This window comes from Lepisosteus platostomus, chromosome 15 (genome assembly GCF_059453375.1).
Source record: "Lepisosteus platostomus isolate fLepPlt1 chromosome 15, fLepPlt1.hap1, whole genome shotgun sequence".
Taxonomy (NCBI): Eukaryota; Metazoa; Chordata; class Actinopteri; order Semionotiformes; family Lepisosteidae; genus Lepisosteus; species Lepisosteus platostomus.
Window position 1 is genome coordinate 7,207,931 of NC_142625.1, and position 70,368 is coordinate 7,278,298.

The window sequence follows — 70,368 nt, forward strand, 5'->3', positions numbered from 1 at the left end:
AGTAAGGGGGCTGAAGCCTCAAACACCTGTCTGCCACCCGGGGCCAGTTCCTCTGGATCCCTGCCCGCTTTTTTTGCAAAAAGCTCATCGGATTCGGCAGCCTTCCTCTTGACTGACTTTTTGGAGGAAGAAACCCCATCTTCCTCCTCCTCCTCCACTCTATCCTCCCAGTCCCTTGGTGGGGCTATGCCCTCCATCTCACTCACCGCGTCCTTTAAGAAAGGTAGCCCGGGTGTATCATAGCTGATGGCATCTCCGGAGTGGCCCGTTTCCATCTCCTCATTTGCCATCTGCTCCTCACTGTCTCCTGGGACACCTTCCCCAGCTGCCTCCTGTTCCGCTGGTGGATCTTCTGCCGAGCTTCCCAGCACGCCCGTGTCAGCTGCCTCGCTCCCGGAGTCCCTCTGGCCTGCAGACACAGCTTCCTCATCCTTCCGTGGCCTGCTCATGGCTGCGGAATAGCTCCTAGCCTTTATAGGGCACTCCCTATAGGCATGCCCCGGCTTTCCACATAAATTGCACTTGATGTCTTCTGTGCAAGCGGACCCAACATGCCCGATACCACCGCACCTTCTGCATATCTGCACTCTACAGTTCAGGGCTATATGGCCCTCTTGTCCACAGCGCCTGCACGTGAGGGGCTGGCCCGGATAGAACAAGTACCCATTGCTCGAACCGATAGTAAAGGAAGCTGGCGGGTGTAGTAAACCGTCGCTTGCCTGCGTACTAAACCGGAATCGGACTCGGTACCGTCTTTTCCCACTCCAGTATTTCTTTCTGTCCAGCAATTTGACTCCCTCATCCTGCACATCCACAAAGCGCTTGAGGTAGCTCACAATGTCCTCCTCCGCCATGTAAGGGTTGAATACATGCACTGTTAAAGGCCTCAGTTCTCGTGCAAATAAAGGTTCAATATAAAACCGTTTGAGTGGCTCTTCATTCCTGTGCTCACTAGCAAGTGACCAAACCTCATTGCATTTAGTGTCAGTGATTAAAGTGAGGTCAAATACCTTCCTCCCGGGAAAGTCTTGTAGGCAGTAAGTGTCCTCCGGGTGCACTCCCAAGGTCTTCTCCAGCACCACTTCCTCAAAAGTATCTCTGTAGATCAACTCCTGGGCTTCTTCCTCCTCCTTCAAAACGAACCGGATCGTGTTCCTCAGCCTCGCCTCTCTGGTGCTCGATCTTCTCTCCATCCTTCCGAAATGGCCGGATCCTCCTCCGCCACGTAGAAAAAAGAAAAATGCTCCCGCCTAGCCTGTAGACAGGTCCGGGGAAAAAAGCCCCCTCACCTTCTCTCCTTCTGACTGCTCCTACAGCCGCGGTCAAGCCACGTACTGTGATCGCAGCCAAAAGGCCGAGAAGCGATGCCCGACGCCGGCCTTGGGCGGGCGCGCGGGCGTCCGGCTGGCGCGCAGCGGCGCAGGCCGACGCCTCGGGAGCCCGGTCCGCACGCGGCTGCCGGCCGCCCGGACTCCGCTCTCCCCCTCTCTTGCCTGCCTGCTTGCTCGCCTGCCTGCCCGCCAGTCCCGGGCGGGGGCCCTGCTCTTGGATCTCCTGTCAACGGCCCGACAACGACCGCAGCCGCAGGGGGGCGCCAGCCGGCCGGCCTCCTTAGCTTAGGCCCCTCCCACCAGCAGCAGCTGTGCCGAGCGAGCTGCAAGCGAAAGCGGACCGTCGGCACCTGCGGGCAGAGGCAAGGGGCAGCGCTCTCTCGGGAGGGACGGGGACACACACACACACACACACACACAGACGCGCGCCTGCCTGCCGGAAAAAAAGGAAGAAAAGGTGTATATACTAAGTTTTTTGGAGGGAAACCGCCCGGCTGTCGAAAGGGGCCCGCCTGCCAGGACGGGGACGGACACACACACACACACACACACACACAAAAGCCACGCCTGCCTCCCTGGGAAAAGGCTGAAAAAACTAAGTTTTTTGGAGGGAAAACGCACGGGAGCCGAAAAGGGGGCCGGCCTGCTTGCCCAGAGAGTCGAGACGCGGGAAAGTGCACAGAGGGAGCACGGGAACCGAGACGGGGAGGGGGAGGGGGAGAGAGAGACACACAGATGGACGAGAGACGAGACCCGAGAAGAAGGAGCTCCAGTCCACCTCGCTTGCTTGCTTGCTTGCTTGCTTGCTTGCTTGCTACGTCTGTCTTTTCACCGCTGAGAGAAGGTGGTGCACCGCTCCCGGAGGCGCTGCAATACCGGGCCGATGCGTGGAGAGGACGGAGCAAGCTCCTGATCCAGCTCCCTGTTCCAAAAATCCGTTTAATATGTGGTCCCCCGATGGGGGACGTATCAGATATTAAACTGATAAGAACAGATTTTTTTTTTTTTTTTTTTTTTTTTTATTATCAAAGATAACAAAGGAATACTACATCACAATTATACCATCAATTCCGATGAACACATCCAAAAAGCAAAAATAACAAAGCAGACAAAAATCTTAACAAAAACAAATCACTACTGGGTATCAATCAACCAATCCTTTTAAATATCTGCTAAAGACTTCCATTTTTCTTTTACAGCGTGATAACTTAACTTTTCTTTATCTACAGCCACCATGCATTTAATGTCCCCCACAATTTTGCTATAAACCCCACCCACACTCCATAACACCCCTTTTTTGACCAAAGTGTTCCTAGCGGCCCACAAATACAATTTAACACAACTCACAACAAACCATAATATGAAAGCCACACCTCTCGTTCTTCCACGTCCTCTTACCCCAAACATTACAGTGGCCAAATTTACCTTAAACCCGGCTTCTATCGATTCCAATAAAGGTGTGCATTTACCCCACACTTGCTGAGCAAAAACACAGAACCAAAAAACATGTTCAATTGTCTCTCTAGCTCGGCAGTCTGCCCGAGGACATTCAGCTTGTCTAGACAACTTGTGCCTGTGCAAGACGTCTCGCACGGGAAGTCTCTTCCAAACCAGCTGCCAATTCAGGTCCATCATGTCTGGCCGCAAACCTTTGGGCTGAACCCTCCTCCAGGTCTCAGCAGCCACGTTCCCGACAATTCTGTCCTCTTCTTGCCCCATTACAGCGCTGTACAGTGCCCTGTGGTTCCTCAGAGTCAGCACATCCTCTGCCACCCGATGTTTCCGGACCCAGGACACCGCATGCCTATAATGCCATGGTAAGTCCTCTCCGTGCGGGACATCATTCCTCCAACAGGTGAGATGTCGGAAACTGTTGGCAAGCCAAAACTTTACAAAAAACTGGTAATTATGCACTACAGATTGGCTTAAAGCAACACATAACCCCGACACATATATACAATTTAACTTGATTGGTATATTCGGTACTCCTCTACCTCCCATATCAATTGACCTATACATGTCCTGTCGCTTGATATACTCGTATCTTCCGTTCCAAAGAAACCTAAAAGTTTCTCTAGTTAGATACCTATTATATCTCGCTGGCATTGGGTAAATATTCGCCAAGTATATCAAAGCTGGTAAAATGTCCGTCTTTAAAACTGTTACCTTTTCTACGAATGTTAAGCGTTTGTCACCCCATCTTAACAATCGGACCCTTATTGCCTCCAAAGCCTGAAGCCAGTTATAATGCACCGTTCCCTGCTTTTGGAAAGAAATACCCAAAACCTTTAAAGGGCCCCTACAAAAATCCAGGCCATGTATGCCTTCCTCTCTGTCTCTCCATAATCCGAAAAACTTAACTTTACTTTTATTTCTGTTTAATCTGGCCCCTGATACCCTGGCAAATTCCTCAAAGATGGCCAAGGACCTCTGCAAACTGTGATCGGCGGTCAGCACCAAGGTAACATCATCTGCGTACAGTGTCATCTTAACTTGCTCTCCACCACTCCCAGGCAGTATTAATCCCTCTATGCCTGGGTCCCCGTTTATCATTCTTGCAAATGGTTCCATGTAAAGGACAAATAACAAAGGGGACAGTGGGCAACCTTGTCTTACCCCAGAAAGCTGCTTCACCAGTTTGCCAACAAAACCATTAACCACTACTCTACTACCTACCTGTGTATACAAGGTCTTCAACCATCCAATAAAAATTGGCCCAAAACCCATCTTTTCCAGCACACACCACAAAAAGTTGTGCGACACTTTGTCGAAAGCTTTCTCTAAATCTAAACTAGCTAATACCAACGGAATATTCCGATGTTCAGACCACGCTATTGCGTCTCTGACTAATTGGAGAGACCAGTCAATTCTCCTTCCCCGTACGCCACAAGTCTGATCGTTCCCTACTACTGTCCCCATCACTTCCTTCATACGATTAACCAATACTTTAGCAATTAACTTGTAATCTGTACATAACATCGTGAGTGGCCTCCAATTGCCTAGATCAGTTGCCTGCCCTTTTTTAAACAACAAGGTCAGCACCCCTTCTCGCATCGAGTCTCCTAACATTTTCCTGTTGAAAACCTCGTGCGCTGTTTCTAACATTATGGGCCCTATTAAATCCCAAAAGGTTTTATAGAATTCTGCAGGAAGACCATCTAATCCAGGCGCCTTCCCATTCTTCATCCCTGCCAAGGCTCCCCTAAGTTCATCTATAGTAATAGGCTTCTCTAAGAGACGCCTGCTACTCTCGGGCACCCGTGAGGAGATGCATCCAAGAGCAGCGGATTCCAAACCTCCTTCTAAGGCTCGTGCTGAAAAGAGGTTCTTGTAAAAGGAGTAGACCGCTTCTAACATCTCATCAGGGTGCTCTACAATCTTGCCTTGATCTACTCGAACACCATCCATTCGTCTTTTCCTTTGCTGTCGTCTCACTTGCCTGAATAGAAAAGAAGCACACATCTGTTGCTGTAACAAAAGATCTATTCGGGCCTTGAACAAAAAACTCTTAGCTCTCTGTTTGTAATAAGCCTGGAGTCTAGCTCTAGATGCCGCCACCTCATCCGGATTCACTACCTTCCCCTCATTAAGTTGCATGTAGAGATTATTCAATTCTTCTTGCAACAATCTCCCTTCCCTAGCCTCCCTTCTCCTTCGATTAAGACTATATTCTCTAGTCTCCCTTCTAATTTTCTTTTTCATTATCTCCCACCAATCCATAGCAGAGATGTGCTCCTTCTTCGCACACCACCACTCATTTAATTTTAACCTCATGTGTTCAACATACTTTTCCTCCTTCAAGATCTCAACATTCATTCTCCAAATACCTCGACCATACATCCTCTGCGGCAGGCTCAGCTTAACCTCCACTAACGTGTGGTCAGAGTACCACATCGGACGCGCCGCCGTTGTCTCCACTCTCACCTCTCTTGAGGCAAAAATGTAATCGAGACGCCTCGCGACTCCCGCTGCATTCCTCCAGGTGGGCGCCACAGCACCTGCCGTAACTCGTAAAACACAATCCACTAGGTTGAAACGGGTTAGTAGCACACGTAACTGCTTAGCTCCCACATCTTCCTGTTTACTAAGATCAACGTTAAAATCACCACCAATGACAAGCATCCTATTAGTAGCACATATCGGGTAGAGCTCTTTATAAAAATCTGCTCTCAGTGAACTTATTGCGGGCGCATACACACATACAAACCTAAAGTTATTATTCCCATAACACACATCCACACTCAGGGCTCTTCCCGGCACTATTATATTACAATTCTCCACAATCATTCCACAGTTACCAAACAGAATGCCCACCCCCGACGAGTGAACCCCACCCACACTCCATTTGGATCCTCCCTTATCCCATTCCCGTGAAAAAAACACTGCATCCTTCTCATTCTTCAAGTGCACCTCCTGTAGAAAGCACACCTCAAAATTCAGATCTTTTAGGGACTGAAAGACAGCAGTTCTCTTAACTCTATCTCTAAGCCCTCTTGTGTTAAGTGTCACAACCTTCATTTAAAGATTAACAGTTTCTCTCTTCCCATCTTCTAATGACATTCATTGCTGCAATATATGCATCTCTCACCTCACTCTCCTTAGGCCCTTGCACGTATAACCTAATGACTCTCTTCGATCTTCCTTCACTTTCTAAACTAACACCTGGAAAAGCTCTCAAAATGCTTTTAAGACCGCCTGCTCGCACTGGGAATCGCACATTTCCATTCGTCCATTCACATTGCCTGAGAAAACTAGCAGATGCATCCAAATCTTTCATTATTCTACCCTCTGTTCTAACTACCCCAGCTGCGAAAGCCTCCTTAGCCATACCCCCATTGTTTCTCCACCGTTTCACAATGTCTGAAAAGAGGATTTTCTTGGAACCTATTTCAGCATGTGTTTTCCCAAACACCCGAAACCGCTGAATATCCCCCCCTACAGGTACACACTCATAATTAATCTCCTTTTTTTGAATCTCCTGCTCCTCAAAACCAGCAGGCCACTTGACCCTATTATTCTTCTCGTCCCATTTACAGACTTTCACAAAGTCCCGAGGCAACTCCGAATCCAGCCAGAGGCCTTCCTCTTCTCCTTGCTGTGGATCTACTCCGGACTCCAAACCTTGGGTGAGTATTAAACCACCGCTTTCCTGTGTGCCTGCCGTTTCAGGAACACATGGTGTCTCAACAAACTCTGAGGAAGCACTACTGCGGAGCTCCACTGCCTCTTCTTCTCGAATCTCCCCTTCTTCTTCCCCCTCGGCTAAAGGTAAGTTGTCTCCTCGGGTCACAGACTCAGGCCTGTCACTTTGTGTTGAATCCTCCCGTTCTCTTCCCGCTTTCTTTGCGGAGAGCTCTTCTGACTCCACAGATTTCCTTTTCACAGTTCTTCGAGCCATGGCTGCGCCCTCTTCCTCCTCCTCCTCCTCCTCCATCCGTTCTCCCCAACTCTTCCTTCTAGCCTGTGGGCCCACGTGCGCCACCTCCTCGGCCGCTTGTATTAAAAAAGCTAGCCCAGGCGTTCCGGTACTGATCTCACCACTTAATTGACCTATCTCCATTTCTTCATTCTGCACCTGCACATCATTGACTCCGGAAATCCCTTCTTCTGCTTCTTCTTGTTCTGTTGGCGCGTTCACTACCGAAACCGCCACCCCGCCTCCATCTTCTGCCCCACCTCTTTCACCTTCACGATCCGCAGGCTTGGTCTTCTCAACCCTCAAGGACTTACTAATGGCGGCTGAGTAGCTGCCAGCCTTCCTGGGGCACTCCTTAAAAACATGGCCCCGCTTTCCACAGAGGTTACACTTGATTTCCTCCGTGCACATAGACGAAATATGGCCAATCCCATCACACCGCCTACATATTTGAGTCTCACAGTTGAGGGCCACATGTCCTTCCTGCCCACATCGCCTACAAGTGAGGGGCTGTCCCGGGTAAAACAGGTACCCCCGGTCTGAACCGATTGCAAAGTTCGCCGGCGGATGCGCCAAACCGTCCACTGCTTGTTCGCTGAACCTAAACCTCACTCGGTATCTCCAGTTCCCGGTCCAGTATTTTTTCTTATCTATTTGCTTAACCCCTTCACCTTGCACATCTACAAAGCGTTTAAGAAAGTTCAAAATGTCTCCTTCCGCAACATAGGGGTTAAACATATGAACAGTCAGCCACCGCACTTCCCTTGCAAACAATGGCTCTACATAAAAGTCTTTTAACGGCTCCTCATTCCGATGCGCATTTATAATTGCCCATACTTCCTTGCATCGTACATCAGAGATTAGTGAAAGGTCAAATACCTTCTTCCCGGGGAAATTCTGCAGGCAGAAGGTGTCCTCCCATCGCACTCCCAAAGCCGTTTCAAGGACCAATTCTTCAAAAACATCTCGGTAGATGAACTCCTGGTTTCCGCAATCCTCCTTCAAAACAAATCGAATGGTATTCCGCAGCTTCGCCTCCCTGCCGCTCGGTCCTCTCTCCATCCCTCCGATTATGGCCGGATCCGTCTCCGCCACAAGAAAAAAAGCTCCTGCCTAGCCTATAGGCAGGCTCAGAAAAAAAACCTTCACCTTCCTTCCTCTTGACTGTTCCTCCAGCCGCGGTCAAGCCACGTACTGAGATCGCAGCCAAAAGGCCGAGAAGCGATGCCCGACGCCGGCCTTGGGCGGGCGCGCGGGCGTCCGGCTGGCGCGCAGCGGCGCAGGCCGACGCCTCGGGAGCCCGGTCCGCACGCGGCTGCCGGCCGCCCGGACTCCGCTCTCCCCCTCTCTTGCCTGCCTGCTTGCTCGCCTGCCTGCCCGCCAGTCCCGGGCGGGGGCCCTGCTCTTGGATCTCCTGTCAACGGCCCGACAACGACCGCAGCCGCAGGGGGGCGCCAGCCGGCCGGCCTCCTTAGCTTAGGCCCCTCCCACCAGCAGCAGCTGTGCCGAGCGAGCTGCAAGCGAAAGCGGACCGTCGGCACCTGCGGGCAGAGGCAAGGGGCAGCGCTCTCTCGGGAGGGACGGGGACACACACACACACACACACAGACGCGCGCCTGCCTGCCGGAAAAAAAGGAAGAAAAGGTGTATATACTAAGTTTTTTGGAGGGAAACCGCCCGGCTGTCGAAAGGGGCCCGCCTGCCAGGACGGGGACGGACACACACACACACACACACACACACAAAAGCCACGCCTGCCTCCCTGGGAAAAGGCTGAAAAAACTAAGTTTTTTGGAGGGAAAACGCACGGGAGCCGAAAAGGGGGCCGGCCTGCTTGCCCAGAGAGTCGAGACGCGGGAAAGTGCACAGAGGGAGCACGGGAACCGAGACGGGGAGGGGGAGGGGGAGAGAGAGACACACAGATGGACGAGAGACGAGACCCGAGAAGAAGGAGCTCCAGTCCACCTCGCTTGCTTGCTTGCTTGCTTGCTTGCTTGCTTGCTACGTCTGTCTTTTCACCGCTGAGAGAAGGTGGTGCACCGCTCCCGGAGGCGCTGCAATACCGGGCCGATGCGTGGAGAGGACGGAGCAAGCTCCTGATCCAGCTCCCTGTTCCAAAAATCCGTTTAATATGTGGTCCCCCGATGGGGGACGTATCAGATATTAAACTGATAAGAACAGATTTTTTTTTTTTTTTTTTTTTTTTTTTTTATTGAAAAACAGTTCATTACAGTTCGTAATTCTACCAAACATCAAACACAACAACCACATTTCTAATAAAACATAACAACCCAACCCAACATAACAAACCCGCACAACAACCCAGGATAACATAAAACACATTCATAATTTAACATAAATCCCTCATCTTAAACCTCCCACTTCAAACTGAAACATTACACAACAAACATAAATCCTTTAACCATCCGTATTTCCTTACATCAATTCCCAAATCATGTTATTCTCTAACACCAAAAAACCACCTTTCCATAGTCCCACCCCTTATTCAAATTAACCTCCTTTCCCACTTGTACTCTCTTATCTCTTCCCTCCCCATCATCTTAAACCTCCCAACTTCAACTTAAATCTTTTCTCAGTAGAATCCAAAAAACCTTAACACATCCATATTGTTCCCAACTTCAACCCAAACCATTACACAACAAACATATACTTTTAACACATTATATTAACTTTCATTAATTCCCAAGACCATATCACCCTCTAAACTAAACAGAAAACCTCATCTCCATACTCCCGCCCCTTATGCTAATTACCTCATCCCCTTCTTAATCTCCCTCACTTCTTCCCTTTCTTTTTCCCTTTTTTTCTGACCGTCTGACCCACCCTTACTTCCTTCTTCTCATTCCCGTCACCCTCCCCATCCATACTCAAAACTGCCACAATATCACTGACATCCTCACCCAAACCAGGTCTGTTACATTCTTCCTCAAGATCCATCAAACCTATCTCCTCATCACTGCAAAACAACTCCTCCACATACACTCCCTTCATATACATCTCCTCCTCTATCATAAGACTCACCCCACTCTTCTGATCACTCTCTTCCATCCTTCCCCTCTCATCACACTGACCACTCTCACCCACATTATTCCTCTGCTCTCCATTCTTCACTCTTATCATACTGGTCTCATTCATTTCCTTACTTACACCCTTCCATGTACTCTCCACACACCGTCCATTCTCCTCACCAACCTTTTCCTCAGGCTTCCGTCTCGGACAAACCCCACACTCCCATGACACATGTCCCAACCCGTCACACTTAAAACACCTTTTCTCTTCTGCACAATCTTTCACCACATGTCCCATCACCCCACACCGTTTGCAGCGCGCTGACGTGCACTGCGCAGCAAAATGTCCCCTTCCTCCGCATGCTCTGCATTCGAGGGGTTGCCCGGAATAAACCAGGTAACCCCTGTGCAACCCGATCATGAAGAAAGCTGGGGGGTGAATCACCCCCTCCTCCGCTGTCTTCCCCAGTCTCAGTCTCATCAAATATGTCCGTTTCCCAGACCACACGCCATCCTTGTCCAGCTCTCTCTTCCCGGCTCCTTGCAGATCCACAAACCTCCGCAAGAAGAAAACTAAGTCCTCCTCAGGGATAAATGGATCTGAAAAGAAAACTGTCATAATCTTCAAGTCTCCAACAAACATCGGCTCCACTCGAAACAACTTTACTGGTAACTCCTCTTTCTTTTCCTGCACCATCCGCCACACTTCAAAACACAACACGTCCGATGTAAAAGTCACTTCAAAGATCCCACATCTAACAAAGTCCTGCAAACAGAAAACATCTTTCAAATGCACTCCCAAACATTTCACCAAAACCAGTTCTTTAAACCTGTCTCTGTCCCAGGTCGTCGGTCCCTCCAGGCTCCTCAGCGAAAAACGGAGGGAGTCCTTCCGCTGCTCGTTTCTCGCCCAAGGGTACCCAGCCATCGCTCCAACCGTGTCGTTGCTCTTTCCGGAATCCTCCAGGTACGCAAACCGCCGTCCTCAAGCTCCGTCCACCACAGCAAACCTTCCTCGCCACCGCCGTTCTAATCCTCGCAACTCCAGCTCCTTCACCGCTCAGCAATCCTCCGCAGCTCTACTCCGTTCACCGTCCAGCAATTCTCCTCGTCGTCCTCACCGCCACATCGATCCTTCAAACTCCGGCCTCCATCCTTCCGATTCCCATCCTTCCAGTCCGTCCTTCTCCCCTCGCCTTCCCGACCCCCTGGACTAAGATCTTGGAATTGCGGGCTTGCCGGCTTAAACCTCGATCTTAGCCAAAAGGCCGAGAAGCGATGCCCGACGCCGGCCTTGGGCGGGCGCGCGGGCGTCCGGCTGGCGCGCAGCGGCGCAGGCCGACGCCTCGGGAGCCCGGTCCGCACGCGGCTGCCGGCCGCCCGGACTCCGCTCTCCCCCTCTCTTGCCTGCCTGCTTGCTCGCCTGCCTGCCCGCCAGTCCCGGGCGGGGGCCCTGCTCTTGGATCTCCTGTCAACGGCCCGACAACGACCGCAGCCGCAGGGGGGCGCCAGCCGGCCGGCCTCCTTAGCTTAGGCCCCTCCCACCAGCAGCAGCTGTGCCGAGCGAGCTGCAAGCGAAAGCGGACCGTCGGCACCTGCGGGCAGAGGCAAGGGGCAGCGCTCTCTCGGGAGGGACGGGGACACACACACACACACACACACACACACACACACACACACAGACGCGCGCCTGCCTGCCGGAAAAAAAGGAAGAAAAGGTGTATATACTAAGTTTTTTGGAGGGAAACCGCCCGGCTGTCGAAAGGGGCCCGCCTGCCAGGACGGGGACGGACACACACACACACACACACACACACACACAAAAGCCACGCCTGCCTCCCTGGGAAAAGGCTGAAAAAACTAAGTTTTTTGGAGGGAAAACGCACGGGAGCCGAAAAGGGGGCCGGCCTGCTTGCCCAGAGAGTCGAGACGCGGGAAAGTGCACAGAGGGAGCACGGGAACCGAGACGGGGAGGGGGAGGGGGAGAGAGAGACACACAGATGGACGAGAGACGAGACCCGAGAAGAAGGAGCTCCAGTCCACCTCGCTTGCTTGCTTGCTTGCTTGCTTGCTTGCTTGCTACGTCTGTCTTTTCACCGCTGAGAGAAGGTGGTGCACCGCTCCCGGAGGCGCTGCAATACCGGGCCGATGCGTGGAGAGGACGGAGCAAGCTCCTGATCCAGCTCCCTGTTCCAAAAATCCGTTTAATATGTGGTCCCCCGATGGGGGACGTATCAGATATTAAACTGATAAGAACAGATTTTTTTTTTTTTTTTTTATTATACAAAATACAAAATAAAACACCAAAAACTACAAATACATAAGTCCAAAAACACAATCAAAAACAAAAAACAATTACACAGCTAAATCAAAGATATCATAATCTCATCCCTTATATAGACACAACCCACCCCAATACAATTCCCCTGCTCAAAAACAAACCCACAATTAACATGAAGCAGATATGCGTACATAAAATAAACAACTTACTTGAAAAACACAGTACATGATTTCCAACCCCAACCCTATTTACCATAATCCCGCCCCTTATGCAAATTACCTTCCACCCCCAAATTCACCCAACAGTCTTATTTACAAATTACAGGAACATTAAAGGACCTAGACTATTTCCAATCCCAGATATCCACTATGGATTTCCATTTCTCCTTTGCAGCATGAAAACCCCATCTTTTTATGTCCCCTTCTACCAACCCTCTCAAATTCCATAAAAGCCTTCTATATAACCCATCTACTGTACAAACAATTCCCCTCTTGACTAACAAATTCCTGGAATTCCATAACTCAAACTTAATTAAACTAACTAGCAACCATAACACAAAGCTCTTAGCGTTTGCCCCACCTCCCACCTTCAACCCATATAACACAACTGCAGGAAGTACACAGAAAGTGGAGGACAGGCTACTAAACAAAGTTTCACATTTGTTCCAGGTCCGCTGAGCAAAATTACAGTCCCAAAACACGTGGCTGATCGACTCCACCGCATGACACCCGGCTCTAGGACACTCCTGCTGCTTTGTCAGCTTATGTTTGAACAAAACCTCACGAACTGCCAAACGACCCCAAGCGGATAGCCAGTTCAAATCCATTAGATGGTGCTGTAGCCCTCTGGGCTGGACTCGCCGCCAGACCACGTTGGGGACGCCACCTACGAGGCTGGCCTCTTCAGCTTGAGTTACTGCAGAATAGAGCCGTCTGTGGTTAAGCAGGACCTGGTGATCTTTAAGCTCAGGGTGCTGTTTCAGCCAGTGTGTCGCATGCCGATAGTGCCATGGCAGATCGTTCCCATGAGGCAAAACGTTGGACCACTGAGCCAGGGCGCGCACGTGGCTAGATAGCCAGAACCTGACAAAATACTGAAAGGGATGTGAGACTGGGGAATGCAGAGCTATACACAGGCCAGACACATATATACAGTTTAGCTTTACAGGGAAGTTGGGAACTCCCCGTCCGCCTTCTTCCACTGGGCGATACATATCGACTCTGCGCACATACTCATATTTTCCCCCCCACATGAACATAAAAACCTCCCTTACCAGATATCTGTTGAAGCGCGCAGGCATGGGATACACCGATGCTAGATAAACCAGCACAGGCAGAAACACCACTTTCAGGATCAGGACTTTACCTACAAAGGACAGCTGCTTGTTCTTCCAGTGCGTCAGCTGCAGCCTAGCCTTCTCCAGCCTCTGGGACCAATTGCACCAAGCAGCATCCTGTGCCGTGAATAACACCCCTAGAATCTTAAGGGGCCCTTGACAGATGTCCAATCCATGCGCTGGTCCCAGCTGTTCTTTCCAAGGCCCGAAGAACTTGATCTGACTTTTCCCCCTGTTTAGCTTTGCACCTGACGCGAGGGAGAAGTTCTCGAAGACGTCCAAGGCCGCCTGTAGGCTAAGGTAAGAGCTGAGAAATAAGGTAACATCGTCAGCATATAATGCCACCTTAACTCTTTTTCCTCCACTCCCAGGTACGAGGATCCCGTCAATGGATGGCTCCTTCTGGACTGCCCGCGCATAAGGTTCCATATATAGTGCAAAAAGTAATGGGGACAGGGGGCAGCCCTGACGCACACCAGACTCTTGGAGAACCAGTCCTCCCAGGTGCCCGTTCACCAGAACTCTACTGCCAACCTGTGAGTACAGTATTTTTAACCAGCCCAGCATGACAGGGCCGAATCCCATCTTCTCCATCACTTGCCAGACAAAGGTGTGTGAGACATTGTCAAAAGCTTTTTCTAGGTCCAAGCTGGCGATCAGCAACGGGACGTTCCTGTTCTCGGACCACGCTATCACATCCCGTACTAGTTGGAGGGTCCAGCTGGCACGCCGACCTCGAACCCCGCAGGTTTGGTCCCAACCGATCACATGAGCTAGGACCCCCTTCAAGCGGTTTACCAGCACTTTAGCGATCAGCTTATAGTCCACGCACAACATCTGCAGCGGCCTCCAGTTCTTAAGGTCCTTTGCAGGTCCTTTTTTATACAACAGTGTGAGGATTCCCTCCCTCATAGACTCACACATAGCCTTCCTACGAAAGATTTCCTCCGTCACCTGAAGTAAGATTGGCCCTAAGATATCCCAGAACGTCCGATAAAATTCGGCTGGTAGTCCGTCTTTACCTGGTACCTTACCAGCCTTCATGCCGAGCAGAGCGTCGCCAAGTTCCTGCAAGCTTATAGGAGCCTCCAACTGTTCTTGGGCTTTGACAGGAACCTGCGCTGTAATACCGCTCAGCAGCTTTGCACCCATGGCCTCGTCCACCGTCTTTAGGGAAAAAAGACATTGGTAAAAGTGCCTCACCACTTCCAGCATCTCCTCACTACTAGTAACTATTTTCCCCTCTGAAGTCTGAATGCCAGTCATCACACTGCGCTTCTGTCTCTGACGAATTTGCCGGAAGAAAAAACTGGAACATGTTTCGTGAGATTGTATGAACTGCACGTGGGCTCTGAACAGGTAACTCCTTGCCTTTTGCTCGTGATAAGTGCGCAGTTCAGCTTTAGCTGCTGCAATATCTTCAGGGCACACTGACATATCCTTATTACACTGGGAAAACAAGGTGTTTAATCTTTCCTGCAGCGCCCTGCCCTTCTGCCGCTCACGCTTGAGCCTTGCTCTGCCATAAATTCTGGTCTCCTTTCTAATTTTCTTTTTTAAGTGTTCCCACCAATCAATCAGGGGAGTCCCCAGATTCCTCTCCTTCCACCATGTTTGCAATTTGTACCTCATTACCTTGACATATTCGTCTTCTCTTAGGTTCTCCGTATTTAACTTCCACACCCCACGCCCAAACTGGTTCCTTAAATGTGGAAAATGGGCCTCTACTAGGGCATGGTCAGAAAAACCTACCGGCAGCACCACCACCTTCTCCACAGGTACGTCCAGTGAGGCGAATACATAATCAAGGCGCTTCACAGTACCTTGAGCGTTCCTCCACGTGGCCTCTGCTTTCTCCTTTCGGATCCGGTAGGCGCAGTCGTAAAGTCCAAACTGTGCTAGAAGAAGATTGAGCTGCTTTGCCCCTGGATCCCTCTTATCTTGGAGGTCCACGTTAAAGTCTCCTCCCATGATGATCCATTTGTTGGTAAGGCAAACAGGATAAAGTTCCTTAAAGAAATCTGCCCGTAAAGCCATCATTGCCGGGGCATACACACACACACACCGAAAGCAATTCTCACCCGAACAAATATCCAAATATAAGGCTCTCCCAGGCACTACATTCACACATTTCTCCACTATAAAATTGCGATTGCCAAATAAAACTCCAACTCCCGAGGAGTGGACACCTCCGATATTCCATCTAGAATCTCCTCTGTCCCACTCACGAGTGAACTGTATGACGTCTCTTTCATCTTTTAGATGGACTTCCTGCACCAAACAAATATCAAAAACCATGGTTTTCAGGTAAGAAAAAAAGGCCGTCCTCTTTACTAAGTTCCTTAAACCCCGAATATTTAAAGTTAATATTTTCAACATTAGGGGGCAGTAAAAAGGCTCATCAGCTCCATGTAGGCTTGACGCACTGACGCCTCCCTTTGTCCCTGCAAATATAGTTTATCTATTTTACCTCCTGATCGCGTACAGCCAACTGACACTCCTTCATGCATCCTCAGCACACGTCGGAAGTTTGACGGCCGGGGCGGGTACTGCACGTTTCCGTTCTTCCAGGCACAGGCCTCCAAAAACTGCAGCGGGACCTCCAGAATCTTCAGCACTTTGTCAGGGCGCCTTTCCACCCCCACCTCGTACATCTCCTTCAGTTCTCCCTTGTCCCTTATCCATTTCTTTACAAAGTCACCCAACAACATCTTCTTATTGGTCGCATCTATCTGGTTGCGGCCCTTTACTTCGAGGGTTGAAATCTCCTCACCAGAGTGCTCACAACGCACGACAATCCCTGCCGGAGATAGCCCTTGCTCATTGAAGGTCCTAGGCCAGACTATTTTGCTGGCCTTTTCGTCCCATTTACAGAACTTCTTGAACCTCATAGGTACCTCAGCGAATATAAAGACATCTCGTTCTTCTCTCTGCAGGGCGACGCGTGGCTGCATGTGTTCTTCTGAGGCTTCTGCCGAGGTCGGGGTCATCTCCGTTTCTGGAATGACAAAGCCTGAGGACATACCCGACTCTGCCGTAAGGGGGGGGTCACCCACACCACTTACCTCGCCCTCCGACCCTAGTGGAGTAGATTCGGCCTGGGCCAACGAATCTGTGGCCATCGACTCAAGGTATTCCATGGGATCTACACCCGATTTCTTCACCAAGGGCGGCACATCATTTTCCGCCTTTCTTTTCACAACTTTCCTGGCCTGGACGGTGTCCATGGCCTCCTCTTCATCCACTCTGTCCCCCCAGTCTGACCCTACTTCCTCCGCAGAGGGCAGGCTTGATTCCTCAGCCAACGCTCTTATATGCTCTAGCGCGGCGAGCGAGACCCCACCTTCCTCCTCTGCGCTCCCCAGGACCTCCTCAGCACTCACCGGAGCCTCCGTCTCTTCTTCGCCGCTGCGATCTTCTGCTGAGGTAAGTGCTGTTGCCGTCTGCCTGTGGTCCGTTACCTCCTGCCCTTGATCCACACCCTCAGGTTCCATCACCTCCTCGCCAGCGTCAGGGACCAGCGACGCCGGTGCCGGGCCCTCTGCTGCATCTTCTGCCTGGTGAACTGAGGTAACACTTGCTGCCGATGTGCCACCCGCCACGGCTGCGAAACTCATACCTTTCTTTGGGCACGCCCTGTAAATGTGCCCAGAGACCCCGCACAAATTACATTTCGGCTCAGCCCTGCACATGAAGGTGCTGTGCCCCACAGTATCACACCTTCGACAGACCTCCACATCACAGTCAGCAGCATAATGGCCCTTCTGCCTGCATCGTCTACACGCCAAGGGTTGATCAGGGTAGTACAGATAACCTGTATAAGTTCCAATTGAGAAGTTAGCAGGAGGGTGCAAGAGCCCATCTTCAGCACTAGGGTCCGCTCTGAAACGCACCAGAAATTTCCTTTTCCCGTTCCAGACTCTCTTCCTATCCATCTCCTTGATACCCGTGCCCTGAACGTCAACAAATCTTTTAAGAAAATTAACAATGTCTGCGTCTGGGGTAAAAGGGTTGTTCATATGGACCCATATGGGTCTCGCCTCCCGTGCAAACAAAGGTTCAAGGAAAAAATGAACAAAAGGTTCCTCCAGTCTGCGAGCAGTCAAAACAGACCAAACTTTCGTGCACTGTTCAGCAGAGTAAAGTGACAAATCAAAAATCTTTTTACCTGGAAAGTCCTGGAGGCAATAGATCTCTTCAGGCTGTAAGGACAAATGCTTGAAAAGGACTTCATCCTCGAAAGCATCCCTCTTGGCAAAATCCTTGTCAGAAGCCTCCACTCGCAGCACAAAACGCACAGTATGCCTTGGTCTTGCATTCTTGCTTGAAGTCCTCTCCATCTTGTGTAGAGTGGCCGGAATCCTATCCGCCACAAAGAAAAAATCGCCGTCGCCTGGAAAAAGCCGCGCCGTCCACCCCTTCCCGCCTTTGACTCAGAGCCCAAGCCGCGGTCAGGCCACGCACTCAGGATCTTCGCCAAAAGGCCGAGAAGCGATGCCCGACGCCGGCCTTGGGCGGGCGCGCGGGCGTCCGGCTGGCGCGCAGCGGCGCAGGCCGACGCCTCGGGAGCCCGGTCCGCACGCGGCTGCCGGCCGCCCGGACTCCGCTCTCCCCCTCTCTTGCCTGCCTGCTTGCTCGCCTGCCTGCCCGCCAGTCCCGGGCGGGGGCCCTGCTCTTGGATCTCCTGTCAACGGCCCGACAACGACCGCAGCCGCAGGGGGGCGCCAGCCGGCCGGCCTCCTTAGCTTAGGCCCCTCCCACCAGCAGCAGCTGTGCCGAGCGAGCTGCAAGCGAAAGCGGACCGTCGGCACCTGCGGGCAGAGGCAAGGGGCAGCGCTCTCTCGGGAGGGACGGGGACACACACACACACACACACACACAGACGCGCGCCTGCCTGCCGGAAAAAAAGGAAGAAAAGGTGTATATACTAAGTTTTTTGGAGGGAAACCGCCCGGCTGTCGAAAGGGGCCCGCCTGCCAGGACGGGGACGGACACACACACACACACACACACACACAAAAGCCACGCCTGCCTCCCTGGGAAAAGGCTGAAAAAACTAAGTTTTTTGGAGGGAAAACGCACGGGAGCCGAAAAGGGGGCCGGCCTGCTTGCCCAGAGAGTCGAGACGCGGGAAAGTGCACAGAGGGAGCACGGGAACCGAGACGGGGAGGGGGAGGGGGAGAGAGAGACACACAGATGGACGAGAGACGAGACCCGAGAAGAAGGAGCTCCAGTCCACCTCGCTTGCTTGCTTGCTTGCTTGCTTGCTTGCTTGCTACGTCTGTCTTTTCACCGCTGAGAGAAGGTGGTGCACCGCTCCCGGAGGCGCTGCAATACCGGGCCGATGCGTGGAGAGGACGGAGCAAGCTCCTGATCCAGCTCCCTGTTCCAAAAATCCGTTTAATATGTGGTCCCCCGATGGGGGACGTATCAGATATTAAACTGATAAGAACAGATTTTTTTTTTTTTTTTTTTTTTATTAGAAAACAGTTCATAAAAGTACATGAATTTCATATTCACATAATTTCAACCAAAACATAAAACCACAACAACCATAAACTAACACACACACCAAACCCACCCAGAAAAACAAACCCATACAATACCCTAGGGCAACCTAAGACATCCAGAACTAATATAACCGATCAACATCTTATTCAAACCAAATCCTTCCAATTATAACATAACTAGTACACCTCCAGCCCAAATCCTCTAACCCTCTATAACCATACCCAATAATTACACTATCAAGCCATTGACTTCTACACCCTCATTTCCATATCCCGCCTTTTATGCAAATACCCTTCTCTACCCCTACTTTCTCTCCTCTTCACCTTTCCTCAGCTCAGCCAACATCTCCCTTGTAAGCTTCCCCTTCAATTCCTTGTTGATCATTCTGATCCCATCCATATCCGGCCCAGACACCGCAACACTAGTCAAAGCATTACCCGTAAATGCGTACTCGATCAAAAAGGAACGATGTTTCCTCTCCATCCGCTCTGACACTTTTTTCACGGGTCTCCTGTAATCCAAGCCTGCATGATCAAATTTATAATGCTGTCGGGTCTTATACCCCTCCCTCATCGGCCTCTCCCTCCAGTTCGGCACCTCTTCCATCATTATCACGCGATCTCTCCTTCCCCTCCTCCAATCTTCCCACCAGCCATCACCCTGCTCTTCCTCACTCACACTCTCTGATGTTACACTCCCCTCCTTCGCCCCCTCCTCCACACTTCCTCCCCCACCCCCTTCTATCTCACTCCCGTACCCCGTCTCCCTTCCCACCCCCACTTCCTCCACTACCTTGGAAGTACCAGCGCTCTCGCCCTCCTTCTCTTTCATCTCGGACTCCTCAACTCTTACACCCTCACTAACCCCTTCAACTCCCCTCTGGCCCAGTACATCCTCAATAAACATCTCCAACTCCCTTTCAACCTCTGTACTTTCTGCCTCCCTAGCCCCTTCTATTCCCATCTGTCCTAGTACCGCATCGCTGGGTACCTCCGGCTCACTTTCAATCTCTATACTTTCTATCTCTAAAGCCTCGTAAGGGTTTGGGTCAGCTACACTTATCCTGCCTTCTTTCACCTGTCGTTGTTCCTCCCCCCTCTCCATTTGCCTCTTACTCTTCCTCTTAGCAAACACAGACCGGTTCTCCCCCTTTTCCTCATCAGATACAATTTCTGCCCAATTCGCACCCCCCGCCAAAATTCCCTCCATTATTTCCACCTCCACCCCTACCCCCCCTGCAGACTCAAGGCCTCCACCCTCTCCTAGTCCTTCTGCCTCCATGTCCATTTCTTCACTCTCAAGCCTGCCAGTCTGCTCGTCTATGCCCGATCCAGCTGTATCCTGCCTTCTGGCTGGCTGCGACTCCTTCTTCTTTGACGCTACTGTAGCAGCAGCCTCAGCGTATGTCCTCTTCCTGTCCGGGCAGACATTATACAGGTGTCCCTGCATCCCACACAAGTTACACCGGACTACTGCCCGGCAGTCCACAGCAAGGTGGCCTTCTGCGCCACATTTCCTACAGACCTTACTAGTACATGTCGCTACCACATGTCCCTCCTTGCCGCATCTATGACAAACCTTCGGTTGACCAGGGTACCTCACCGTGCCCCCGTTCGCCCCGATGGAAAAGGCCGGAGGGGGGTGCACCACCCCACCCTCTGGTGCCGCACCAGGCCGGAGGCGAACCAGGAACCTCCTTCTGCCTGTCCAATACCCTTTTTCATCTCTCTCTTTTGTTCCAGAACCTTGCACATCCACGTACCTCCTCAAAAAAGTCACAATGTCCTCTTCCGGTATAAACGGATTGTGCATATGTACATACAAGGGTCTTAATTCTCTAGCAAACAGGGGTTCTATCCTGAATGCATTCAAAGGTGCCTCCTCTTTGTTCTCTACCACTTTCTCCCACACTCGGCGACAAATCGCAGCTGATGCTAAAGTCACATCCATCAACCCTTTGGCAAAAAATGTCTGCAAACAAAAAACCTCTTCCAATGCCAGTGAAAAAACCCCAACCAAAATCTTCTCAGCAAAATAACCTCTGTCCAAAAAAACCTTCCCAGTGTCCAAACTCTTCACCACGAAACGCACCGAGTCCCGCATTCGTCCCTCTCTGGACAAAGGGTCCCCGGCCGTCAAAAAAGCAGTGCGCTCACCCATCTTCTCCAAAACAAGCTGGTTTCCTGCTGATCCTCCCAGTCCTTCAGTTCCGAAATCTCCAGTCGAACTCCTGTTCCAGGCTCCAGATTCCCCTCCTCTGCACGGCTCTCTCCAGTCCTCCTTCCGCCTTCCCAACCCTCGGACCAAGACCAAGCTGCGGACAAGCCACACACTTGATCTTAGCCAAAAGGCCGAGAAGCGATGCCCGACGCCGGCCTTGGGCGGGCGCGCGGGCGTCCGGCTGGCGCGCAGCGGCGCAGGCCGACGCCTCGGGAGCCCGGTCCGCACGCGGCTGCCGGCCGCCCGGACTCCGCTCTCCCCCTCTCTTGCCTGCCTGCTTGCTCGCCTGCCTGCCCGCCAGTCCCGGGCGGGGGCCCTGCTCTTGGATCTCCTGTCAACGGCCCGACAACGACCGCAGCCGCAGGGGGGCGCCAGCCGGCCGGCCTCCTTAGCTTAGGCCCCTCCCACCAGCAGCAGCTGTGCCGAGCGAGCTGCAAGCGAAAGCGGACCGTCGGCACCTGCGGGCAGAGGCAAGGGGCAGCGCTCTCTCGGGAGGGACGGGGACACACACACACACACACACACACACACACACACAGACGCGCGCCTGCCTGCCGGAAAAAAAGGAAGAAAAGGTGTATATACTAAGTTTTTTGGAGGGAAACCGCCCGGCTGTCGAAAGGGGCCCGCCTGCCAGGACGGGGACGGACACACACACACACACACACACACACACACAAAAGCCACGCCTGCCTCCCTGGGAAAAGGCTGAAAAAACTAAGTTTTTTGGAGGGAAAACGCACGGGAGCCGAAAAGGGGGCCGGCCTGCTTGCCCAGAGAGTCGAGACGCGGGAAAGTGCACAGAGGGAGCACGGGAACCGAGACGGGGAGGGGGAGGGGGAGAGAGAGACACACAGATGGACGAGAGACGAGACCCGAGAAGAAGGAGCTCCAGTCCACCTCGCTTGCTTGCTTGCTTGCTTGCTTGCTTGCTTGCTACGTCTGTCTTTTCACCGCTGAGAGAAGGTGGTGCACCGCTCCCGGAGGCGCTGCAATACCGGGCCGATGCGTGGAGAGGACGGAGCAAGCTCCTGATCCAGCTCCCTGTTCCAAAAATCCGTTTAATATGTGGTCCCCCGATGGGGGACGTATCAGATATTAAACTGATAAGAACAGATTTTTTTTTTTTTTTTTTTTTTATGTTTTTTATTACAAACATAACAAACTTCAACACAGCACAGTAAGACAACCACACCCTTCCCCAACATTCAAACATACCCTAAACCAGCCTCCCTCTGTAACACTAACAACAACCCTTATACTATTACACTCAACAATCCGAAACACAAATCAAACGGTCATGAAAATGTTAGTACAACAGTATTCATATTGGTTCATTTCGAAAATAGAATCACAAAAGAAACAGACATCAGAACCATAAACACAAAACCGTTACATTACCATAATCCCGCCCTGTATGCAAAAAAGATCCCTCCTCCATCCCCAACATTCCTTATATTATTATAAAACAAACCCATATACAGAAATCAATTTAACACCCCAAAGAAATTAATCCCTTCCATCTTTCTTTGGCCGCAGCAAAACCCCACCGTAAGATGTCCCACCGAACACGTCTAGTAACTTCATTTTTGCCTTTGCTAAATACAGATAAGGCTGAAACACAACTGCCATGCTCCACCACCTCCCTCCTCGCTACCCATATATAAAATTTAACCAAACTAATTATATACCATAACACAAATTCATTATTCCATTTTCTCACCCCCTTTACTCCCCGAAACACCACCCGACTGCTTAAAACAAAATCAACAGCGACTTTCTGTAATAATTCAGCACTGTGACCCCACACCCTTTGGGCGAAAACACAGCCCCAGAAAACGTGAAGCAGGGTTTCGACCTCAGAACAGCCAGGCTGCGGGCACTTATCCTGTCTGGACAACCCATGCCTGTAGAGCGTGTCCCTCACCGGCAACCTGTTCCAGAGAGCCCGCCAGTTTAGGTCCTTGAGTCTGTTTTCTAGACCCACCGGCTGGATCTGCCGCCACTCCTCCTCCGACACCCCCACCACTGCAGGTTCCCCCTTCTCCATGATAGTCCTATACATCTGTTTGTGGTCCGTAGCCCCCAAGCCCTTTCTGAACCCTGGGTGCTTCTGTAACCACACCACCGCATGTCTATAATGCCAGGGCAATTTTTGCGCCTTCGGCGTTGTATTCGTCCAGACTACCAGGTGCTTCATCGTATTCGCAAACCACAAACGGATAAAACATACACAAAGGTGATCCGGATCTTCGTATAGTGTTTTACACAAATTTTCGACAAATATTGTGTCTAGTTTCAACGGGAAGTCTGGAACCGACCTACCACCCTCCTCCACTGGCCTGCACATATCCGCTCTCTTGATGTACTCATGCCCCCCACTCCAAACGAAGTGGAAGACCGCCCTCACCAGGTTTCGACGCAGCCGAGCAGGCAGAGGGAACACACAAGCCAAATGAAGCAGCAATGGCAGTATGTCTACCTTTAGGACTAGTACTTTCCCTGTGTACGTCAGCGACCTATTCAACCACATACCGATCTTTTGATTTACCTTCCCCAGCCTCAGGTCCCAGTTGATCCTGGCGGAGTCCTGCGTATGAAAAAGAACTCCCAGAATTTTAACCGGTCCCGTCACCAAGGTAAGACCGCCCGTCACATCTTGTCTTTCCTTCCATCTACCGAAGTATTTAACCGTACACTTTGCTTTGTTCAAAAAAGCACCTGTCCCTTTGGTCATACTATCTGCTATCTGTAGTACTTGGTGAAGACTTCTGTCAGTGCTAAGAAACAGAGAAATATCGTCTGCATAGGCTGCTATTTTCGCCTGTTCTCCTCCACTCCCAGGAACCACCACCCCTTCCACTCGAGGATCCCCACGAATCCGATGCAGAAAGGGTTCTATGTACAGCACATATAATAAGGGGGACAGAGGGCATCCCTGTCTCACCCCACACCTGACCGGAATGCCCATGCCAAGCATACCGTTGATGCATACCCTTGAGATGACATTATTATACAAAACCTTGATCCATCTGATGAGGCCCTCATCCAGCCCCACTCTTCTCATCACCTCCCAAAGGAATGAGTGATGCACCCGGTCAAAGGCCTTATTTTGGTCTAGGCTCACAAGCATCATCTCAAGGTTCCTGTCCTCCACCCATTCAATGACGTCCCTGATCAACTGCAGGTTCCACTTTACGTTTCTACCCTCCACACTGCAGGTTTGGTCTTTACTTATCAGGTCCGGCATCACCTTCCTCAGCCGTCTCCCCAATACTCTGGCCAAGATCTTATAATCGGAACAGAGTAATTGGATCGGCCTCCAGTTCTCCAGATCTTCCTTGTCTCCTTTCTTAAACACCAGAGACATAATACCTGTCCTCATCGTTCTGCCGAGTTCACCCTCCCTCAGGACTTCGTTATAAACCTCCAACAACACCGGTAGTAACCTTTCTCGGAAGGTTACATAAAATTCCGTCGGGAGTCCGTCCATCCCCGGGGTGGTACCTCTACGCAGGCCACCAATGGCTTCTCCAATCTCAGTCATTGTTAGGGCCTCACCCACACCTTCCATACCATCAATCTTCCTGTCAAACCCAATCAACCACTCATCCCACAAACTCTCATCCACTGGTTTCTCTGAAAATAAAACCTTGTAAAAATTAGTTGCACACCTCACCATGCCTTCTATGTCTCTGACCCTGGACCCATCTTCTCTCCTCAGACCCTCGAAGAGAGTCCTCTTCTGTCTGGCTCTGACCGAGCCAAAAAACTGGGCTGAGCACCTCTCCTCCCCCTCAATCAGGTTACCCTTCAACCTAAACAAAAAATCCTTAGCTCTCTCTACCCAAAGTTCTTTCAGTCTGAGTTTAAGCTCAGAAACTTTTGTCATGTCGAAAGCACCACCCTGGTTGGAAACCACATACTGCTCTTCTAGTTCCTGCTGCAATCTCACAAGCTCTCCTCTCTCTGCTACCTTCTTTTGGCTACAGTATGAGATAGAAGCCTTGGAGATCGCCCTTTTACAGGCTTCCCACCACAGCACCGCTGTCTGGTACCGCCCCCTCTGTAACTGGAACCGATCCAAAAGCGCAACTATCAAACTCTGATAATCGGCTTCCAATAACACTTTCGTGTTCAGTTTCCAGTAGTTTGATTTAGGGTCCATACCATCTGGTATCAAATCAACCGACAGCAACAGATGATCTGAAAACCATACCGGAGTAACCGTTGCCGCCTGTGTCAACCCACGTAGGGTGGTGAAGATATAATCAAGTCTTCTGAAGACACCCCTTCCATTACTCCATGTGTGCATTCTCTGTCCCTGACTATAGTCCTTGTGACCATCTTTTAGGTGAAACCGTGATATTAATTCTTTAAGATCACTCACACTCACACCACTCGCATCACATACATCAATATTAAAATCCCCTCCCATCACCACCACTCTATTGGTGTACAGATGTGGCTCAAGGTCCTTCAAAAACGCCCCCTGGAGCCGCCTTTCGGCAGGCCCGTAGACAGCTATTAAACGTACCTGCAATCTTTCCCATGCCCCATCTACAATCATTAGCCTTCCTGGGACTATGCAGTTAACTTCGCTTACAGAGAAATTCGGGGTTCCACATAGGATCCCGATTCCGGATGAGTGCACTCCCCCTACACTCCACCAGGACTCCCCTTTTACCCAGTCTCTCTTAAAGGTGACAATATCACCTTTTGTGCCTAAGTGTACTTCCTGCAAGAAACAAAAGCCGAAATGGCGCGCTTCTAACCATTTGAAGACGCCAATCCGCTTACTATGATTTTTAAGCCCTCTGGCGTTAATAGTACATACGGTACGACTCATGTTGGGTCAAAGGGAGTCTGCAGCTGCAACCCGTCTCCCAAACTAAAAGCACTCTCTATTCCAAGAGGACTGAGGAGATTCCCACCCACACTCATAACCTGCGGGGACCCCTCCCCCAGGGATGATGGACTTACCCCAGGATCATCGGAGGTCAGGAGGTGGATACCGCCGTCTTTCCCCGACTGTTCTGAGGTCTCTGAAACGAAATCCTCCTGTTCCACCACTATATCGCCCTGGCCCGGGGGTATGGGGTCGTCGAGGGTACTGACCTCAGCAGAGGCCTCCAAGGGGTCAGCCTCCTCACCCTGCTCTCCACCCCTCTCCCTCTGTTCCCCTTCCTCCCTACTCCCCCCCTCCCTACCTCCCTCTCCCTCTCCCTCTACACCCCCCTCCACCCCTACCTCCTTCCTACCCCCTTTCTTACACTCCCCCCTCGCCCTCTTTACAGCAATCGCCTTTTTCCGTCTCGGCATTCTCTGTCCTCTCTCTCCGTCTTCTCCCTTCTCTGCCTCGACGTCACTGTTCCCCGAGTCCTCCTCAACAGCTAGGACCTGAAAACGATTAGCCACAGTCTCGAACACGCACTCGTCGGACCTCATTCTTCTCTTCTCTGCCGCCGACTTCCTCTTTGCAGCCCTGCTAGGCTGGGTAACCCACTCCGGCGACTCCGACTCTGCCCTGTCCATCACTTCCGCCCACGACGAGGTCCCCGGACGCGCCTCTTCAGGTACCTTGGTCGCCTTTGGCATCTCCTCTGGTCTGTCGTCTCTTTCTTCTCTTGCGTCTGCTTGTGTCCTCTGGGTGGTCGCGGTCTTCTGCTGTGGTCTGCTCTCCTCTCTCCTCGGGCCCTCTGCCGAAGTCCGCACCACATCTGCAAAACTTCGACTCTTCATCGGACAAACCCTGTACACATGGCCTTCTGCCCCACACAGGTCGCACGTTAAGACCTTAGTACAGTCCTTAGTTTCGTGAGTTGTGGCCTTACACTTTCTACACACACCGCCAGGACAGTTCGCCGCTACATGACCCCTCTGGAAACACTTCTTGCACGTCACCGGTTGGCCTGGATAGAAGAGGTAGCCTCTATTAGGCCCAATCGTGAAATAAGCCGGGGGATGTACCACTCCCTCACCCTCAGATGGCTTAGGTTTTAGCCGCACCGTGTATCTTCTTTTACCGGTCCACACTCTGAGGACATCTAAATCTTTTTGACCTTCTCCCTGCACGTCCACAAATCTGGATAAAAAGGTGATTACGTCTCTTTCTGGGACCCGATGATTAAATAGGTGAATTGTCAGAGTCCTGAGCTCCCTGGCAAACAAAGGCTCTATCAAGAAATCATTAAGCGGTTCCACATCTCTTCCTTCACACACCTTTTCCCAGGCTTTCTCACAAAGTTCATCCGATGCAAGCGACAGGTCGTATATCCCTCTGACTGGGAAATCTTGTAGACAATCAATGTCCTTCAATTTAATCCCTAGAGCCTTCATCAGGACTACTCTTTCAAACCGCTCACGGTTCATCCATTCCTTCTTCTTCTCTGCCTCCTTCACAACAAAACGCACTGTGCACCGCATCTGCCCCTCACGGGACAGAGGGTGCACAGCCGCCGAACCGCGGGCCCACTCACCACCTTCGACCGCTGTCATCTTGGAGGCCCCACTTCGCCCCCTGGGCTCAACCCAGGGCGACTACCCGTGGTGACCTTGGTGGACTTCTGCTTCGGTCTTCTGATGGTAAGGTTCCGCCCGTCTGGTCTGGTTCCGTTGTCCGCTGTCTTCTCCTTCTCCTCTTCGCCTTCGTTGTCTTCGCCTTTTGTCAAGTCCTCAGACCGCGGTCATGCCACGTATCTTTAGATCTTGGCCAAAAGGCCGAGAAGCGATGCCCGACGCCGGCCTTGGGCGGGCGCGCGGGCGTCCGGCTGGCGCGCAGCGGCGCAGGCCGACGCCTCGGGAGCCCGGTCCGCACGCGGCTGCCGGCCGCCCGGACTCCGCTCTCCCCCTCTCTTGCCTGCCTGCTTGCTCGCCTGCCTGCCCGCCAGTCCCGGGCGGGGGCCCTGCTCTTGGATCTCCTGTCAACGGCCCGACAACGACCGCAGCCGCAGGGGGGCGCCAGCCGGCCGGCCTCCTTAGCTTAGGCCCCTCCCACCAGCAGCAGCTGTGCCGAGCGAGCTGCAAGCGAAAGCGGACCGTCGGCACCTGCGGGCAGAGGCAAGGGGCAGCGCTCTCTCGGGAGGGACGGGGACACACACACACACACACACACACAGACGCGCGCCTGCCTGCCGGAAAAAAAGGAAGAAAAGGTGTATATACTAAGTTTTTTGGAGGGAAACCGCCCGGCTGTCGAAAGGGGCCCGCCTGCCAGGACGGGGACGGACACACACACACACACACACACACACAAAAGCCACGCCTGCCTCCCTGGGAAAAGGCTGAAAAAACTAAGTTTTTTGGAGGGAAAACGCACGGGAGCCGAAAAGGGGGCCGGCCTGCTTGCCCAGAGAGTCGAGACGCGGGAAAGTGCACAGAGGGAGCACGGGAACCGAGACGGGGAGGGGGAGGGGGAGAGAGAGACACACAGATGGACGAGAGACGAGACCCGAGAAGAAGGAGCTCCAGTCCACCTCGCTTGCTTGCTTGCTTGCTTGCTTGCTTGCTTGCTACGTCTGTCTTTTCACCGCTGAGAGAAGGTGGTGCACCGCTCCCGGAGGCGCTGCAATACCGGGCCGATGCGTGGAGAGGACGGAGCAAGCTCCTGATCCAGCTCCCTGTTCCAAAAATCCGTTTAATATGTGGTCCCCCGATGGGGGACGTATCAGATATTAAACTGATAAGAACAGATTTTTTTTTTTTTTTTTTTATTATAACAATCATACAAAAAATCACATCTCAAAATTATAACCCATACAAATCAACCAAACGTATTACACAGCTAAATCAGACCTTTTCATGAAATCAGTCCATTTTTACATAATCCCACCCCTTAAACCCATCACAGTATCCACCCCCGCCCCAATTTCTCCAAAACAGTCAAACAAAAACCTACCCACTTATACATTTAACAATATTGTACTAACATAGATCCCCGTCTCCATTACACTCAGCACCCACCACTAACCAACCGTGAACCAAAACCCATTACCAAACAAAGACAAAACATTCCATTACCCAAACAATCCACATTAGCATAATCCCCCCCATATGCAAAACCCGCCCTCAATTCAAACTCCTCTCGTAAACCCACAAACATTTACTCTAACATTACACTACTACCTTGTTTTTTCCGAGCCTTCTTCTTTTTTTTTGGCGAACATTCCCCCTCTTCCCTATGCCCGAAATCAAACTCTTCCCCACTACCTATTAACCTCATCCAACTAAGCCCACTCTTCCTCCCCTCCTCTTCCTCTTGTCCACCTTCAGTTCTACCATTCCTACATGCCTTAAACACGAAAAGATCATTTGCACCTTTCTCTTCATTCTTCAACCCACACACCTCCCCTCCCACGTCCCCATTCTCCCTGTCAGTTTTTCCAGTCTTACCATCTCCACTCACGCCCACATTACTCCTCCGCCCTCCATTCTTCACTCTTTTCGTGCAAGTCTCATTCGTCTCCTTACTTACACCCATCCGTACCTTCTCCACACACTGACCATTTTCCTCACCAACCTTTTCCTCTGACTTCCCTATCGGGTAACTCATACACTCTCCTATCACATGTCCCAAACCGTTGCACTTAAAGCACCTTTTCTCTTCCACACACTCTTTCACCACATGTCCCATTTTCCCACACCGTTTGCAGCGCACTGACGTGCACTGCGCAGCAAAATGTCCCCGTCCTCCGCATGCTCTGCATTCGAGGGGTTGCCCAGAATACACTAGGTAACCCCTGTGTGTCCCAATCATGAAAAAAGCTGGGGGGTATATCACCCCCTCCTCCGCTGTCTTCCCCAGCCTTAGCCTCATCAAGTAAGTCCGTTTCCCAGACCACACACCATCCTTGTCCTGGTCCCTCTTCCCAGCTCCTTGCAGATCTACAAACCGGTTCAGGAAGGAGACTATCTCTTCCTCCGGGGTAAACGGATCTGAAAAGAAAACTGTCAGTACTTTCAGGTCTCTAGCAAACATTGGCTCCACACGAAACAATTTTACTGGAAACTCTTCTTTCTTCTCCTGCACCATCCGCCATACTTCAAAACATAGAACGTCCGATACTAGAGTCACTTCAAAAATCCCACATCTAACAAAGTCCTGTAGGCAGAAAACATCTGCCAGACGCACTCCCAGACATTCAATCAGAATCAAATTCTTAAACCTGTCTCTGTCCCAAACCGTCGATCCATCCAGGCGCCTCAGTGAGAAACGAAGGGAGTTCTTCCGCTGCTCGTTCCTCGCCCAAGGGTACCCCGCCATCGCTCCAACCATGTCGTCGCTCCAGGTACGCAAAAACACCGTCCAACCACGCAAAATTTCCTCGCCGCCGCCGTTCCAACCTTCTTGTCTCCAACCTTCAGCCGTCGTTCCTTCCCATCAGCATTCCATCAGCATCCCTCCTCGCCTTCCCGACCCCCTGGACTAAGATCTTGGAATTGCGGGCTTGCCGGCTTAAACCTTGATCTTAGCCAAAAGGCCGAGAAGCGATGCCCACAAAGGCGCGGACCGACGCGCGGGCGTTCCGCTGGCGCACAGTGGCGCAGGCCGACTCCTCTGGAGCCCGGGACCCGCGCAGCTGCCGGCCTCCCTGCAGCCAGAGGCCTGCCGCGGGACTCTGCTCCCCCTCTCTCTTGCCTGCCCGCCTGCCTTCCTGCCAGTCCCGGGCGGGGGCCCTGCTCTTTGATCTTCTGTCAACGGCCCGACAACGACCGCAGCCGCAGGGGGCGCCAGCCGCCCGGCCTCCTTAGCTTAGGCCCCTCCCACCGGCAGCAGCTGCGCCCAACCGGCTGCAAGCCAAAGCCGAGCGCCAGCACCTGCGGGCAGAGGCAAGGGGCAGCTCTCTCTCGGGAGGGAGGGAGGGACGGGGACGCGCGCGCACACACGCCTGCCTGCCTGCCTGCCGAAAAAAAAGAAAGAAAAGGTGGATATACTAAGTTTTTTGGAGGGAAAACGCCCAGCTGTCGAAAGGGGCCCGCCTGCAGGGACGGGGACGGACACGCACGCAAGCAAGCAAGCAAGCAAGCAAGCAAGCAAGCAAGCCACGCCTGCCTCCCTGGGAAAAGGCTGAAAAACCTAAGTTTTTTGGAGGGAAAACGCACGGGAGCCGAAAAGGGGGCCGGCCTGCTTGCCCAGAGAGTCGAGACGCGGGAAAGCGCACAGAGGGAGCACGGGAACCGAGAGGGCGAGAGAGAGACAGAACACAGAGACACACAGATGGGGGACGAGGGACGAGACCCGAGAAGAAGGAGCTCCAGTCCACTTCGCTTGCTTGCTCGCTCGCTCGCTAGCTAGCTAGCTACCTAGCTACCTACGTCTGTCTTTTCACCGCTGAGAGAAGGTGGTGCACCGCTCCCGGAGGCGCTGCAATACCGGGCCGATGCGTGGAGAGGACGGAGCAAGCTCCTGATCCAGCTCCCTGTTCCAAAAATCCGTTTAATATGTGGTCCCCCGATGGGGGACGTATCAGATATTAAACTGATAAGAACAGATTTTTTTTTTTTTTTTTTTTATTATACAAAATACAAAAGAAATTCCAAAAACTCCAAAAAACAAAACACAATCCCAAATACACAATAGTCACAATAACAACCAAAGTCATCTCAACCCATAATTCTGTTAAATACAAAATTCCATTCAGTAGTCAACTAACAAAAACTTCTGCATACTTACAACACTTCCCATTCAATTCTCAACAAATTATTACACAGAAAAATCAATACACAACACAAATCTGTTCATATCCCATTACATAACCTCAAACCCCACTAATCTCCATAATCCCGCCCCCTATGCAAATTAAACAAGATCCCTTTCCCAAACTTACAATACATTCATTTTCTTAACCTCATTATATACAATCAAACGCCCCATCCCAGTTTCCAAAAACAATTCACCCCACAACATCATCACATTTACATTTTTCACCCCTTATACAAACTATTCCAATAATCAAAAATCATTTAACAACCAATACAATAACTTTCTTACACTAATACATATTCAGGTCAATTAATAACAAAAACAATACACAGCAAAACCAATATCACAGCTCATCATTATTCAGTTCCACCATTTCTAAGCAACCCACCCTATAACCCAAAACCACCACAAAACCACTCTCACTTTATCATAATCCCACCCCTTATGCAAATATAACCCTGACCTCTGAAAAAACTATAACTTAGTTCTCCATCACCCCTTCCCTTTCTTTTTTCCTTTTTTTCTAACCGTCTATCCCACCCTTACCTTCCCCTTCTTATTTTCCCGTACCTTCTTCTTCAGCAGTCTTCCCCTCCTTCACTTTGCACTTCAATAGTCGACTAACAAAACCTCTAACTACTAACAACCCTTCCCACTCAATTCTCAACAAATAATTACACACTCATCCTCTTCCTCCACCATTTGTCAAAATAATCATAAGAAGCATCTTCACACTCCCCTTTCGCTTTCCCTAACACTTGATAACCTACCAACAAATTCTTCTCAATCGAAAATTCAAAAACAACATGCGGATACTTTTTTTCCACAAACCGTGAAACCGCCATCAGTCGTTTCCTAACTGAACTCTCCCGAAGATCTTCCCTCTCATCCCGAGCCACCCACCCCCGAAGCCCCTTCTTCCTTCTTTTTATAGGCCAGTGAAAATAAATACGATCCTCTCTTTCTTCCCTCCACTGCTTCCATTCAATGTCTCCATACCAACAATCCCCTTCTCTCACCATTCCCACTGCCTTTCCACCAAACCCTGAACCTTCTACTAACTCTCCCCCACCCTTCAGCCCCACTTCAACATCTTCCACCAACTCCCCACTAACTCCTACCATACTCTCAACCATCAGTTCTTCTACAGCTAGAACAGCAAAGGGGTTTGTGACCTCCACTGCCTGCCCACCCGCTTCAACCTTTTGCTCAGCAACACTCTTCCCTTCACCTTTCACCTCCTCCTCAGTCACTGAACTCTCTCCTTCTGTCTGACTCTCACAATCATCACTCTCTTCCGTCTCGCTATCTTCAGACACACTCACCTCTCGCAAACTCTGCTGTCCTACTTCCACGCTCTCGTTCACTTCTTCTGCCCTAACCATCACACATCCCTTATCCAACACACCCACCTTCCCCTCTATATCTTCCATCCCCATATTAACCCTCTTCACATTTTTCATACAATACCTTTGACCATGTCCTGGCTCATCACACAAATAACACTTCTTCTCTTGAACACAGTTCCTAACCACATGACCCTTCTTCCCACACCGTTTACAAAACACTGACTCACACTGTGCAGAAAAATGTCCACGTTCTCCACATAACATGCAAGCAAGGGGCTGCCCAGAATACACCAGGTAACCCCTGTGAGTCCCGATCTCGAAGAAAGCAGGGGGATGTATCACCCCCTCCTCCGCTGTGTTCCCCAGTCGCAGTCTCATCAAATACGTCCGCTTCCCATTCCACACGCCATCCGAATCCAAGTGCTTCTTCCCTGCTCCTTGCAGATCCACAAACTGCTGTAAAAAGAATACAATATCCTCCTCTGGAACAAATGAGTCAAAAACATGCACCATCATTACTGCAAGCTCCCCTGCAAACATTGGCTCAACACAAAAAAACTTAACAGGATCTTCATTTCTTCTCTCCTGAACTTTTCTCCATACTTCAAAACACAAGGCTTCTGTTGCAAGAGTTAGTTCAAACACTCCCCGAGCACAATAATCCTGGAGACAAAATACGTCTGCCAATTCAACACCCAAACATTGAATCAAAACCAAATTCTTGAACTTATCTCTGTCCCAAAAAGCAGGTCCATCGCGGCTCCTCAACGAGAAACAAAGGGAGTTCTTCCTCCGCTCCTTCCTCGCCCAGGGATGCCCAGCCATCGCTCCAGCAATGCTCCTCAGCTCTCCTTCCGAAACCTCCAGGCAAGCAAAACGCCGTCGTCCAGCACCGACCACCGCCTTCAGCAAACTCCTCGTCCACACCGCTCCGGTCTTCCAGGTTCCACCATCAGCAATCCATTCCTTCCGGTCCGTCCGATCCTCCCCTCGCCTTCCCGACCCCCTGGACTAAGATCTTGGAACTGCGGTCAGGCCACTTGAACCTTGATCTTAGCCAAAAGGCCGAGAAGCGATGCCCACAAAGGCGCGGACCGACGCGCGGGCGTTCCGCTGGCGCACAGTGGCGCAGGCCGACTCCTCTGGAGCCCGGGACCCGCGCAGCTGCCGGCCTCCCTGCAGCCAGAGGCCTGCCGCGGGACTCTGCTCCCCCTCTCTCTTGCCTGCCCGCCTGCCTTCCTGCCAGTCCCGGGCGGGGGCCCTGCTCTTTGATCTTCTGTCAACGGCCCGACAACGACCGCAGCCGCAGGGGGCGCCAGCCGCCCGGCCTCCTTAGCTTAGGCCCCTCCCACCGGCAGCAGCTGCGCCCAACCGGCTGCAAGCCAAAGCCGAGCGCCAGCACCTGCGGGCAGAGGCAAGGGGCAGCTCTCTCTCGGGAGGGAGGGAGGGACGGGGACGCGCGCGCACACACGCCTGCCTGCCTGCCTGCCGAAAAAAAAGAAAGAAAAGGTGGATATACTAAGTTTTTTGGAGGGAAAACGCCCAGCTGTCGAAAGGGGCCCGCCTGCAGGGACGGGGACGGACACGCACGCAAGCAAGCAAGCAAGCAAGCAAGCAAGCAAGCAAGCCACGCCTGCCTCCCTGGGAAAAGGCTGAAAAACCTAAGTTTTTTGGAGGGAAAACGCACGGGAGCCGAAAAGGGGGCCGGCCTGCTTGCCCAGAGAGTCGAGACGCGGGAAAGCGCACAGAGGGAGCACGGGAACCGAGAGGGCGAGAGAGAGACAGAACACAGAGACACACAGATGGGGGACGAGGGACGAGACCCGAGAAGAAGGAGCTCCAGTCCACTTCGCTTGCTTGCTCGCTCGCTCGCTAGCTAGCTAGCTACCTAGCTACCTACGTCTGTCTTTTCACCGCTGAGAGAAGGTGGTGCACCGCTCCCGGAGGCGCTGCAATACCGGGCCGATGCGTGGAGAGGACGGAGCAAGCTCCTGATCCAGCTCCCTGTTCCAAAAATCCGTTTAATATGTGGTCCCCCGATGGGGGACGTATCAGATATTAAACTGATAAGAACAGATTTTTTTATGTTTTATTAGAAATCAGTAACAAATGCTTTAAAAGTTTACTCTACCCTCCACCTTTACACCCATGTGATTAAGTCCTTCCATCGTTCACGTGCCGCGGCGAATCCCCATCGGAGGACGTCCCACCGGATCCTCCGTGAGACGTCCCTCTTGACACGCTTCAGGATGGCCGGCACTGACCTCTCCACCCCATGTTTGACCAGTTCTGATCTTGCGTCCCAGACCTGGAGCTTAGTTAGGCTGATCAGGAGCCACAGCAGAAATGCCGCATTCCATCTTCGGGAACCAGCCACACCCTTCATTACCGTATTCAGCGTCAGGAGGGACCCCAGGCCTACCTGTGCGTAAAGGTGCTGGCTGGACCTCCACACCCTCTGCACGAACCCGCACTCCCAAAAGACGTGGTTAACGGTTTCTTCCCCTGTGCAGCCGTGCCTCGGGCACTGGCTCTTCTTTGACAGTCCGTGCGAGTACATGACGGCCCTGACCGCCATTCGACCCCACACACCAAGCCAGTTCAGGTCTTTGAGCCTGTTGTCCAGGCCCTTTGGCTGGACCTGCTGCCAGATGTCACTGGGCACACCCAGGAGCGCTGGCCTGTCCAGTGCTGTGACCGCCAAGTACATCCTCCTATGGCTCAGCGCTACGTCCTTGTCCCGTACCTCTGGATGTGCCCGCAGCCACTGCACTGCGTGGCGGTAGTGCAGTGGGAGCCGCTCAGCCTTCGGGGTCGTGTTCTTCCAGGCGGCCAGGTGTCTCATACTCGCTGCCAGCCAGAGGCTCACGAACCGGCCGCACAGGTGGGGCGGGTTACCGTGCAGGATGACGCACAGGTTGGCGACGAACACGCAGTCCAACTTCACTGGGAAGTTCGGGATCCCTCTGCCTCCTTCCACGGTAGGTCTGCACATGTCTGTCCGGCGGATCCGTTCGTATGAGTGGCCCCACACGAAGGTAAACACTGTTCTTACCAGTTCCTTCCTCCTCCTTGCTGGTAGGGGGTACACTACTGCCAGGTGGAGAAGCAAGGGCAGGATCTCCACCTTCAGCACCAGCGCCTTCCCTATCCACGTCAGGGATCGTTGCTGCCAAAGGCCCAGCTTCTGCTTGATCTTCCGGAACCTGGCCTCCCAGTTCAGTCCTGAGGGGTCCAAGGTGTGAAATAGGACCCCCAGGATTTTCACCGGGTCCGTTGTTTGTTTCAGTCCTCCGGCGACCTCCGGTACGTACGGCCAGGTTCCAAAAAGCTTCACCAGGCTCTTGGCGCGATTCAGTTGGGCGCCGGTGCCTCTGGAGTAGGCCTCCACGATTTCCAACACTCTCCCCAGACTCCTGTCAGAGCTGAGGAAGAGCGTCACGTCGTCCGCGTAGGCCGCGATTTTAGCTTCCTGCCCACCTCCACCTGGCACTTTAATTCCCTCCACTCCAGTGTCCTTCCGTAAAGGGTCCAGTAGCAGCTCGAGGTAGATAACGTACAGCAGGGGCGAGAGTGGACATCCCTGTCGCACACCACACCTTACCGGAATCCTCCTCCCTACTGCTCCGTTGACTCTTACCCGGGACGCAGCGCCGTTGTAGAGCGCTTCAATCCACCTGACAAAGACGTCAGGCAGACCCTTCTTCCTCAAGAGTGCCCACAGGATCCCATGATGGACCCGGTCGAACGCCTTTGCCTGGTCTAGGCTCACCAGCATGAGCGGCAGGCCTCTGTCCTCCACCCAGGCGATGATGTCCCGGATCAGCTGCAGGGTCCAGCTGATCTTCCGGCCTGCCACGCCACATGTCTGGTCCGCCCCGACCAGCGCCGGCATCACCGTTTTCAGACGGCCGCCCAGCACCCTGGCCAAGATCTTATAATCAGTGCACAGGATCTGGATCGGCCTCCAATTTCCCAGGTCCGCCTTGTCTCCTCCCTTGTAGATCAGAGTCACGACGCCGGTCTTCATAGAGAGGCCCATTTCATTGCTGTCCAGGGCCTCATTGAAAACCTGCACCAGAAAAGGCTCTAGTTGATCCCAGAAGGTCCGGTAGAATTCCGCTGGTAGGCCGTCTACTCCAGGGACGGTTCCCTTCTTCAATCCAAACAATGCTGTTTTTATTTCCGCCCCCGTCACAGGCCCAACCAGCGAGGCGGGATCGTCTACCGCCTTTTCCACACCCTCCAGGAGCCTCTCCTTGATGCTGGCGTCGATCTCCTTCTCCTGGAACAAGGCTGTATAGAACCCTGTGGCACACTCCAGCATCCCGGGCAAGTCTGTGGCTGCAGTCCCATCCTCGCGCCGTATACTTTCGAAGCAGCAGCGCTCCTGCTGCTTTCTCACGGCGCTGAAGAATTGGGGTGAGCACTGTTCTTCTCCCTCCTTCCAAACTCCCCGCAGCCTGAAAAGAAAGTTCTTTGCTCTCTGCAGCCACTTTTCCCTAAGCAGGCTCCTGACGTTGGCGATCTTCTCGCCGTCGAAGGCGCCCCCCTGGTTCAGCTGCTCATACAGTGCTTCCAGCTCCTCTTGGAGCTGGGCGCACTGGCGTTCCTCCAGACTCCGCCGGATCCAGCAGTATCGCCTGGTGACCGTTGCGAGAGTCTGTTTGCACGATTCCCACCAGTGCACCGCAGAGCTATAAAGCTCCCTCTTCTTTTCCAGGTCTTTCAGCACTGTCTCGATCTTCCTTCGGTATCTCTCCTCGTGAAGAACTTGTTTGTTCAGCTTCCAGTACCCAGCCTGGAAGCGCGGGTCCTCAACACCGAAGGAGACCGTGAGCAGCCGATGGTCCGAGAACCAGGTAGGGGTCACTTGCCTGCTTAGCGTTGTCCACTTCACAGTAGAGAGGATGTAGTCGAGGCGTCGAAAACTCCCTCTTCCATTGTCCCAGGTGTGGTGTGCAACGTTCTTAAACCCATCTCGAAGGCCAAAATCCGCGATCAAGGACCTCAACAGATGAACTCCCTGGCCGTGCGGGTCTCCCAGGTCGATGTTAAAGTCGCCGCCTACAATCAGCTCTCTATTGGTGTACAGCACGGGCTCCAGGTCTTTCAAAAAGGAGCCCTGCTGCCTTCTGTCTGCTGGGGCGTACACGTTAACCAGCCTTATCTTCACTCCCCTCCAGGTTCCGTCCACCACCAGCAGACGTCCGGGAATTACTGAGCTGACTGTTTGGGCGGCGAACCCTGGCAAGCCGCACAGGATACCCACACCAGAGGAGTTCACCCCTCCGACGCTCCACCACGAAGGACCCTTCCTCCACTCCCTCTGAAGGGTCCTCACGTCGTCGAGGTCCTTGAGATGGACTTCCTGCAGAAAGATCACATCCAGATACCTTCGAGACAGGTAGGAAAACACTGCCACTCTTTTTTCCTGCTTCCTCAGACCCCTCACGTTAGCTGTTGCAACTGTGAGGGTCATGGCGGGTCTTGAGGGGGGCTGTCACTCTCCATTCCCTCCGATCGGCTGGAATCAGGTGAGCTCGCCGTCCCTGCTGTACTCTCCGAGCTGCCATCCTCTGTGTCCATAAAGTGGACCACGCGGCTGTCCGGGGACTCTCGTTCCGGAGTTGGCGTTTCAGGCTGGCAGTAGACTACGGGGCTGCCATCGTCCGTTACGTTGGCCGCCACTGAGTAGACGGCCAGCATTGCCGCCCCTGACCCCTGCCCTGGGGGGAGAGATTCCGAGGTGCTTTCGGCCTCGGAGTCACTCGAGGCCGTCAAAACTCCCTCCTCCTCTTCCATCCCCTCAGAGTCTGCGAAGTCTCCCGGGTCTTCCTCCTGGCCTTCCTCCTCGGCCGTCCTCTTCTTCTTTTCCTGCGTCTCCTGTTGACGCCTTTCCGCCCTCTGCCTCTTTGACCTCCTCTTCTTCCCTGCGCCCTGCAGGATTACCATCCCCTCCTCCTCTGTTGGCGTCGGTGTCGGTGTCGCAGTTCTTCCCCCGTCCTTCAGGGGGCGCCCCTTCTTCACCACCTCCGCCCAGGTTCCGGCCCCTCCGTCTGCTCCTCCTGATGTTCCCGGATTTTCACCGTCCCCTCCCTGCGCCGTCTCCAGTTGCTCCACGTCGGAGCCCCACGACGTTCCTGGTCGCTCTCCGTCCTCTTCTCCCTGGTGCACCTCTCTCCCCTGTCTTCCTCCCTTCTTCTCCCCCTTACCAGGGGGTCTGCTACCCTTCGGCCGGCCTTCCCCCTCACTAGCCTCGTCTTCCTGCGCCATCCACTCTCTGACCGCCTCCTCCATGATCTCCTCCTCGGTGGCCGCCTTCTCCGTGGCCGCCTTCTTCGTGGCCGCCTCCTCCGTGGCCGTGCCCCTCTTGTTACACTGCCGGAACAGGTGGCCTCTATCCCCGCACAAAGAGCACTCTTTCACCTTGCACTCTCTGGTTTGATGTCCCTGACAGCCGCACTTGCCACATTTCTCCGCCGTACATGCCCCCTCTCGGTGTCCGAAGGCCCGGCACCTCCTGCAAAAGTCAGGCTGATCCCAATAAAACATGTACCCCCTACCTCCTCCGATGGCGAATGTGCCTGGTGGGTGGCTGTATCCGTCCTTTGCTGTTTTGTCCTGCCGCAACTCCACCAGATACCGACGTTTTCCCGTCCACACAGTACGTGTGTCCTTGAGCCCCAAGGGACCCGCCTTCACATCCACGTACCTGCTTAGGAAGGTACTCACGTCGGCGTCTTTCACAAACGGATCGAACATGTGCAAAACCACCCACCTCTTGCTGTCGCTCTGCAGTCCCCCACACTCATACTCCGGAAATCCGCCGTTCTTAATGATCTCAGTGCATTTCCCTACCATTCTCTTGTGGATATCGGCGCTGATGAAGGTGGTGTCCATGAATTTCTGTGGCTGGTTCCCCTGCACACACAAGATCTCTGATGCCTTCAGCCCCAAAGCTCCAAACAGGACGTCATCCTCGAACTTCTCCCTTCCAGGTGGTGCCGTCTCCGGCTTCCAGCGGAAGCGGAGAGTCCACTTAATGCTGGGGTCCTTCCCAGCCCTCCTCGCCTCTCCAGGCCCTGCAGCCATGGTTGGGCAGCCTTTCGGCCACCAAAACAGCCAAGGAATGCAAAGCCGGGTGAAAAATCAAAAGTCCGACGTCCAAAGGCAAAAAATCGTAGTCCAAAAGCAATCCGGGTCCAAAATCCAGGCAATCCAAACGTGTCGACGCAAAGCTGTCCTCTCGATCCTCTCTCCCTCGACCTCTGACCTTAGCCAAAAGGCCGAGAAGCGATGCCCACAAAGGCGCGGACCGACGCGCGGGCGTTCCGCTGGCGCACAGTGGCGCAGGCCGACTCCTCTGGAGCCCGGGACCCGCGCAGCTGCCGGCCTCCCTGCAGCCAGAGGCCTGCCGCGGGACTCTGCTCCCCCTCTCTCTTGCCTGCCCGCCTGCCTTCCTGCCAGTCCCGGGCGGGGGCCCTGCTCTTTGATCTTCTGTCAACGGCCCGACAACGACCGCAGCCGCAGGGGGCGCCAGCCGCCCGGCCTCCTTAGCTTAGGCCCCTCCCACCGGCAGCAGCTGCGCCCAACCGGCTGCAAGCCAAAGCCGAGCGCCAGCACCTGCGGGCAGAGGCAAGGGGCAGCTCTCTCTCGGGAGGGAGGGAGGGACGGGGACGCGCGCGCACACACGCCTGCCTGCCTGCCTGCCGAAAAAAAAGAAAGAAAAGGTGGATATACTAAGTTTTTTGGAGGGAAAACGCCCAGCTGTCGAAAGGGGCCCGCCTGCAGGGACGGGGACGGACACGCACGCAAGCAAGCAAGCAAGCAAGCAAGCAAGCAAGCAAGCCACGCCTGCCTCCCTGGGAAAAGGCTGAAAAACCTAAGTTTTTTGGAGGGAAAACGCACGGGAGCCGAAAAGGGGGCCGGCCTGCTTGCCCAGAGAGTCGAGACGCGGGAAAGCGCACAGAGGGAGCACGGGAACCGAGAGGGCGAGAGAGAGACAGAACACAGAGACACACAGATGGGGGACGAGGGACGAGACCCGAGAAGAAGGAGCTCCAGTCCACTTCGCTTGCTTGCTCGCTCGCTCGCTAGCTAGCTAGCTACCTAGCTACCTACGTCTGTCTTTTCACCGCTGAGAGAAGGTGGTGCACCGCTCCCGGAGGCGCTGCAATACCGGGCCGATGCGTGGAGAGGACGGAGCAAGCTCCTGATCCAGCTCCCTGTTCCAAAAATCCGTTTAATATGTGGTCCCCCGATGGGGGACGTATCAGATATTAAACTGATAAGAACAGATACTACACTTGATCTTAGCCAAAAGGCCGAGAAGCGATGCCCACAAAGGCGCGGACCGACGCGCGGGCGTTCCGCTGGCGCACAGTGGCGCAGGCCGACTCCTCTGGAGCCCGGGACCCGCGCAGCTGCCGGCCTCCCTGCAGCCAGAGGCCTGCCGCGGGACTCTGCTCCCCCTCTCTCTTGCCTGCCCGCCTGCCTTCCTGCCAGTCCCGGGCGGGGGCCCTGCTCTTTGATCTTCTGTCAACGGCCCGACAACGACCGCAGCCGCAGGGGGCGCCAGCCGCCCGGCCTCCTTAGCTTAGGCCCCTCCCACCGGCAGCAGCTGCGCCCAACCGGCTGCAAGCCAAAGCCGAGCGCCAGCACCTGCGGGCAGAGGCAAGGGGCAGCTCTCTCTCGGGAGGGAGGGAGGGACGGGGACGCGCGCGCACACACGCCTGCCTGCCTGCCTGCCGAAAAAAAAGAAAGAAAAGGTGGATATACTAAGTTTTTTGGAGGGAAAACGCCCAGCTGTCGAAAGGGGCCCGCCTGCAGGGACGGGGACGGACACGCACGCAAGCAAGCAAGCAAGCAAGCAAGCAAGCAAGCAAGCCACGCCTGCCTCCCTGGGAAAAGGCTGAAAAACCTAAGTTTTTTGGAGGGAAAACGCACGGGAGCCGAAAAGGGGGCCGGCCTGCTTGCCCAGAGAGTCGAGACGCGGGAAAGCGCACAGAGGGAGCACGGGAACCGAGAGGGCGAGAGAGAGACAGAACACAGAGACACACAGATGGGGGACGAGGGACGAGACCCGAGAAGAAGGAGCTCCAGTCCACTTCGCTTGCTTGCTCGCTCGCTCGCTAGCTAGCTAGCTACCTAGCTACCTACGTCTGTCTTTTCACCGCTGAGAGAAGGTGGTGCACCGCTCCCGGAGGCGCTGCAATACCGGGCCGATGCGTGGAGAGGACGGAGCAAGCTCCTGATCCAGCTCCCTGTTCCAAAAATCCGTTTAATATGTGGTCCCCCGATGGGGGACGTATCAGATATTAAACTGATAAGAACAGATTTTTTTTTTTTTTTTTTTTTTTTTTAAATAAAATCTATTCGTTAATCAAAGCCCAATCATACCACACTCACACTACCCTACACCTAACTCACATCCCTAACACAAACAACTCCTTCCATCGTTCTCTCGCAGCAGCAAACCCCCACTTCTGCACATCCCACTTCACTCTGTTCGCAATATCGTTTCTCACTCGCCACACCACCGTACCCACCGTACCATGCACACCATGTTTCACTAACTCACTCCTGTCTTGCCAAACATACACTTTAACTAAGCTAATCAACAGCCATGCCAAAAATCTTCCATTCCAGCCTTTAACACCCTTCACCCCCCTTAACACCGTGACATAAGTTAAACGTTCTGTTGTGAAAAAAGAAGGCATCCACCTTGTGCACTCCCCCCACACCTTTTGCGTAAAGTAGCACTCCCAAAACACGTGCTTCACCGACTCTTCCTTATTGCACTGCAGACGGGGGCAATTCTTTTGCTTTGACAAACCGTGCTTATATAAAACCTCCCTAACAGCCAGCCTGCCCCAAGCACACAGCCAATTCAGATCACACAATCTGTTATCAAGGTTCTTCGGCTGTATGAACAGCCAGGTCTCCCGGGACACTCCCACCACTGCCGCGCTGTTGTCACTCTTCAATAATTTATACATCAACCGATGGTCCAATGTGGTGAGTCCCTCCTTAACTTCCGGGTGCACCTTCAGCCAATGCACTGCATGCCTGTAGTGCCATGGCAACTTTTCGGCCTTTGGCGTAGTGTTAGTCCATTTTATCAAGTGTCTCATCGTATGCGAGAACCACAGATGAACAAAAAAAACACACATATGCACCGGGCCTCCATGTAGCATTGTGCATAAACTGGCAAGAAAAACACAATCCATTTTTACCGGTAGATCTGGAACCCCTCTACCCCCTTCCTCAACTGGCCTGTACATATCAGTTCTCTTTATGTACTCGTATTTTTGCCCCCACACAAAGGCAAACACTGTACGGACCAGTTCCTTCCTCATTCTTGCTGGCAAAGGGTACACCACAGCCAGATGGAGTAGTAGTGACATAACTTCGGTCTTTAGAATCATGACCTTCCCAAGAAAGGATAATGTACGATGTTGCCATAACCCTAATTTTTGCGTCACTTTCCTCATTTTCCTTTCCCAATTTAGACGCGCCGCCTCCTCAGGATGAAACAATACGCCCAAAATCTTGATCGGGTCCTGCACCACTGTCAAGCCACCGATAGCCTCCCTCTTATTCCTCCAAATGCCCCAGTACTTAATGGAGCTCTTGTTCCTATTCAGTATAGCCCCTAATCCCTGTTCGAACTCTTGGGCTATATTCAACACCTGCACCAAGCTGTCCTCCGTGCTTAGGAACAACGTAATGTCATCGGCATACGCAATCACCTTTGCCTGTTTGCCCTTACTTCCAGGTACCAGGATGCCTTCCACTCGCGGGTCTCCTCGAATGCGATCCAGAAAGGGCTCCACATACAAAACGTAAAGCAAAGGGGACAGGGGGCACCCTTGCCTCACGCCACACGTCACCGGGATACCACCTCCTACCCATCCATTAATACTGACCCTTGTCTCCACATTCCTGTACAATGTTCGGATCCATTCGATGGTCTTCACATTAACACCCATTCTTGCCAGTATCTCCCACAGGGCAGCGTGGTGGACCCTGTCAAAGGCTTTATTCTGATCTAAGTTCACCATCATCAGGGGCAATCGCCTGTCACTCACCCACTCCGTGACGTCTCTGATCAGCTGTAGGTTCCAGGCCAGCCTCCTGCCAGCCACTGCACACGTTTGCTCCTCTCGCACCAACAGGCCCATGATGTTCCGAAGCCTCTTACTCACCAGTCTAGCAAGGATCTTATAATCCGTACACAGCAACTGCAAAGGTCTCCAATTGTCGAGACTGGCCTTGTCACCCTTCTTTTTGTATATTAATGTCAGGAGCCCCGTCCTCATTGAGGAACTCATCTCGCCATGTTCTAAAATCTCGACATACACTTGTAATAAAAAGGGTTCCAACTGTGTCCAGAAGGTGATATAAAACTCAACAGGCAGGCCATCGATTCCGGGAACAGTCCCCTTCCTCAGGCCTAACATAGCCTCCTTAATTTCCAGAGCTGTAATGGGGCTGTCCAATCCTAGCTCTACTGCGTCCCGGAACCTTACCTGAGCCATTAGTCTACCTCGGACCTCCCTGTTCACTGTTTTTTCCGAAAAAAGGTCTGTATAGTAATCAGTAGCACATTCGAGCAAGTCCGAAATGTCCTCAGCCACGTTCCCATTCTTCATCACTAATTTCTCTATGTAGGTCCTTTCCTGCTGTGATCTAACAATACCAAAAAACTGTGACGTACACTGCTCATCCTCCTCCAACTTAGTGCCCCTTAATCTAAATAAGAAATCTTTGGCCCGTTGTAACCATTTAACCCGCAGCCGTGCACGCACCTTATTGGCAGCCTTCAGGTCGAATGATCTTCCGTGGTTCGCCTCCTCGTAAATGCGCTCCAACTCCATCTGGAGTCGGGTCAGGTCCTCGCGCTCCACTTGACGTCTGAGCAAGCAATAGGCCGTTGACACCTTAGCAATAGCACGTTTGCTATGTTCCCACCACTCAACAGCTGACGGAAACCTACCACGCATCCGTGAAAGGTGTCCTAGCAAACGAAGAATCCTCACGTGATACTCCTTGTCCCCCAGAACCGTTCTGTTTAACTTCCAGTATCCCGGTTTGAAACCTCTCTGTTTCACTTTAAAGGATACTGTTACCATAGAATGGTCTGAGAACCACGTCGGCTTAACTGACCTGCTTTGGATCACCGATGACAAGGTATAAAAAATGTAGTCCAATCTTCTCAAAACACCTTGATGGTTATCCCATGTGTGAATTTTATCCTCTGCAAACCCATCCTTTAATTTAAAATCCTTAATAATTTTTAAAAGAACACTAACCCCACCACCCTGTGTATCCTCTAAGTCAATATTAAAATCACCACCCACCACCAACCCTCTATTAGTGAAAAGCACTGACTCTAAGTCTTTGAGAAATTCACACTGCATTCTCCTATCTGCTGGCGCATACACCCCCACTACCCTCAAGGGCGTATCACCCCATCTTCCATCAACCACTAGGATTCTTCCAGGAACTACCGCCCTGACCTCTTGAGGCACAAAAACCGAAGAACCACAAAGAATACCAATCCCAGACGAATGTATCCCTCCGGCACTCCACCAAGATCTTCCAGCCTTCCATTCTTTCTGAAAATCGGCGGCATCCATGTGTCCCCCTAAATGCACCTCCTGAAGAATACAAAAATCTAACCTGCTGTTTGCTATGTCCTCAAATACAGCAAACCGTTTTTTCCTGTTCCTCAAACCTCTTACATTAATTGTTCCTACAGAGAGGGTCATGATGCGCTAGATGAGCCCTCACTGTCCATGTCGATTTCCGAGGCAGCCGTCGATGAACTAATAGATCCAAAATCACATCCTGGGGAAACCCCAGGGTAAGAGGTACCAGCAGCGTCTTCTTGCTCCATCCCTGTGTCAGAAGACCTGCCAGGTGTAACCGGCAAGCACACTGCACAAGGGCTCTCACCTTCCGCGTCTCCTTCTAAGACCGATATCTTGCCGAAGGACAGCGATGACCGCACCTGCTGCCCCGGGGGCAAGGATCCTTCCGTTCCTTCCGAATCTTCCGGGTCTCCCGGACCTGGGTCCAGAGCTTCCGGATAATCCGCCTCATTCTCATCGCTATCCCCACTCATCCCTTCACGTAACTCCCCTTCTTTTATTTTGGCTTTCTTGCCCTCCAGTCTGGCCCTCTCATCACTATCCACCCGCTGCCTTTTGGGGTGAGATTTTTCCCTATTCTCGTCCACGTTTCCATCCTCCTGACTTCCCTCAGATGTACCTTCCTGTTCCATTTCATCAGTCTCCTCTACTATCATTGCCGATTGTACCTCCGCCTGCTCCTCCGCCTGCTCCTCCGCCTGCTCCTCCTCCTGCACCTCCTCCTGCACCTCCGCCTGCACCTCCGCCTGCACCTCCGCCTGTTCCTCCGCCTGTTCCTCCGCCTGCTCCTCCGCCTGCTCCCGTGATGGACCTGCTATGGGTACTCCTTGAGCTTCCCCACCGTCCTCATTCATTACCTGCCCCCCGGTCACTGTTACCTCCTGTGCCTTCAGACCCTGTCTACGCTTCTTCCTTCTCAGCTTCCGGGCCTCCGCCCGCCCCACCCTCCAGCCAGACTCCTCTTCCTCCTCTGCCTCTTCCTCCTCCTCCTCCACCGCGTCCGGAAACGCCTCCTTCTCTGCCGCCACAAAGGTCAAATCTCTTTTTAAACAGGCCCTATATAGATGGTTATCTGCCCCGCACAATGAGCACACTTTGATCCTGCATATTCTCTTGGTGTGACCCTCCGCCCCACATCTTGTGCAACTTGTTGTCCTACAATCCTTTTCCACATGCCCGATCTCGTGACATTTCCTGCAAAATGGGGGTTGATCGCGATAAAACAGATACCCCCGACTTCCCCCAAGTGCAAATAGCGCCGGGGGGTGCGCAAAACCCCCTTCGTAATTCTTGTTCACTTTTAAAGTTACTACATATTGTCTTCTCCCGGTCCAATAACCATACTTATCAAAAATTCTCTTAGGTGCACTGGCTGACTCAACGTGCATTTCTAAGAAGGCAGTAATGTCATCATCAGACAGAAACGGGTCATACATATTCACGATAACCCAACGGGTGTCATCTGAAGCCAGACCCAACAGCTCAAAATCCTTCATGAACTCCTCATCCCGATGTTTCACACACACTTCAGATGCCTTTCTATAAATGTGCTCGTTACGGAGTGAGACATCAAAATACTTTTCTGGCCAGTTCCACCTGCACACATTGCACCTCAAGAGGTCCTACCTTCAAAGTCTTCATCAGTATACGTTCCACGAACAACTCCCTACCAGGCATCTCGGTATTCCTCCTCCATCCAAAGCGTATTGTCCATTTTACGCTCGGCCCTCTCCGCGGCCTCTCCGCAAGGCCCGTCGCCCCGGCCATCCTGAGGGCGACCCGGGCCGGACGCCTCTGCCGCTCTCCGCTTCCTCCGCTCCTTCAAAAAAACCACTCCGCTCCTCTGCAAAAGGAAAACAAAAATCCGAATCTCCTTCCGTCCGCCGCTCTCCGTTCTCCAAAAGTTGGAAGATGCGCTCCGCTCCTCTCTCCAGCCGCTCCTCCGTCGCCCTTCTCGTCCCCTGACAAAAGTCTTACAGCTGCGGTCAGGCCACACACTGTAAGATCTTAGGCCAAAAGGCCGAGAAGCGATGCCCACAAAGGCGCGGACCGACGCGCGGGCGTTCCGCTGGCGCACAGTGGCGCAGGCCGACTCCTCTGGAGCCCGGGACCCGCGCAGCTGCCGGCCTCCCTGCAGCCAGAGGCCTGCCGCGGGACTCTGCTCCCCCTCTCTCTTGCCTGCCCGCCTGCCTTCCTGCCAGTCCCGGGCGGGGGCCCTGCTCTTTGATCTTCTGTCAACGGCCCGACAACGACCGCAGCCGCAGGGGGCGCCAGCCGCCCGGCCTCCTTAGCTTAGGCCCCTCCCACCGGCAGCAGCTGCGCCCAACCGGCTGCAAGCCAAAGCCGAGCGCCAGCACCTGCGGGCAGAGGCAAGGGGCAGCTCTCTCTCGGGAGGGAGGGAGGGACGGGGACGCGCGCGCACACACGCCTGCCTGCCTGCCTGCCGAAAAAAAAGAAAGAAAAGGTGGATATACTAAGTTTTTTGGAGGGAAAACGCCCAGCTGTCGAAAGGGGCCCGCCTGCAGGGACGGGGACGGACACGCACGCAAGCAAGCAAGCAAGCAAGCAAGCAAGCAAGCAAGCCACGCCTGCCTCCCTGGGAAAAGGCTGAAAAACCTAAGTTTTTTGGAGGGAAAACGCACGGGAGCCGAAAAGGGGGCCGGCCTGCTTGCCCAGAGAGTCGAGACGCGGGAAAGCGCACAGAGGGAGCACGGGAACCGAGAGGGCGAGAGAGAGACAGAACACAGAGACACACAGATGGGGGACGAGGGACGAGACCCGAGAAGAAGGAGCTCCAGTCCACTTCGCTTGCTTGCTCGCTCGCTCGCTAGCTAGCTAGCTACCTAGCTACCTACGTCTGTCTTTTCACCGCTGAGAGAAGGTGGTGCACCGCTCCCGGAGGCGCTGCAATACCGGGCCGATGCGTGGAGAGGACGGAGCAAGCTCCTGATCCAGCTCCCTGTTCCAAAAATCCGTTTAATATGTGGTCCCCCGATGGGGGACGTATCAGATATTAAACTGATAAGAACAGATTTTTTTTTTTTTTTTTTTAAGTTAAAAAACAGTCACACCACACCCACAACTACCCAGTCACTACCACCCTACACAAACCATTCCTCTAATGTCCCGTGCACAGTTCCTTCCAACGCTCTTTTGCTGCGTCAAATCCCCATTTCAAAATGTCCCATCTCACTCTCCTCGCTATTTCCTCTTCTATTCTCCTCAGAATCCCCGAAGCTGGCTTTTCCACTCCGTGCTTTATCAGATCTGTCCGCGCATCCCACAAAAAGGCCTTGGCTAGACTGATGAGAAGCCATAGAAGAAATTTCCGGTTCCATGCTCGCACTCCCGGTAGTCCCTTCATGATGGCTGTTCTCGTTACAGGGGAATCGGGGCTTACCTGGGTGAAGAGGGTCCTGCACGAGCTCCAGACTCTCTGGGCGAAACCACACTCCCAAAAAACGTGACTCACTGTCTCCTCCCTCGCACAGCCGTGTCGCGGGCACAGGCTCTGATGTGATAGCCCGTGCGCATGCATCACTGCCCTGACTGTCATACGACCCCATACGCCGAGCCAATTCAAGTCTTTAAGTTTATTGTCCAACCCTTTTGGCTGGACCTGTTGCCAGATGGTACTGGACACACCCGGGATCGCTGGTTTTTCTGCTGTCATCACGATCTTGTAGCTCAACCTGTGGTTCAGGGAGCACAGTCCCTCCTTCACCTCCGGATGTGCCCGCAGCCACCGTACCGCGTGGCGGTAGTGCAATGGCAGCCGCTCGGCTTTAGGGGTCGTGTTGGACCAGACAGTCAGGTGTCGCATGCTTGCCGTGAGCCAAAGGCTCACAAACCGACTGCACAGATGGGGTGGGTTCTCGTGCAGGACCGTACATAGGCTCGCCACAAAGGCACAGTCCAGCTTCGCCGGGAAATCAAGGATCGCTCGTCCCCCTTCGGCCAGGGGCCTGCACATGTCAGACCTCTTGATCCTCTCATATGTGTGTCCCCAGACGAAGCTGAAAATAGCCCTTACCAGCTCTTTCCTCCGCCTGATAGGTAGGGGGTACACTACCGCCAGGTGGAGTAGCAGAGGCAGGATCTCCGACTTCAGCACCAGCGCTTTCCCAATCCAGGTTAGTGATCTTGATTGCCATAGGCCTAGCTTCTGGTTGGTCTTCCGGAACCTGGCCTCCCAGTTGAGGCTCACGGGGTCCTCGGTGTGGAAACTGACCCCCAAGATCTTCACCGGTCCATCCGTCAACGTCAACCCACCAAAGTCCCTCGGAGCGCTCGGCCAGGTCCCAAATACCTTCACTAGGCTTTTGGCCCTGTTCAGTCGAGCGCCGGTGCCCTTGGAGAAATCCTCCACGATGCTGAGAGCTCTCCCCAAGCCCCTCTCAGAGCTCAGGAAGAGCGTGACGTCGTCAGCATACGCGGCGATCTTCGCTACCTGCCCACTTCCACCTGGCACTGGGATCCCGTCCACCTCCGGATCTCTCCTCAGCCGGTCTAGGAGGAGCTCTATAAAGATGACATATAACAGAGGCGAAAGGGGGCAGCCCTGTCGCACACCACACCGCACTGGAATACGCTCACCTAGGGCTCCGTTGACACATACCCGGGATGTCACTCCGTTGTAAAGGGTCTGAATCCAGCCAACAAACTGGTCCGGCAGACCCTTCCTCTTCAGGAGTGCCCACAGAATTCCGTGATGAACCCGGTCAAAGGCCTTGGTCTGGTCCAGGCTCACCAACAAGAGTGGCAGGCCTCTATCTTCCACCCAAGCGATGACGTCACGGATCAGCTGCAGGGTCCAGCTGATCTTACGGCCTGCCACACCACACGTCTGGTCAGCCTTCACCAAGGCCGGCATCACTGCTCTCAGGCGGCCGCCCAGCACCCTGGCCAAGAGCTTATAATCCGTGCACAGGAGCTGAATCGGCCGCCAGTTACCCAGGTCTATCTTGTCTCCTCCCTTGTGGATGAGGGAGATGATGCCGATCTTCATAGTAGGCCCGAGTCCATCACGGTCCAACACCTCGTTGAACACCTGCACCAGGAACGTTTCCAGATGGTCCCAGAAGGCGAGGTAGAATTCTGTCGGCAGACCGTCGATGCCAGGGACAGTGCCCTTCCTCATACCCAGCAAGGCAGATCTAATCTCTGCCCCTGACACTACCCCGCACAAAGCAGCGGGATCGTCTACCGTCTTCTCCACCCCACCTAGGATCCCATTCCTGATGCTGGGGTCGGTCTCCTTTTCGTCAAACAAGGCATTATAATACTCTGTGGCGCACTCCAACATCCCGGGTATGTCAGTGACTACAGACCCGTCTGCCCTCCGGACGCCTTCAAAGAAGCTGCGCTCTTGCTGCCTCCTCACGGCGCCGAAGAACTGGGCTGAGCACGTTTCATCACTTTCCCTCCAGACTCCCCGCAATCTGAAAAGGAAATCCCTGGCCCACTGCAGCCACTTACCCCTAAGCAGGCTCCTGATCTGAGTGACCCGCTCACCGTTGAAGGCGCCCCCCTGGTTCAGTTGTGCGTATAGTGCTTCCAGCTCTTCCTGAAGTTTAGTGCACTGGTGTTCGTCTAAGCTTCGGCGGATCTTACAGTACCTCTTCGTCACGACCGAGATGGTACGCTTGCACGACTCCCACCAGAACACTGCCGATCTGAAGGCCTTCCTCCTCTCCTCGTAGTCACTGAGCACTGTAATGATCTTCCTCCGATATCTCGCCTCCTGCAGAACTTGCCTGTTCAGCTTCCAGTAGCCTGCCTGGAAGCGGGGGTCCTCGACACCGAAGGAGACCATTAGCACATGATGATCTGAAAACCAGGAGGGTGTCACTTGCCTGCTTAGGGTTGCCCAGTTTGCTGTGGTGAAAACGTAATCCAGGCGTCTAAAGGTTCCCCTTCCGTTATCCCACGTGTGGTGTGCGACGTCGTGAAACCCATCCCTCAGACCAAAACTCGTGATCAGAGACTGAAGTAAGTGGACGCCCTCGCCATGTGCGTCCCCCAGGTCGATGTTAAAGTCTCCGCCAATGATCAGCTCCCTGTTCGTGTACAACAGGGGCTCCAGATCTCTCAGGAAGGCACCCTGCTGCCGTCTGTCTGCCGGGGCATACACTGCAAGCAGTCTGGTCTTAGCTCCTCTCCGGGTCCCGTCAACCACCAACAGACGTCCGGGGACCACTGAGCTGACCACCTGAGCGGAGAAACCTGGGGAACCACACACGATGCCCACGCCGGAGGAGTTTACCCCCCCAACGCTCCACCACGAGGGCCCCTGCGTCCACTCCTTCTGGAAGAGCTTCACGTCCTCTTGGTCCTTAAGATGGGCCTCCTGCACGAAACAAATATCAAACCGCCTTTGGGACAGGTCTCGGAAGACCCCAACCCTCTTTACCTGGTTCCGCAGTCCCCTCACATTAGCCGTGGCTACTGTGAAGGTCATTACGGCTCTAGGTTGCTGTCACTCTCCATTTCCCCGTCAGGGCTAGAGCTAGACAGGTGCTCTACCCCTGTTGTACTTCCCAAGCTTTCGCTGTCTGAATCACCCATAAGGGTGATCCCTGGGACCGGGCTCACGCCTGGCCCCACGCAAAAGCTCGGGTCGGGGTCGGGGTCGGGTCTCAGACTCGGATCATAAGCAGGCCCAGGGTCTAAATCGGGCCCGAGGTCGGGGTCAAGGCCGGTGTCAAGGACAAGGCCGGGCGTACTGGGCTGGCAGATCGTCATCGGGCTCCCCTCATCCTCAGCCGTTTGTAGGGCCGGGAGTGAGCCCCAAGCCACTCTCCCGGCTCCCTGCCCCGGGGGGAGAGTACCTGCGCTGCTCTCTGGCTCCTGGTCACTCTGGACTGGCTCCGGCTCAGCTTCCTCTTCCATCTCCTCCTGGTCCTCCACAAACTCCTGGTCCACCACCACCTCCGGGCGGCGACCCCCGGACCTCTTCTTCTTCTTGTCCTCCGACTCTGTCTGTCCCTTACCAGCCTGCGCCCGTTTCCTCGACCGAACCGTCGCCACAGGCGCCCGACATGTTGTCCCCTCCTCATCTGCCGGCTCCGGTGCTGCAGATGTCCCAGCTTCCGCCGAAAACGGGTCCTTCCTTTACGACGTCTGCCCAGGTCCCTGTACCATGCTCAATGTCCCGCGATGGTCCTTCCTGTGGCTCTTCCTCACCCTCCTGCCGTCGCGCCTTCCCTTTCCCCTTCCGTCTCGGCCTCCCTACCGTCTGCCACTCGTTCTCCTCCACCCCTTTTCCAGGGACTCCTTTGGCTTTGGCCTGGCCGTCCTCTCCACCGTCTCCTGCTTCACCGTCCTCTGCTCCGCTCTCCCCTGCTGCCAGGCCCACACCCTCATAGAAATCCTTGTTAAAATCGGCATTCCTACGACGGCAGTCCCGGTACAGATGTCCAGTGGCGCCACACAGCGAACATTCTTTAATTGGGCAATATCGCGTTTCATGACCCCGTTTGTTGCACTTCCTGCACTCAGTCACCTTACAATCCGCCTCCCGGTGTCCATACTCCCGACACTTGCGACAGAAGACCGGCTGGTTCCCGTAGTACAAGTACCCCCTACCTGTTCCAATTGCGAAGGTGGCAGGCGGGTGGGCGAGTCCTCCCGGGGACCTGGGATCCTTCCGCAGCTCAACGCGATATTGCCTCTTCCCTGTCCAGACCCTACGCCGATCTATAATGAGCCTCGGCGGCTCCTGGACTTCCACATAGCGACGGAGAAAGGTGGTGACATCACAATCCGGCATAAAGGGATCGAACATGTGTAGAATCACCATCCTCTCGTTGTCGCTCTGCAACCCCACACACTTATAATTCTTCAACTTACCATCCCGTTGAGCCGCGATTACCTGCTCCGTAGCATGATGATGTCCCTTCTCCGTCACAAAGGAGAGATCCATAAACCGCAGCACCCGATTCCCCTGTAAACATTTAATTTCCGCGACGTCTAGCTGCAGAATACCGAACAGTACCTCTTCCTCGAAGGCATCCCTTCCCGGCATCTCACCATCCGCCGTCCAAATGAAGCGGATGGTTCTACGGATGTTGGGACCCTCCTCCGCCTTTCTCGCTGCCCCAGGGTCCGCAGCCATCGCAACGCAGCTTTTTCGGCTGCCGAAGCAGCCTACTCACCGCAGCCGGGGTCCAAAAACGTCCAATCCAAATCGCAATCCAATCGTAATCCAAGTGAAATCCAAGGTCCAAATCCAGGCAATCCAAAGGCGCAGTCCTCTCTGGCAGTCTCCTCTCCGGCGTTCTCTTCACGGTCTTCTGGAGTTCCCTCGGCCGCGGTCAAGCCACGTACCAAGATCGCAGCCAAAAGGCCGAGAAGCGATGCCCACAAAGGCGCGGACCGACGCGCGGGCGTTCCGCTGGCGCACAGTGGCGCAGGCCGACTCCTCTGGAGCCCGGGACCCGCGCAGCTGCCGGCCTCCCTGCAGCCAGAGGCCTGCCGCGGGACTCTGCTCCCCCTCTCTCTTGCCTGCCCGCCTGCCTTCCTGCCAGTCCCGGGCGGGGGCCCTGCTCTTTGATCTTCTGTCAACGGCCCGACAACGACCGCAGCCGCAGGGGGCGCCAGCCGCCCGGCCTCCTTAGCTTAGGCCCCTCCCACCGGCAGCAGCTGCGCCCAACCGGCTGCAAGCCAAAGCCGAGCGCCAGCACCTGCGGGCAGAGGCAAGGGGCAGCTCTCTCTCGGGAGGGAGGGAGGGACGGGGACGCGCGCGCACACACGCCTGCCTGCCTGCCTGCCGAAAAAAAAGAAAGAAAAGGTGGATATACTAAGTTTTTTGGAGGGAAAACGCCCAGCTGTCGAAAGGGGCCCGCCTGCAGGGACGGGGACGGACACGCACGCAAGCAAGCAAGCAAGCAAGCAAGCAAGCAAGCAAGCCACGCCTGCCTCCCTGGGAAAAGGCTGAAAAACCTAAGTTTTTTGGAGGGAAAACGCACGGGAGCCGAAAAGGGGGCCGGCCTGCTTGCCCAGAGAGTCGAGACGCGGGAAAGCGCACAGAGGGAGCACGGGAACCGAGAGGGCGAGAGAGAGACAGAACACAGAGACACACAGATGGGGGACGAGGGACGAGACCCGAGAAGAAGGAGCTCCAGTCCACTTCGCTTGCTTGCTCGCTCGCTCGCTAGCTAGCTAGCTACCTAGCTACCTACGTCTGTCTTTTCACCGCTGAGAGAAGGTGGTGCACCGCTCCCGGAGGCGCTGCAATACCGGGCCGATGCGTGGAGAGGACGGAGCAAGCTCCTGATCCAGCTCCCTGTTCCAAAAATCCGTTTAATATGTGGTCCCCCGATGGGGGACGTATCAGATATTAAACTGATAAGAACAGATTTTTTTTTTTTTTTTTTACATTTATTATAACAATACAATACAATACAAAACCACATCACAAATCATTCATCACAATCCACGATCGGCAAACTCATCCCCTTAATCCAGCAATGGTTTCCATTTCTCTTTGGCTGCATGAAAACCCCACCTACGCACCTCTGCTGTCATCATCTTATGCAGCTCAAAACGAACCCTCGCACATATTGCCCCAGCCCCTTCCACATGACCATGTTTAACCAAATTGTTTCTCGATCCCCATAACACAAATTTAACCATGCTGATTACAAACCAGATTACAAGATCACATCTCACAGATCTCGAAGACCTACTCCACCGTCTAAGAACTTTGTCTCCAGATAGAACAAAACCCGGTTCCAGTTTGTTAAATAGATCCGACATCTGCCCCCACACTGCTTTCGCAATCCTGCAACCCCAGAACACATGACTGATGGACTCTACCTCTGCACATAGAGGTCTTGGGCAAATCGCTGAGCGAGCCAGCTTGTGTCTGTGCATTACCTCTCTCACTGGCAGACGTCCCCAAACACACATCCAGTTTAAATCTTTGAGCCTGTTATCCAGGCTCTTAGGTTGCACCCTTTTCCACACATCAGTAGGGACCACAACATTGGTTCCTTTTTCACTGCTCTTTGCCGTCTTGTATAAGAGCTTGTGGGAGACAATCACTGACCTGTCCGCATCTTTTACATACTTCCTTAACCATGCGGCCGCATGCTCATAGAACCACGGTAAAACTTCAGCCTTGGGAACGTCGTTCCTCCACACTTCTGAGGGCCTGACGACCCAAGCGAACCACAACCGCACAAAAAACTGATGTTTGTATAAGATCTTGTCATCTACTGCTTTACACAGGTCAGCCACAAAAATGGCGTCTAGTTTGATTGGCAGATCTGGAACTTCTCTACCCCCCTCACTGATGTTCCTGTACATATCTAGACGTTTCACATATTCATAACCACCCCCCCATACAAAGTCAAAAACCATCTTCGTTAAAGAGCGTCTAAAACAAACTGGCATAGGAAAAACCTTTGCAATGTGCACAAGACTTGGTAGAATGTCACCTTTAAGTACCAAAACCTTCCCTGAATAGGACAATGATCTTTTCTTCCATAGACCAAGTTTACTATTCACCTGGGATAATCGAGTCTCCCAATTCCTTCTTCCAGTCCCTTCCCTATCAAACTGCACTCCTAATATTTTCAAGGAATTCATTTCCAGAGACAGACCTCCTACCACCTCATCCCTGTTACTCCATGGACCAAAATACTGCACACTACTCTTATTTCTATTTAGTCTTGCACCTGTGCATTGGTTGAAGACTTCTATCAGCTCCAAGGCGACTAACAGGCTTCTGTCAGAGCTCAAAGTTAGAACAATATCATCCGCGTAGGCCAACACTTTGGTTTGGAGGCCTCCGCTTCCCGGGATCACTATACCCTCAACCTTTCTATCTCGTCTTATCAACTCTAATAGTGGCTCTATATAGATTACATATAGAATTGGAGACAACGGACATCCTTGTCTAACACCCTTTCTTACGTCGAAGGGTTCACTCATAAAACCATTTATGTTGACTCTGGTGGAAGCTCCTCCATACAGGGCTTTCAGCCAAGAGATAAAGCAACTGCTGACCCCATAACGATCCAACACATCCCATAAGCATTGATGATCCACCCTATCAAATGCTTTCTCCTGATCTAGACTAGCTATCATCAGACACTGATGTCTGTCTTCTGCCCAAGCAATGGTATCTCTAAGCAGGCCGAGGTTCCAGTGTAGGGACCTACCCGCCACGCCACAGGTCTGATCCGGCTGTATTACTGATGGCAATACTTTCCTTATCCTGTCACATAATATTTTTGCCAGGATTTTATATTCAACACACAACAATTGAATAGGCCTCCAATTTTCTAGCCTCTTAGGATCACCTTTCTTAAATAACAGAGACAAAACTCCCTGTGCCATTGTATCTCCCAAAGTTCCCCCATCTAGAATTGCTTGAAAGACTTCGAGCATCGATGGACCTATCAAGTCCCAGAAAGTGAGATAAAATTCTACCGGGATACCATCAACCCCCGGAACTTTCCCTGTCTTCATTCTCCGAGTAGCCCCCTCAACTTCGGCTAGATCCATGCGCATCACTAAAGCCCTATTTTCCTCAGCACTAACCTTCTTCTCAATATACTCCAAACCACCGACCCCCTTTACTGACTCCCCTTCCCTCTTATTGAAGTACGTAGTAAAATACTTTACGGCTTCCTCCAACATTTCATGCGGAGTACTTACCACGTCCCCTTCTGCTGTAAACAAGCTCCCGAATGCTCTTTTAACCCGCTTGGCTTTAACCGATTTAAAAAGCAGGCCTGAGACCTCTTCTTGTCCATCCAGGAAGCCGATACCAGCTCTGGTTAGAAACTCTCTGGACTGTCTAAGATAAAGTTCTCTCAATCGCGCCTTTAACTCCTGAGCTTTCGAGAAATTAAAATCTGCACCTTTGTTTGTCTCCTCATACATATTTTCCAACACTTTTTGAAGCCTCCTCACTTCGAAATTCCTTCTTTGATTTCGACACTTACAGTACCGAATTGAAATTTCCTTAACCTGCCACTTGACATACTCCCACCATTCAATTAACGATGGCCACTCTTGTTTCTGTCCTAACCAAAAAAACCATTTATCCCTAATTAACTCTTTGTAGCCATCCTCATTCAGTACAGCTGTATTTAATTTCCAGTAACCTGGACCAAACTTAACCCCCACCCCTTCCACCTCAACCACCAACAATTCATGATCGGAAAAATAAAAGGGTACGACCGAGGCTTTAACAATCACCAAACCTCGAGACAGAAATACATAATCCAGTCTTTTAGCGGCCCCTGCTGCATTCCTCCAAGTAACTGGGGGAACCAACCCACCTGTTGCTGGCCCTTTAAGACAGAAACTATCAAATAAATCAAAATCCCTCAGCAGTTTATTAATTTCTAAGGATCCTGCTGTTCTTTTATTTAAATCTTCGTTGAAGTCGCCAGCAATCACTAATTTTCTATTAGTCACACACCAGGGGACTAGCTCGGAAAAAAAACTCCCCCTTGACGTCCTATCCGCCGGTGCGTAGACGACTATAAATCTCATTTTTATATTTGAATATACCCCATCCACCACAAGGATTCTCCCTGGCCGCACCATATAAGTTTCTGTAATGTCAATATGATTATTCCCAAATAATATACCCACCCCAGAAGAGTGTACTCCCCCCACACACCAAAAGGACTTCCCCAAATCCCAGTCTTTAGAAAACCGTTTCACATCTGTATTTCCACCCAAATGCACTTCCTGTAAAAAACAAATATCAAACTTATATTCACGCAAAACTTTATAAACAGCAATTCTTTTAGACCTGTTTTTCAGTCCCCTAACATTTACAGTTAAAATTTTGAAGGTCATGTTGACCTCCCTCCATCTCTCCCTCCAGGATCTACATCCGGTTCTGCGGAGCTGTCTGTCTCCGAGGAACTTGTATCGGTCGTCCTATAAGGTGTTGAGCTTTCCTCCTCTGACTGGGACTGCACCACGTTCGGATCCACCGAAACGCAGCGCAGGTAAGTCGACTCCTTTAACCTTCCTTTTGGCAGGAGCCCCTTCTGACCCCAAACCGAGGCTGCGACTTCCTCCCGCTCTGGGGGGGATTCCATCACCATGCCTTCTTCTACATCCTCCTCTGTAGGAGCATCCTCCTTGGCCTTCTTCTCCTCCCCCGCAGGTGACTCTTCTTCGGAATCCTCCCTTGGCCTTTTCTGGACTGCCACATTCCCTTCCATGTCGAAATCACCCAAATCCATCGCCAGGCCTTCTTGCGGCAGGGGCTCAAACAAGTCCAGGGCTCTAGCCACCTGACCAGCAGGTAAGCTACCGCTACTGTCCAAACCATTATCTGATGCTTCACTCACATCCACCTCTGCTATCCCCTCACTCTCGATCTCTTTGCCTCCACCTATCCCGACCGTTTCGTTCTTGTTTCCCTCTGTCTTCTCATTTTGTTTACCTTCCTTTCCTCCTACTTCTTCCTCCTCTCCTTCTTGTTCCGAGTCGGTTGCCTCCTCAACGGCATCTGGGTAGCCTCTCTCTTGCTCCCTGGCCATCTCCGGGTCTCTCCATACACAGTCTCTATATAAATGATTTGCATTCCCACACAGAGAGCAAGTTTTCTGATAACATCTCCCCTTAGTGTGGTCCCGTGCTCCACACCTCGAACAAGAGGTGGCAGTACAGTCCTTATCCATATGTCCAAAGGAACAACATTTCCTACAGTAAGAAGGCTGATTCTGATAGTATATATAACCCTTGCTTTGACCCATAGAAAAGGCCGACGGGGGGTGCGAAAACCCATCCGGGTTACTAGCATTCCGCCTGAGTCGCACCTGATATCTGCGTCTCCCATTCCAGACCCGAAATCTATCACCAATTATTTGGGGACCTGCCAGGACATCCACGTGTCTCCACAGGTAAGCAGTAATGATGTCATCCCCAATGAAAGGGTCATGCATGTTCACTATTAGAAATCTCACATCGTCCTGAGCCAGACCCAAGATCGCAAAGTCCTGTAGCAATTCATTGTTCTTCATCTCCTCACATCTCCCAGAGACTCTCTTATAAATCTGGTCATTATTAAACGTAGCATCAAAAAAACAAAAAGGCCTGTTTCCTTGTAGGCATTTCACTTCAGCCGGTATCGCATTCAAAATTCCAAATAAAATCTTGCATTCAAACTCATATCTGCCCATCATTTCTTTCTCTCTCACCCATTTAAAGCGTAAAGTCCATTTCAGCCGAGGAGCCTGGTTGGCCCACTCGGGGTGGGCCTGGCCCTCGGCCATTGCGGAAAAAACAACCTTCCGACGCTCTTCTCACCGGTCTTCAACGTAGCCTTCTTACAAAAAAAAAAAAAAAAAAAAACACATCCAACAAAAAACAGGAAACAGCAAAACGAACCTTCTCCTTCGATCCAAACGTCTGCAGGCCCGGATAGCAGTCCACCAATCTCTCCCCTGATCTTGGCCAAAAGGCCGAGAAGCGATGCCCACAAAGGCGCGGACCGACGCGCGGGCGTTCCGCTGGCGCACAGTGGCGCAGGCCGACTCCTCTGGAGCCCGGGACCCGCGCAGCTGCCGGCCTCCCTGCAGCCAGAGGCCTGCCGCGGGACTCTGCTCCCCCTCTCTCTTGCCTGCCCGCCTGCCTTCCTGCCAGTCCCGGGCGGGGGCCCTGCTCTTTGATCTTCTGTCAACGGCCCGACAACGACCGCAGCCGCAGGGGGCGCCAGCCGCCCGGCCTCCTTAGCTTAGGCCCCTCCCACCGGCAGCAGCTGCGCCCAACCGGCTGCAAGCCAAAGCCGAGCGCCAGCACCTGCGGGCAGAGGCAAGGGGCAGCTCTCTCTCGGGAGGGAGGGAGGGACGGGGACGCGCGCGCACACACGCCTGCCTGCCTGCCTGCCGAAAAAAAAGAAAGAAAAGGTGGATATACTAAGTTTTTTGGAGGGAAAACGCCCAGCTGTCGAAAGGGGCCCGCCTGCAGGGACGGGGACGGACACGCACGCAAGCAAGCAAGCAAGCAAGCAAGCAAGCAAGCAAGCCACGCCTGCCTCCCTGGGAAAAGGCTGAAAAACCTAAGTTTTTTGGAGGGAAAACGCACGGGAGCCGAAAAGGGGGCCGGCCTGCTTGCCCAGAGAGTCGAGACGCGGGAAAGCGCACAGAGGGAGCACGGGAACCGAGAGGGCGAGAGAGAGACAGAACACAGAGACACACAGATGGGGGACGAGGGACGAGACCCGAGAAGAAGGAGCTCCAGTCCACTTCGCTTGCTTGCTCGCTCGCTCGCTAGCTAGCTAGCTACCTAGCTACCTACGTCTGTCTTTTCACCGCTGAGAGAAGGTGGTGCACCGCTCCCGGAGGCGCTGCAATACCGGGCCGATGCGTGGAGAGGACGGAGCAAGCTCCTGATCCAGCTCCCTGTTCCAAAAATCCGTTTAATATGTGGTCCCCCGATGGGGGACGTATCAGATATTAAACTGATAAGAACAGATTTTTTTTTTTTTTTTTTTTTTTTTTTTATTAGAAAACAGTTCATAAAAGTACATGAATTTCATATTCACATAATTTCAACCAAAACATAAAACCACAACAACCATAAACTAACACACACACCAAACCCACCCAGAAAAACAAACCCATACAATACCCTAGGGCAACCTAAGACATCCAGAACTAATATAACCGATCAACATCTTATTCAAACCAAATCCTTCCAATTATAACATAACTAGTACACCTCCAGCCCAAATCCTCTAACCCTCTATAACCATACCCAATAATTACACTATCAAGCCATTGACTTCTACACCCTCATTTCCATATCCCGCCTTTTATGCAAATACCCTTCTCTACCCCTACTTTCTCTCCTCTTCACCTTTCCTCAGCTCAGCCAACATCTCCCTTGTAAGCTTCCCCTTCAATTCCTTGTTGATCATTCTGATCCCATCCATATCCGGCCCAGACACCGCAACACTAGTCAAAGCATTACCCGTAAATGCGTACTCGATCAAAAAGGAACGATGTTTCCTCTCCATCCGCTCTGACACTTTTTTCACGGGTCTCCTGTAATCCAAGCCTGCATGATCAAATTTATAATGCTGTCGGGTCTTATACCCCTCCCTCATCGGCCTCTCCCTCCAGTTCGGCACCTCTTCCATCATTATCACGCGATCTCTCCTTCCCCTCCTCCAATCTTCCCACCAGCCATCACCCTGCTCTTCCTCACTCACACTCTCTGATGTTACACTCCCCTCCTTCGCCCCCTCCTCCACACTTCCTCCCCCACCCCCTTCTATCTCACTCCCGTACCCCGTCTCCCTTCCCACCCCCACTTCCTCCACTACCTTGGAAGTACCAGCGCTCTCGCCCTCCTTCTCTTTCATCTCGGACTCCTCAACTCTTACACCCTCACTAACCCCTTCAACTCCCCTCTGGCCCAGTACATCCTCAATAAACATCTCCAACTCCCTTTCAACCTCTGTACTTTCTGCCTCCCTAGCCCCTTCTATTCCCATCTGTCCTAGTACCGCATCGCTGGGTACCTCCGGCTCACTTTCAATCTCTATACTTTCTATCTCTAAAGCCTCGTAAGGGTTTGGGTCAGCTACACTTATCCTGCCTTCTTTCACCTGTCGTTGTTCCTCCCCCCTCTCCATTTGCCTCTTACTCTTCCTCTTAGCAAACACAGACCGGTTCTCCCCCTTTTCCTCATCAGATACAATTTCTGCCCAATTCGCACCCCCCGCCAAAATTCCCTCCATTATTTCCACCTCCACCCCTACCCCCCCTGCAGACTCAAGGCCTCCACCCTCTCCTAGTCCTTCTGCCTCCATGTCCATTTCTTCACTCTCAAGCCTGCCAGTCTGCTCGTCTATGCCCGATCCAGCTGTATCCTGCCTTCTGGCTGGCTGCGACTCCTTCTTCTTTGACGCTACTGTAGCAGCAGCCTCAGCGTATGTCCTCTTCCTGTCCGGGCAGACATTATACAGGTGTCCCTGCATCCCACACAAGTTACACCGGACTACTGCCCGGCAGTCCACAGCAAGGTGGCCTTCTGCGCCACATTTCCTACAGACCTTACTAGTACATGTCGCTACCACATGTCCCTCCTTGCCGCATCTATGACAAACCTTCGGTTGACCAGGGTACCTCACCGTGCCCCCGTTCGCCCCGATGGAAAAGGCCGGAGGGGGGTGCACCACCCCACCCTCTGGTGCCGCACCAGGCCGGAGGCGAACCAGGAACCTCCTTCTGCCTGTCCAATACCCTTTTTCATCTCTCTCTTTTGTTCCAGAACCTTGCACATCCACGTACCTCCTCAAAAAAGTCACAATGTCCTCTTCCGGTATAAACGGATTGTGCATATGTACATACAAGGGTCTTAATTCTCTAGCAAACAGGGGTTCTATCCTGAATGCATTCAAAGGTGCCTCCTCTTTGTTCTCTACCACTTTCTCCCACACTCGGCGACAAATCGCAGCTGATGCTAAAGTCACATCCATCAACCCTTTGGCAAAAAATGTCTGCAAACAAAAAACCTCTTCCAATGCCAGTGAAAAAACCCCAACCAAAATCTTCTCAGCAAAATAACCTCTGTCCAAAAAAACCTTCCCAGTGTCCAAACTCTTCACCACGAAACGCACCGAGTCCCGCATTCGTCCCTCTCTGGACAAAGGGTCCCCGGCCGTCAAAAAAGCAGTGCGCTCACCCATCTTCTCCAAAACAAGCTGGTTTCCTGCTGATCCTCCCAGTCCTTCAGTTCCGAAATCTCCAGTCGAACTCCTGTTCCAGGCTCCAGATTCCCCTCCTCTGCACGGCTCTCTCCAGTCCTCCTTCCGCCTTCCCAACCCTCGGACCAAGACCAAGCTGCGGACAAGCCACACACTTGATCTTAGCCAAAAGGCCGAGAAGCGATGCCCACAAAGGCGCGGACCGACGCGCGGGCGTTCCGCTGGCGCACAGTGGCGCAGGCCGACTCCTCTGGAGCCCGGGACCCGCGCAGCTGCCGGCCTCCCTGCAGCCAGAGGCCTGCCGCGGGACTCTGCTCCCCCTCTCTCTTGCCTGCCCGCCTGCCTTCCTGCCAGTCCCGGGCGGGGGCCCTGCTCTTTGATCTTCTGTCAACGGCCCGACAACGACCGCAGCCGCAGGGGGCGCCAGCCGCCCGGCCTCCTTAGCTTAGGCCCCTCCCACCGGCAGCAGCTGCGCCCAACCGGCTGCAAGCCAAAGCCGAGCGCCAGCACCTGCGGGCAGAGGCAAGGGGCAGCTCTCTCTCGGGAGGGAGGGAGGGACGGGGACGCGCGCGCACACACGCCTGCCTGCCTGCCTGCCGAAAAAAAAGAAAGAAAAGGTGGATATACTAAGTTTTTTGGAGGGAAAACGCCCAGCTGTCGAAAGGGGCCCGCCTGCAGGGACGGGGACGGACACGCACGCAAGCAAGCAAGCAAGCAAGCAAGCAAGCAAGCAAGCCACGCCTGCCTCCCTGGGAAAAGGCTGAAAAACCTAAGTTTTTTGGAGGGAAAACGCACGGGAGCCGAAAAGGGGGCCGGCCTGCTTGCCCAGAGAGTCGAGACGCGGGAAAGCGCACAGAGGGAGCACGGGAACCGAGAGGGCGAGAGAGAGACAGAACACAGAGACACACAGATGGGGGACGAGGGACGAGACCCGAGAAGAAGGAGCTCCAGTCCACTTCGCTTGCTTGCTCGCTCGCTCGCTAGCTAGCTAGCTACCTAGCTACCTACGTCTGTCTTTTCACCGCTGAGAGAAGGTGGTGCACCGCTCCCGGAGGCGCTGCAATACCGGGCCGATGCGTGGAGAGGACGGAGCAAGCTCCTGATCCAGCTCCCTGTTCCAAAAATCCGTTTAATATGTGGTCCCCCGATGGGGGACGTATCAGATATTAAACTGATAAGAACAGATTTTTTTTTTTTTTTTTTTTTTTTTTTTATTAGAAAACAGTTCATTTAAATTTCTATAATTTTACATCCGTATAAATTTCAACCATAATTTACAAACACAACCACCAGAATTCGAACAAAACACATAAACCATTACAAACCAATCCAAATAATAAACCCATACAACCACTCATGGTAACCTAACATAAACCGATCATCATCTTCAAATCAAACTGTCATCTTATTCCATACAAATCATCCTAATTCAAACTTAAATTCTTACGCGACAAACCAAACCCCAATCCATCTTTCACCATACACAATAACTCATTCCCTCCCACACCTTATTCCTCCGTAAACCAAATAGACTTAATTTCCATAATCCCACCCCTTATGCAAATACCATCGACTTACTTCAAAACCGTCCTTACCCCTTCTTCCTCCCCTCACTTCTCTTTAGCATTCCTTATACACACTCCATCCGTCGTACTCGTACACACCGAAACCAAGCATTGCCGATCCATCATTCCATCCATACTACTATCGCTATCTCTATCCATCTCACTCGTCGTTATGCTTTCCACACCTGATAAATCATCCGAAACACTATCTTCATCTGTATCACAAAACTCTATACTTCCCACAATTTCACCTTGCTTTGCCATGTTCCTCTCCACTCTCCGTACCCTCTTCCTTCCCAAACCCCCCCCCTTCTGTCCACCAACTCTGTCCCCTTCCCCAGTCCCCTTCTGATCCCTCAACTTGTCAACATCCGCACTCCGCCCTCCTTTCATAATTCCACCTTTCTGTTCCATATTCTTCTCCACTCTCCGTACCCTCTTCCATCCCAAACCCCCCTCCTCCTTTCCAACAACTCTGTCCCCTTCCCCCGTCCCCTTTTGATCCATCAAACTGTCTTTCTGTTCCATAACTCTTCTCTTACCCTTCAAACAATCCCTTTGCAAATGACCACTTTCCCCACATACGAAACACCTTACACAGTCTTTTGCCCTATGATTCCTTGATCCACACCGACTGCAGCTCATACTCTTACACTGTATTGCATAATGACCCAGTTCAAGACATGTCCAACACACACGGGGCTGGCCTGGATAAACCAGGTATGCCCTGTCTGTCCCCATTTCAAAAAACGCCGGGGGGTGAAGTACCCCCTCCTCCGCCGTCGAACACTGACGCAGACTCATCCAGTACTTCCTCTTCCCAGTCCATACACCATCTTCATCCCGTTCTTTCTTCCCTTTCCCATGCAGTATCACATGCTTCCTCAAAAACTCCTCAATATCCTCCTCCGAAACGAAGGGATCCAACACAAAAACTGTCATGCACCTCAAGTTCCCCGCAAACCACGGTTCCACTTTAAAGAGGTTCAAAGGAGCCTCTTCCTTTCGTGCCTGTATTACCTCCCATAGTTCACAAACCAAAGCCTCAGAAGTCAAAGTCAAATCAAAAATCCCCCGCTCACAAAAATCTTGCAAAACCACCAAATCCGTCATCTTAACTCCCAAAAATTGTTTCAAAATCAAATCCTTAAACTTCCCTCTGTTCCATGTTCCCAGACCGTCTCGTCCTCGCACCACGAAGCGAAGGGAGTTCTTCCTCCGCTCCTTCCTCGGCCCAAACGCTCCTGCCATCGCACCAGCCAACCGTCTCTCCACCTCCTTCCGCAACCTCCAGGTAACCGCCGTCCAAATCTTCACCTCTCAGCAATCCTCCTTGTCGTCCTCCTCGTCCGCCACTCCAACCTTCAACCGTCGTTCCTTCCCATCAGCATCCGTCCTCGCCTTCCCGACCCCCTGGACTAAGACCTCGGAATTGCGGGCTTGCCGGCTTAAACCTTGATCTTAGCCAAAAGGCCGAGAAGCGATGCCCACAAAGGCGCGGACCGACGCGCGGGCGTTCCGCTGGCGCACAGTGGCGCAGGCCGACTCCTCTGGAGCCCGGGACCCGCGCAGCTGCCGGCCTCCCTGCAGCCAGAGGCCTGCCGCGGGACTCTGCTCCCCCTCTCTCTTGCCTGCCCGCCTGCCTTCCTGCCAGTCCCGGGCGGGGGCCCTGCTCTTTGATCTTCTGTCAACGGCCCGACAACGACCGCAGCCGCAGGGGGCGCCAGCCGCCCGGCCTCCTTAGCTTAGGCCCCTCCCACCGGCAGCAGCTGCGCCCAACCGGCTGCAAGCCAAAGCCGAGCGCCAGCACCTGCGGGCAGAGGCAAGGGGCAGCTCTCTCTCGGGAGGGAGGGAGGGACGGGGACGCGCGCGCACACACGCCTGCCTGCCTGCCTGCCGAAAAAAAAGAAAGAAAAGGTGGATATACTAAGTTTTTTGGAGGGAAAACGCCCAGCTGTCGAAAGGGGCCCGCCTGCAGGGACGGGGACGGACACGCACGCAAGCAAGCAAGCAAGCAAGCAAGCAAGCAAGCAAGCCACGCCTGCCTCCCTGGGAAAAGGCTGAAAAACCTAAGTTTTTTGGAGGGAAAACGCACGGGAGCCGAAAAGGGGGCCGGCCTGCTTGCCCAGAGAGTCGAGACGCGGGAAAGCGCACAGAGGGAGCACGGGAACCGAGAGGGCGAGAGAGAGACAGAACACAGAGACACACAGATGGGGGACGAGGGACGAGACCCGAGAAGAAGGAGCTCCAGTCCACTTCGCTTGCTTGCTCGCTCGCTCGCTAGCTAGCTAGCTACCTAGCTACCTACGTCTGTCTTTTCACCGCTGAGAGAAGGTGGTGCACCGCTCCCGGAGGCGCTGCAATACCGGGCCGATGCGTGGAGAGGACGGAGCAAGCTCCTGATCCAGCTCCCTGTTCCAAAAATCCGTTTAATATGTGGTCCCCCGATGGGGGACGTATCAGATATTAAACTGATAAGAACAGATTTTTTTTTTTTTTTTTTTTTTTAAATAAAATCTATTCGTTAATCAAAGCCCAATCATACCACACTCACACTACCCTACACCTAACTCACATCCCTAACACAAACAACTCCTTCCATCGTTCTCTCGCAGCAGCAAACCCCCACTTCTGCACATCCCACTTCACTCTGTTCGCAATATCGTTTCTCACTCGCCACACCACCGTACCCACCGTACCATGCACACCATGTTTCACTAACTCACTCCTGTCTTGCCAAACATACACTTTAACTAAGCTAATCAACAGCCATGCCAAAAATCTTCCATTCCAGCCTTTAACACCCTTCACCCCCCTTAACACCGTGACATAAGTTAAACGTTCTGTTGTGAAAAAAGAAGGCATCCACCTTGTGCACTCCCCCCACACCTTTTGCGTAAAGTAGCACTCCCAAAACACGTGCTTCACCGACTCTTCCTTATTGCACTGCAGACGGGGGCAATTCTTTTGCTTTGACAAACCGTGCTTATATAAAACCTCCCTAACAGCCAGCCTGCCCCAAGCACACAGCCAATTCAGATCACACAATCTGTTATCAAGGTTCTTCGGCTGTATGAACAGCCAGGTCTCCCGGGACACTCCCACCACTGCCGCGCTGTTGTCACTCTTCAATAATTTATACATCAACCGATGGTCCAATGTGGTGAGTCCCTCCTTAACTTCCGGGTGCACCTTCAGCCAATGCACTGCATGCCTGTAGTGCCATGGCAACTTTTCGGCCTTTGGCGTAGTGTTAGTCCATTTTATCAAGTGTCTCATCGTATGCGAGAACCACAGATGAACAAAAAAAAACACACATATGCACCGGGCCTCCATGTAGCATTGTGCATAAACTGGCAAGAAAAACACAATCCATTTTTACCGGTAGATCTGGAACCCCTCTACCCCCTTCCTCAACTGGCCTGTACATATCAGTTCTCTTTATGTACTCGTATTTTTGCCCCCACACAAAGGCAAACACTGTACGGACCAGTTCCTTCCTCATTCTTGCTGGCAAAGGGTACACCACAGCCAGATGGAGTAGTAGTGACATAACTTCGGTCTTTAGAATCATGACCTTCCCAAGAAAGGATAATGTACGATGTTGCCATAACCCTAATTTTTGCGTCACTTTCCTCATTTTCCTTTCCCAATTTAGACGCGCCGCCTCCTCAGGATGAAACAATACGCCCAAAATCTTGATCGGGTCCTGCACCACTGTCAAGCCACCGATAGCCTCCCTCTTATTCCTCCAAATGCCCCAGTACTTAATGGAGCTCTTGTTCCTATTCAGTATAGCCCCTAATCCCTGTTCGAACTCTTGGGCTATATTCAACACCTGCACCAAGCTGTCCTCCGTGCTTAGGAACAACGTAATGTCATCGGCATACGCAATCACCTTTGCCTGTTTGCCCTTACTTCCAGGTACCAGGATGCCTTCCACTCGCGGGTCTCCTCGAATGCGATCCAGAAAGGGCTCCACATACAAAACGTAAAGCAAAGGGGACAGGGGGCACCCTTGCCTCACGCCACACGTCACCGGGATACCACCTCCTACCCATCCATTAATACTGACCCTTGTCTCCACATTCCTGTACAATGTTCGGATCCATTCGATGGTCTTCACATTAACACCCATTCTTGCCAGTATCTCCCACAGGGCAGCGTGGTGGACCCTGTCAAAGGCTTTATTCTGATCTAAGTTCACCATCATCAGGGGCAATCGCCTGTCACTCACCCACTCCGTGACGTCTCTGATCAGCTGTAGGTTCCAGGCCAGCCTCCTGCCAGCCACTGCACACGTTTGCTCCTCTCGCACCAACAGGCCCATGATGTTCCGAAGCCTCTTACTCACCAGTCTAGCAAGGATCTTATAATCCGTACACAGCAACTGCAAAGGTCTCCAATTGTCGAGACTGGCCTTGTCACCCTTCTTTTTGTATATTAATGTCAGGAGCCCCGTCCTCATTGAGGAACTCATCTCGCCATGTTCTAAAATCTCGACATACACTTGTAATAAAAAGGGTTCCAACTGTGTCCAGAAGGTGATATAAAACTCAACAGGCAGGCCATCGATTCCGGGAACAGTCCCCTTCCTCAGGCCTAACATAGCCTCCTTAATTTCCAGAGCTGTAATGGGGCTGTCCAATCCTAGCTCTACTGCGTCCCGGAACCTTACCTGAGCCATTAGTCTACCTCGGACCTCCCTGTTCACTGTTTTTTCCGAAAAAAGGTCTGTATAGTAATCAGTAGCACATTCGAGCAAGTCCGAAATGTCCTCAGCCACGTTCCCATTCTTCATCACTAATTTCTCTATGTAGGTCCTTTCCTGCTGTGATCTAACAATACCAAAAAACTGTGACGTACACTGCTCATCCTCCTCCAACTTAGTGCCCCTTAATCTAAATAAGAAATCTTTGGCCCGTTGTAACCATTTAGCCCGCAGCCGTGCACGCACCTTATTGGCAGCCTTCAGGTCGAATGATCTTCCGTGGTTCGCCTCCTCGTAAATGCGCTCCAACTCCATCTGGAGTCGGGTCAGGTCCTCGCGCTCCACTTGACGTCTGAGCAAGCAATAGGCCGTTGACACCTTAGCAATAGCACGTTTGCTATGTTCCCACCACTCAACAGCTGACGGAAACCTACCACGCATCCGTGAAAGGTGTCCTAGCAAACGAAGAATCCTCACGTGATACTCCTTGTCCCCCAGAACCGTTCTGTTTAACTTCCAGTATCCCGGTTTGAAACCTCTCTGTTTCACTTTAAAGGATACTG

The 70,368-nt window shown here is 52.7% G+C and overlaps 14 non-coding genes and 1 pseudogene across 14 annotated transcripts; all 15 read right to left on the bottom strand.

The window, feature by feature from the left end:
- Nucleotides 1-2,173: 2,173 nt before the first annotated feature.
- On the bottom strand, nt 2,174-2,375 carry LOC148647821 (U2 spliceosomal RNA; annotated as a pseudogene).
- Nucleotides 2,376-8,776: 6,401 nt separating this feature from the next.
- On the bottom strand, nt 8,777-8,971 carry LOC148647822 (U2 spliceosomal RNA). Its single transcript, XR_015927005.1, has one exon. It is a non-coding gene; the product is annotated as a U2 spliceosomal RNA (small nuclear RNA).
- Nucleotides 8,972-11,883: 2,912 nt separating this feature from the next.
- LOC148647823 (U2 spliceosomal RNA) lies at nt 11,884-12,077 on the bottom strand. Its single transcript, XR_015926991.1, has one exon. It is a non-coding gene; the product is annotated as a U2 spliceosomal RNA (small nuclear RNA).
- A 6,619-nt stretch (nt 12,078-18,696) lies between these two features.
- Nucleotides 18,697-18,885, bottom strand: LOC148647824 (U2 spliceosomal RNA). The gene has a single exon (XR_015927029.1). It is a non-coding gene; the product is annotated as a U2 spliceosomal RNA (small nuclear RNA).
- Nucleotides 18,886-22,088: 3,203 nt separating this feature from the next.
- Nucleotides 22,089-22,283, bottom strand: LOC148647825 (U2 spliceosomal RNA). Its single transcript, XR_015927135.1, has one exon. It is a non-coding gene; the product is annotated as a U2 spliceosomal RNA (small nuclear RNA).
- A 6,380-nt stretch (nt 22,284-28,663) lies between these two features.
- On the bottom strand, nt 28,664-28,858 carry LOC148647826 (U2 spliceosomal RNA). The gene has a single exon (XR_015927072.1). It is a non-coding gene; the product is annotated as a U2 spliceosomal RNA (small nuclear RNA).
- Nucleotides 28,859-31,462: 2,604 nt separating this feature from the next.
- LOC148647827 (U2 spliceosomal RNA) lies at nt 31,463-31,658 on the bottom strand. Its single transcript, XR_015926901.1, has one exon. It is a non-coding gene; the product is annotated as a U2 spliceosomal RNA (small nuclear RNA).
- Nucleotides 31,659-35,099: 3,441 nt separating this feature from the next.
- Nucleotides 35,100-35,289, bottom strand: LOC148647828 (U2 spliceosomal RNA). The gene has a single exon (XR_015927025.1). It is a non-coding gene; the product is annotated as a U2 spliceosomal RNA (small nuclear RNA).
- Nucleotides 35,290-41,323: 6,034 nt separating this feature from the next.
- On the bottom strand, nt 41,324-41,514 carry LOC148647829 (U2 spliceosomal RNA). The gene has a single exon (XR_015927424.1). It is a non-coding gene; the product is annotated as a U2 spliceosomal RNA (small nuclear RNA).
- Nucleotides 41,515-42,361: 847 nt separating this feature from the next.
- LOC148647830 (U2 spliceosomal RNA) lies at nt 42,362-42,553 on the bottom strand. The gene has a single exon (XR_015926938.1). It is a non-coding gene; the product is annotated as a U2 spliceosomal RNA (small nuclear RNA).
- Nucleotides 42,554-48,713: 6,160 nt separating this feature from the next.
- Nucleotides 48,714-48,900, bottom strand: LOC148647831 (U2 spliceosomal RNA). Its single transcript, XR_015926920.1, has one exon. It is a non-coding gene; the product is annotated as a U2 spliceosomal RNA (small nuclear RNA).
- Nucleotides 48,901-55,040: 6,140 nt separating this feature from the next.
- LOC148647832 (U2 spliceosomal RNA) lies at nt 55,041-55,233 on the bottom strand. Its single transcript, XR_015927124.1, has one exon. It is a non-coding gene; the product is annotated as a U2 spliceosomal RNA (small nuclear RNA).
- A 5,904-nt stretch (nt 55,234-61,137) lies between these two features.
- On the bottom strand, nt 61,138-61,332 carry LOC148647833 (U2 spliceosomal RNA). The gene has a single exon (XR_015927080.1). It is a non-coding gene; the product is annotated as a U2 spliceosomal RNA (small nuclear RNA).
- A 3,229-nt stretch (nt 61,333-64,561) lies between these two features.
- Nucleotides 64,562-64,756, bottom strand: LOC148647834 (U2 spliceosomal RNA). The gene has a single exon (XR_015927081.1). It is a non-coding gene; the product is annotated as a U2 spliceosomal RNA (small nuclear RNA).
- Nucleotides 64,757-67,426: 2,670 nt separating this feature from the next.
- On the bottom strand, nt 67,427-67,615 carry LOC148647835 (U2 spliceosomal RNA). The gene has a single exon (XR_015926881.1). It is a non-coding gene; the product is annotated as a U2 spliceosomal RNA (small nuclear RNA).
- Between the last annotated feature and the right edge of the window lie 2,753 nt (nt 67,616-70,368).